This window comes from Schistocerca nitens, chromosome 3 (assembly GCF_023898315.1).
Source record: "Schistocerca nitens isolate TAMUIC-IGC-003100 chromosome 3, iqSchNite1.1, whole genome shotgun sequence".
Lineage (NCBI taxonomy): Eukaryota > Metazoa > Arthropoda > Insecta > Orthoptera > Acrididae > Schistocerca > Schistocerca nitens.
Genome location: NC_064616.1, coordinates 193,626,702 through 193,698,790, shown reverse-complemented (window position 1 = coordinate 193,698,790; position 72,089 = coordinate 193,626,702). Strand labels below are relative to the sequence as shown.

Genomic DNA, 72,089 nt, shown 5'->3' with positions numbered 1-72,089 from the left:
TATTATATAAACATCTGTAAGGAAATATATCACTAACCCCAAACTATCAAGTATACAACCTTGGCATAAAAGAAAAGACCGCTTGCTTACAAAGAATCTATATGTAATGCTGTATTGATGCATGACCCTTTTTCGATCTTTCATTGTATCTTTACATTGTGACAGGTTTCATCATCATTGATCAACTCAGTGGTAGTAGATTAACAGGCTACTACATATGTTTTCTTGCACTCCAACATAATTGTTGGGTATATTGTTTAACAATAAGAAATTAAACTAATGTTGCAAACATGTGAACTTATGAAATATTTGGAGGTAGTGTGCTTTTCTTTAAACAGAGCGTATTTGAGTTAACATGCATCTGCATTTGTTCCTTCCACTGCTCAAAATCTTTCAGCAGTTATTTTCCATTAATTGTATAGGAATCTGTCAGTTTGCTTTCCACTGATGCATAGAATATGTTTTAAATTGCTCATCTTATGTTACAGAGCTGATTGATTTTTATGAAACTCGTGACAGCAGGTTATTACTGAAAAGTGGATGTTCACTAATATGTCATGCCAAATAGCTCCAACTAATCAGCAGTTATATTTATTTTGTGAACAAATTTCTATTTCCAAAGCAACAATGGACATCAGATCCTGAGTCAAGGGAAAGCCAGCAGATCAGGAGGAAAAAGAAAACCATTAAGCAAAGCTAAGAATAGATATGATTTAAAAACATGATAAGCTAGACATTACTGAGACAGCAGTTGATAAACCACTGAAACGGGAAGAAATTATTGACAATAAAAGCAGAGATGAGACATATGTGGGGACAAACAGTGCAAATAGTGGAGGAGAAGTGATCAAAGGAAGAAAAGGCACAAAAGCCACAAATCATAAAAAATAAAGGAACTCAAACAAATAAATGCATGAGTAAATGGGAAATGATAAAGAGAAAAGGAGATAGAAGGACAGTATGAAAGAAGGCAGGAAGATTACGATTGAGAATCCTATCAGTGACAAGGTCATAAAGACAGACTGAACAAGAATGGGACATAAAATTGGCCATATGCTCTTTAACTTCTCTGGACATGTTAACGCGCCCACCTTTGTACCTGTCCATGTGTGATCTGAATGTGTTCACGTGCGCCACCAGTCCTTCTACCTGGTACTCTGAAAGTGTCTACGTGTAGACATGATCAGATTACCATGTTCAGAGCACACAGGGACAGGTACAAAGGCGCACGCGTTAACACGTCCAGAGCAGTTAAAGGGTTAAAGGAACTGTCTTTTCATTTGCCATGAAAAACCTAAATCTGAATTTGGTGGATAGGGATTTGAACACTGCTTCTCCTGAATGAGGTCAAGAGTCTCAACCAATGTTACTTCTCACTGAATTAAAGAGTTAGTCAAAGATAGGTACAGTTAACATAATTTGACATCAGGGTGTTATAAGAACTAGGTAGGTTCTGCAGAGTTAGTTTCCATCCATGCAGTTTTGAGTTACTGACGAATGCAGAAAAAAATCCATATTAGTTGGGTGATGAAGCAGTTTCCAAGGCCATGTTCACTATGTTGCAGGTATTGTATCTTACTGGTATGGACTATCTATTATTAATTTTCAGTGATGGCATAGTAATTGTGCTACCACCATTAAAATCTGAACAACACTTGCTTGTCAAATGATATATTACATGGCTTTTCCCACTGGAGACTCCCTTTGAGGAAGCAGGTCTTATTAGTGATGGGACTGAACTATCTACAGGTAGTAGGGTATATAGGACAAGTGTTGTATGGGGGAGGGGAGAAGAGGGGAATCAAAGGAATATTTAACACATGGTCAGGTGATAAGCAAATGGGTTGGAAAGGAACTTTTCAGGATGTTGTGACAGTAAGAAAATGCTTTACTGGATGGTCTGGAGTCAATAGAGGACTCATCATCATTTTAGGGACTCACAACAATAATAGCTCTGGCAAAGAAGTTCACTGACGCATTCCATATCATGAAAGCATTGTGTGATAAAAGATAAAGTTATTTGTTAGTGTGGAGAAGTATGGATAACTGTGACATTGGGTGACATGTACCAGATACCTGCCCAGAACTGACTAAAGAAGTAATTGCATGAATTTAGGCAGTGTTGAGAATGGCTGTGTGTTCAATTTAAAAATCAGTATCTGAACAGAAATATTTTCTACAAACCTTCAGGGAAGGGAGAATTTTACATGTCAACTGTCAGAGTGTAAATACTGTTGTTTGTTGGTGGAGTCAGCATATACTGAAATATGGAAGTGACAATCAGTGACATGCAACTCATAATTGAAAATGCTGGTATGAGATTCAGCAAATCTTGCCTGTGATAATTCATTAATGTATTGTAGAAAGTCTGAGCAATTCAGTTCCAATTTGAATTCAGTAAGTGAGAAATGTTGAAATCGTTTCAGAACTGTGTGAGAGATAGGTCTGTAATGTCAGTTTCTATGTTTACCCTTAGAAGGTGACAACAGCAGAGGATTAGGAGAAGGCATCCGATTGATCGGAGGATAATGTATGACTCTTTGTGAGTTTTTATGACTCTTTAATGCTTTGATTATCCAGTCTCATGGATATGGTTCTCCGCCATTCCTCAGGTGCATTGAGGATAGGCTAAATCCTACAATCCTTTCTTACCATATCAAATTTCTTCACAATTATCCCAGTGTGCTCTTTGTCAAACTACTCAATAGTTACTTATTCAGTGCTGAAAAATCTCACACCATTCTTCTTACAAATGACTTTCTATCAGAGGGACATTTGACTATGAATTTCACTGGAGTTTTCTAAGACTTTTTCGTCCCTCATATTCCTCTAGCCAACTGACTCATTCCATGTCATAGTGAGAGGTCATTGTTATGATCCACGGAACCTGCAAATAGCTAACTGAACTAGCAATCTTACTATTGATGCTATTTACCTTCATAATAAAATTCTTTATGTACGTGTATTCTCTGCATCTGAAAATTTGAACACTCTGCCAATACTGGAATAGACAGGATAGAGTTAATTCAAACCAACAATATTTTAAACCTTTGAGTCCAGCCTTGAGTTTGTCTGTGCTTGTAATACTAATATTTGTCTGGCATGTACAAACACATCAGACACAAGATAGAAGTGCATATTGCCTGGAGGTGGTTTGCTAGATTCATGAGCTGCAGTGTGATCTTCCAATCAAATCTCAAATACAGCTGCAGAGATACTTTTACTGTACTGTACTTTCATATCATGTTGTTAATATCTGTATGGCATATGTTAATTTTCCATGTACGATTTGAATGACCTTAGTCTGAAACTAGTTTTGGGAAATTAAGCTGTGGGGGAATCATTGTATTATAATTTTCACAGTATCAGCATTTGTGGAACCCAGCATGACCATAACATTTGCCTGAAATAATTTTGAATGATAGAGTATATCACCTAAATTTCTAGACTTTTATGAGTGACATTTATTGCCATTCCTGTCATGGATCATTGTTTTGTTGATTTAGCAATGCCAATCCAGTTGAATATCATTCATTTATAGCACTGACTGAAATTGTTAGTATTTTCACTTTTTTCTCCCCACATTTGACTGACATTGACTGCGATGGAAATTGATAGATGTGATGTACATGTTCAGACAAACAAATGATTACAATTTCAGAAAAATTGGATGATTTATTCAAGAGGAAGAGCTTCACAAACGGAGTAAGTCAATAACATGGTGGTCCACCTCTGGCCTTATCTTCAAATTCTAGGTATCTCCTAGGATTTATCAGAATAGTGCTACTGCTTTCCCCTATATATCCAAAAGAATCATTCACCCCTATATATCCAAAAGAATCATTCAGTGCATTTTATGTATCAGGATTTCCATTCTCGCTTGCAGTCAGCTCTGATGTAGAATGTCTAATACACAAGCCAAGTAAGAAGTCAGACTATATGTTTTTATTTACAGTCTTGATACAGCATGTTTGATTATTGCAACAGTGATGAGCACTGTTCATGTCAGAATTGATCCAAGTTATTGATTTACTCTTTTGTTTCAAATAGTAATCCACTTTTAAAATGTTAATGCTATATCATGTAAGTTCATCCTATACTTTAAAGTGAGATTTAAAATTTGACCGGCGATGGTCCATTAAAACTTTAGCTATATTGTGACTTGAATTGTTACACCTAAATTTCACAGACATTGCTTTTCAAATGGAATACTTCAGCCATGCCCCACAGACTATCCAGCTTCAACCTGCAACTACTTTTCTCCATACATTCCAAACTTCATGAATAGAAGAAATATCAAAGACACTTACTTTTCCAGAGCCTCAGGTTGTTAATGGTGTGAAAGTTTTTGCATTTGGTTAAATATTAATTGTGTTGAACATTTGACTAAGTAGGATAAGTACTGTCTGTGAAATGGATTTGAGCCTCAGTCTGAAAACACAGAATTTTAAAAATAAAAAAAAAAAAAGCAGCTCCATGAAGGCATTATCTGAATGCGATGGAAATTGATAGATGTGATGTACATGTTCAGACAAACAAATGATTACAATTTCAGAAAAATTGGATGATTTATTCAAGAGGAAGAGCTTCACAAATGGAGTAAGTCAGTAACATGTTGGTCCACCTCTGGCCCTTATGCAAGCAGTTATTTGGCTTGGCATTGATTGAAAGAGTTGTTGGATGTCCTCATGAGGGATATCATGCCAAATTCTGTCCAATTGACATGTTAGAGCATCAAAATCATGAGCTAGTTGGAGGGTCCTGCCTGTAATGTGGTTTTGGCAGGCACGAAGACAAGAAGTAGACATTCTCACTGTGTGCAGCCAGGCATTATCTTGCTGAAATGTAAGTCCAGGATGGACTGTACTGTAACGGTGCCATGGATGACAGCCAAAGGGATCCTGCTATGAAATGAAATGGCACCCCAGACAACCGCTCCATGCTATTGTGTCATGGTGGACAACAGTTAGGTTGGTATCTCACGACTATCTGGGGCATCTCCAGACATGTCTTTGGTCTGGCATCTCATTGATTGAAGTATACTTGTTTTCAGTGATGAATCCCACTTTGGACTGAGCCCTGATGACCAGCAAAGACGTGTCTGGAAACAATCACGCGCTGTATGGCCCAACAGCCAGGAGTGATGGTCTGGGGTGCCATTTCATTTCATACTGGACTCCCTTTGGTTGTCATCTGCAACACCCTTAGAGCACAGTGGTACAATGACAATATTCTAAACTCCATTTTTTTGTCCTTCATAGTCATCCTGAGCTCACATTTCAGTGAGATAATGCCCACCTGCACATGGCTGGAGTCTCCACTCCCTGTCTTCATGCTTGCCAATCCCTACCTAGGCCAGCAGGATCGCTGGATCTCCTCCCAATTGAGAACTTTTAGAGCAATATGGGCAGGACCTTCCAGTTGGCTCTGGATTTTGTGAATCAAACATGCCAATTGTGCAGAATTTGACATGATATCCCTCAAGAGGAGATCCAACAACTCTATTAATCAATGCCAAACCGGCCGGCCGAAGTGGCCGCGCGGTTCTGGCGCTGCAGTCTGGAACCGCGAGACCACTACGGTCGCAGGTTCGAATCCTGCCTCGGGCATGGATGTGTGTGCTGTCCTTAGGTTAGTTAGGTTTAACTAGTTCTAAGTTCTAGGGGACTAATGACCTCAGCAGTTGAGTCCCATAGTGCTCAGAGCCATTTGAACCATTTGAATGCCAAACCAAATAACTGCTTCCATAAGAGCCAGAGGTAGACCAATGCATTATTGACATGCTCAGTTTGTGAATTTCTGTCTCATGAATAAATCATTCAATTTTTCTGAAATTGCAATCATTAATTTGCTTATATATGCACATTACATCTACCACTTTCTGTCCCATTCAGATAGTTCCTTCATGATACAGCCCTTTATTTTTAAAAGGAGTATATTTGGAGAAATGCTTAACAACGTGCTGTCTTGTAATTCTTATTTATTATGCCCAGTTTCAGTCTGTGACCATCCTTTAGGTAATAAGGAACACAATCACAGCATCACATGTCATACGTGTCTTCACATACAAAGAACTCAGTCGGAGGCAATCATTTGCCACAAGACAGCATTGTGTTATGCATTTCCCCAAACACAGGTTTGATAGATTAGCAAAAGAGAAATAAATAGAGCAATTAAGAACTAGGTAAAAAAACTGAAAGGAGGAATGATGAAAAAGTAATATTAATAATGAAAAAATATAACACATTTTCCCATTTTTTCATTACACACACACACACACACACACACACACACACACACACACACACACACACACACACACACACCTTTGACCTCCTACTGTCTCCAACACCTTCCCCTCCATCTCTGTCACCGACATGTCCTCAACAGGACTTGTTAGTAAACCTGAAAGCCTGTTGTGAAGTGACATCAAAATGACATGTCCCACCATGTGACCACAAAACTTAATAGCAGTTGACAAGTGAAGAACTTTGGTGACACCGTCTTGGATTTCATTGTGTTTACTTGTTTTTGTATTTGTGTTATGAAGATATGCAATGGTGCATTGAAGATTTATTGCAGACACATCACTATTGGTACGATTTGTTACAATTAAATGCCAATTAGTGATACATAGGCAGTAAAAGACTTCAGGAGATCCTAGATGAAAGACAATATTGTCAAAAGTTATGTATGTTCACTGTGGTGTTGTGGTTAGAAACGTGGAGTTACAGAGTCAAAAGAAGTATATATCTTCAAGTTTCTGTGACTGTCTTATTAGTGCAATAGAATTCTGTTCTGCAATATTTGATGTTATTTACATTTAAGAGAACTCTCTCCCTCTCAGGAGTAAGTTTGTTCTATTTTGTGACTTTAGTCTAATTAAATGGAAGATGAAATTGCTGCTAGTAAAATAGATGGCAATGATATTTATATTCTTGTTTGTCACAAATATCTGGCTGTTTATTTCTTAATATGTCACGATTTATGAGCTGTGGTTATGAAGGAACCTAAGAGCACATTTTAAATTGCTGTGAGTGAAATGAGCAACAGTGACAATTATATTCTTTCTTAATTTTGTTCATCATAATTGGTGCTTTAGGAAATCCTGCAGATATGTCATTCATGATTTAAACAATGAAAAATATTTATGTAAACAAATGCACTTGAAAATGGAAATAAATTCTCAAAACACATTGTGCTAAGCATGAAAAAATAGTAACTTGTGGAGTTATTAATTATTTAAATCATGAATTATATTCTTGCTTGTCACAAATATTTAGCTCTGTCACTCATGACTTATTGGATCAACTGCTATTGACTTTCATGATTGCATCAAGTGACACGTCATTTTCACCTCACTTTCCCGTAAGCTTCATGTGAAATTAACTTCTCCCTCCTCACAACAAATAGTTCCCTCTCACCCTAAGATCTGAGTGACCTCCACTTCCTTTTTAAATAGCCCAACCTCCCTCTCTCTCCTTCCTTCAAAAAGATAGTACATTGTACATTAATTTGTGGACTACTTATGTACCAGTAGATGTATTAGTTTGCTTTTATATTTATCTGTCAGCAGTGCTACAAATTTTGCCTGGTAAGTGTAAACGCTTGCCAGCAATTCTGTCTCATAATTTTATAGTCTTCTCAAGTGAATTTTCCCTTATTACTAGATGCTTTGATTATACAATCTCAAGTAAATATGGAAATAAAAAACTTGGCATGTGTTAACAAGATGGACCTTAAAATTATTTGAAAATACATTAGCAAATAAGAATAACTTTGTGTCAAGTGTCATTTAAAAGAGAATACTGATATTTACACTGAGCTGACAAAAGTCACGGGATAGTGATATGCACATATACAGATGATGGTAGTATCCTATACACAAGGTATAAAAAGACACTGCATTGGTGCAGCTGTGATTTGTACTCAGCTGATTTATGTGAAAATGCATCCTATATGATTGTGGCTGCATGATGGGAATTGACAGACTTGAATGCAGAATGGTAGTTGGAGCTAGACTCATGGGACATTTCATTTCAGAAAACATTTGCAAATTCAATATTCTGAGATCCACAGTGTCAAGAGTGTAATGAGAAAATCAAATTTCGGGCATTACCTCTCTCCACAGACAACACAGTGGCTGACGGTCTTCACTTAATGACTGAGACAGTGGTGCATGTGTAGCGTTGTCAGTGCTATCAAACAAGCAATACTGTGTGTAATAACTGCACAAATCAATGTGGGACACATGACGAACATACCCGGCAGGATAGTGCAGAAAATTTGGCATTAATGGACTATGACAGCAAATGATCAACATAGGAGCCTTGCTAACAGCATGATGTCACCTGCAGCACCTCTCCTGGGCTCATGACCATATCAGTTGAACCTAGATGACTGGAAAATTATGGCCTGATCAGATGAGTCCCAATTTCAGTTGGTAAGAGCTGATGATAGGGTTCAACTGTGCTGCAGATTCCATGAAGCCATGGACCCATGTTGTCAACAAGGCACCATGCAAGCTGGTGGTGGCTCCATAATGGTGTGGGCTGTATTTACATGGAATGGACTGGGTGCTCTGGTCCAACGGAACTCATCATTGACTGAATGGTTATGTTTGGTTACTTCAAGACCATCTGCAGCCATTCTTGGCCTTCATGTTCCCAATTTTTATGTTACCAGGCCACAATTGTTCACGACTGGTTTGAAGAAACAACGATTTCACCACCCAGATCATCTGACATGAATCCCGTTGAAAATTTATGGGACATAGTTGAGACGTAAGTTTGTGTATAAAATCCTGCACTGGCAACACTTTCCCAGTTATGGATGGCTATAGAGACACCATGGCCCAGTATTTCTGCAGGGGCTTCCAATGATTTGTTGTGTCCCTGCCATGTTGAGGTGCTGCCCTACACCAGGCAAAAGTAGGTATGACATGAGCTTAGGAGATATCCCATAACTTTTGTCAACTCTGTGTACAACTTCCCTACAAGAAAAAAATTCTTTTTTGAAATGCAGTAATGAATATTACTGTGAACTCCTACTTTTATTACAGTCAGCTCATCATTAAGCAAATTTTGTGATATATTGCATGTTAATTAAAGTAAATAGTTCAGTAAAATTTTACCCATAGTTAATTTATGACTTATGTTTATGTTTCAGATTCATTTCTTGAAGACAGTACAATCAAGCAGTTGGATTAGAGTTCCAATTGCCATGGGATAGTGCACTTGGCTAATGTGTTTGCTTAGCCCAGTAATTTCCCTTTCTGTAAACTGCGTAAAGAACATTTGTTGGAGTGTACCATGGAATGACTTTTATATGTGTTTATATTGATTATTGCAAGTTGTTATAATGATTATTGAAAGTTGTTATAACTCTTCAGTGAAAGCAGTTGTTCGTGTAACAATTTTAAATGATAGTTAGAGAAACATTAAGGCGAGACTGTCTATTGTGTTTGGCTGTGCATAAAGCTCCAGTGATTATTTAGGAGAGTATGCCAGAGCTGCTCCTGCTAAATGTTATAAAACTATTTTTGATGAGAGGCTTCAGCAGATTCTGCATACTGATTCATTATTTGTGTACCAAAGAAAATATGTTATTGCTGTTTAATGCACATGACTAGTATGCTTGAACAGTTCTGACATAAAACATGTAGCAATGGAAGATGATATGGCAATCCTTTTATTTTATTTCATACAGTACACTGTTACAATAGATTTTGGATTTTTTAAAATAATTTGGCCAACTTTAAATTCGGTACAATTCATATGTTTCAGAACAAAGAATGTTTTTGCAAGTCATAAATAAGAGAAGGCACATTTAGATGTCCAAAAGTAAAGCTTAATTGGTATATTGTGTTTTGAAGTATCGTCAAAATGTTTTAATAACTCTTTTGAAGTAATTGTTTTCTTTTGTGGTGTTTGAGTTTCTTACATTTTGTATTGAAATTCGAAATTGAGTTTTTGCAGTTGATAATATAACGAAATGTGTGTTTAACACTATCTGTGCTTAAATTTTTGCATTTTTATATTCAACACATGAAATATGCTGACAGAACTTGAGGAGATGGAAGAAAATGAATTGCAAAATTGTCGCAAGAATTAAGTCCTAAGATATTAATTATGTGTTGTTTTATTAGAACTACAGGTATTACAACTTATCAAAGCATGCATACTAAGAAACATTATTCCAAGAAACTAAATACCAAAATTGTATCATTAACTTTGTGCTACATTATGATGTCATGTTATAAGCTCAGGGAGACCGAGTGGCATTAATGCATTTTGTTTTACATTTTATGATTTTTTTTTTAAATCTCAATTTGAAATACATAACAATACAAAATAATAAAATAGGGTATATTTAAATAAATGTCATTGGCATTTACAGTTTCCCTCTTACATGTTTTATTCTTGTTGTGATGTATTCTTTATAATTAAGAGATCAGTGGAACCAATGTGATATTTGTGGTAGAACAACCAGTAAAATCTTACATTTGGAATTGTATACGTGCACTATAAAATGACATTCAACATTCTTCTTCACAAACATTCTTTTGTTCTGGTTGTTACATCCAAATTAATTCATGAATCAACTATTGCTTCATTAAATTCCTCTTTTACATCATTGTGTTCCACATTGCCTTCTCTTAGTGAGAAACAGCACTTTTCTTTTCATCATCACTAAATTTTGCTGCTTGGGGTGGCAAAGAATAACTGAGACTCAGAACAGAGTATAGAAAAAGGCCGTAAACTTTATCAAATTCTGTGCATACCAGTCAGCAACACTGCCTGCATTGAAGACACACATTCAACATTGTTATCACAAGTTATATGTCTGTGGTAATGATTCAGCCACTGTATAAGGAAACATGTTTGTTTGTTTATTTATTTGCATATTCTTTGCGTGGTGCCATCACAGTGATAGCTTTTGCAAATGTCATGACTACACAGAAAAATGTGATACTTATGACAACCATTTTTAATTTCGGGAATACACATGTGTGTTATGATTAAAACCATGTAAAACAGATATTTGGTAAAAAATATTGACAATAACATTCAAACTTGTGAATCTGGATATAGCATTTTTATAGCCACAAAATTACAGTAAAAAGTTTAGAGGTTATCAACACTGCATGGTTTTTCTGTTTTATTATACACTCATATATTTGAGTAGCATTATTAACAGTAATATTAATCTTCTTTGATCTTAATGGAGATTATGGACACAGAGCAAATTATTTTAAAGTCAGTAAGTTGCCCATTAAAATACTTTGACTGTGCTGAAAAATATCTGGTAATCATTTCGTGCAACATTGTCATGCAGGACAGAATGTTGGGGAGAGGGGAATTAAGATACCAAAATTCACTGGATTAAGCTGATTAAAGGCAGAATTAATTAAAGGTAGCTAGTTGTACAAGATATTCTCTGTGAAGTCACTGTACTTTTAAAACAACAATTTTGGTAAATATTTCTCAGTTGGTTTCACTAGATCAGTCTTCTTGATAATATGACATTATGGCATATTATTTATTTTTATCCATTATTGACTTGCTTCAGGACTGCTCCCATGTAGATGAAATTTTAAAACATTGTTTTTTCAAACTAAATTTCAGATACTGCAATATTTACACAAATCTTGGTACAGTCTTGAAGTTATAATTTGAACATAAATTTAAAAAATGACCTTTTTCTATTTAAAGTAAAAAATTACTTGGTTGTTATTTTTTTTTTAGTTCTTAACAGTAAAAAAAAAAAATGGGTGTGCATGGTCTGTGGAACAATAGCATAGCTAAGAAAATTTCTTTGACAATGAGAGCTTTAGGCTGTATTGTTGAATTATATTTATAGATTGAAAATTAACTCTAATAATACTCATGAGAGAAGTATCTGATAATCTGTGTTCAATGAAGGCTAAGACTTGCTTGATACAATTAATTATTCAAAATCTGGTTGGTAACGTGTCCAGACTTGTTCAATTTTTTCTAACTTGTGAGATGGTTCCTGTGAAGACATTATAATGTTTTGAATCAATTAAGGAGGTTAAACTCCAGTAATACAGTGTGACTAAACGAAATTTTCTGACTGCGTAACTTTTGAATTCTCTGGGAGCTGCAGTAAAAACCATAATTACTTATCCTTCTGTAATGAATGAAGTCTCTGTTTCACTGTGCATATTAGGTTATGCAGTATACTTTAAGCAATATTCCTTTCTTTAATAGAACTGGCATTAGTGGGGAACTGACTTCACTTATTGAGGAAAAAGTAAGTCAGAGAGATATTATGAGCCTAACATTTGATGTTGGTTTTTGTCATTTCTTTTTCTGGGAAAGAATGAGATGAAACCTTGTATGATTATACCAACTGAGAGCCTTTAAATCATTGGTTATACGCTTGATTGTTATGTGACAAATAGTACAATGAATAACCAAATATTATTTTTTGCCCAGTCATTTTAAACAACTGAAATAATTTTCAGTAGACTTGTAATAAGTATATGCTTATCAAAAAAGAAATACTGTAGTGCAGTTTTCATGTTTTGTTGCAATAACAAGCCAGTAACCAGTATATACTCTACAGTTCAATTTAGTTCAAGTCTTTGTGCACCATTGACCACTTACAGCAGAATAGGTTTAGATATTAATATAAATTATAACAGGTTTTACAGATAAGTTCTTACAATTTAATTCCACATCTTTTAGAAACACCGTGAAACCTGGTTTTGATGTTTATTTCAAATAGCTCTGCTGTCTTGTAAAATGGGTATTTCAGTAATGTGTCATAAATCATAACATTGAAAATATTACAGAGCAAGGACCAAGTCAATGCTATAAGTTTACTGAAAAGTTTTAAGCATGTTATTTTGTGTGAGTCTGCAGTCTTTGTCAGTCTCTGTAGTGTTGTGAAGGTGTATATTCTCTCTGATGTTGAACTAAATTAAGTTGCTTTTGACATAAAGCAGTGGTATAGATTTGTAGGTTTAAAAAAGTCAGTATCTTGAGTTTGATAAAGAGATGTCAGGCAGGAAATGTGTGACTGAAACAGACCAAAATATTCCATCTTGAGATAATCATTAGTGACTGCATCTGTCAGTTTCTACATGAAATAGCACACTTTCACTATTCTCTTGCATACATGGCTAATATGTTCCTCCTAGCTTAATTTGGAATCAGTGTGAAAGCCTAACAATTTTACTGACTTACTTTCTACAGCTTTAGTTAACTGCACAATCAGTTCACATGTTTCATCAGGATTACAAAGGAGCTCATTTGAAGAAAAACGATTCGTTGATAGTTCTAGTTTTTCTTGTCTTGGCTGACGCAATTCTATTGTGTTGTGGTACATGTTAAACAGTGTTGTGTCATCTACATAATACACCACTGAATTAGCTCCTCCTTGGTAATGTAAATATTAATTGGAATGATGAACAAAAATGGACAAATGACGGAGCCCCATGGCACTTGAGTCCAAACTTCCTTCAGTGAAGAGCATTCTTAACTGAGACTAACTATCTCCTGTTCCTTAAATAGGAAATGTTGACAAAAATCTTAGGATTACAGGTGAAATACAGTCACTGTTATAACCAGTTTCTGGACGTTTATTGTGACCAGGAAGGTACTGACATCTCTATCCCCAACTAGATGCATCAATAAAATCTATAATTAATGATTATTTGGCATGTTTTCTGTTTCATTGCACAACACTGAAGGTCACACACACTTCTCAGTGAATAACTTTAATATTATAGCATGCTGACATATTAACATTATTCATTTTTCTTAAGTGGTGTTTTTGAGATTTCCTGATGTATTTGTTCATGTTGATCATTGCACTATCAGTAAAGCAATGGTCTCGGTAAAACATACTGTCCAAAGCAGGAATATCATCGGCTAAACATAATCATCAAATGTGAAACGTATCCATGGAATCGTCATACTAAGAAGAAACTGCTAAAGAGTAAATCCAGCGAATAATAGTATGTGGGAAAGCTACAGTTTGTTAGTCAGCAGTGGTTTCTATATGCGGTGTCCATTTCAGTGTAATAAGTGGATGTCTTTATATGAATCTATGAATCTCAGGGCATATTTCTCTTTATACAGGCTTCTACTGAGGCTAAGCCTCAAAAATGGCTTCATTCTGTACCAGAACACAGCCCACATGACATTTCGTACATACAGCCATAATTTTGTTGCCATGGGTCTATGAGAGCAGAACAGCAATCGTGTATGCTGCTTCTCGTGTAGATGACATGACTAGAGAGGAAAGAAAGTAAATGTGAAGGAAATGGTGTTAGAGAGTGTATGGCTTCTTTTCTACTATCTCTGACACCATTCCAACATTTTTATTTTGCTGTTTCAATGGGACATTAAACTCAAAGGTTCCGTGCTTTTTATTTTGCCTCCTTTCCTCTTCAGACAAAGTGGGCCCCTTTAATATAGCCCCCGAATGACCTGGTCATCTCTCCAACTTTAACTATTTCCTTTTGTGTTCTGAATAAACAATCTGGGCTTCTGAGAGCTATAAACACTGTCTTTATTGATTGTATGTATATCTGTGGGCTGTACTGAGATTTGTGCCTCCTGAGGGTGTGTATGGACCATCCTCTCTTTCTTGCCATGAACATAGTACTTTTTTATAGATTTTTGTTATATGGTTGGTTAACTATCACCTTTGCCTGTTATCTCCATAAGCGAGATAACACACTGGGATAAAACACCACATTTGCATTTTCAAGGAGCAGAGATCAAATCCTTGGTTGGCCACAAAAATTGATGTATTCTGTGGTTTCCCTAAATCATTTGAGGAATGTGTGGATGATCCATTCCATGGTTTGGTTAATTTGTCTTCTTATTTTCATCCATTAAAGTTTGATTTCCATCTTTAAGGACCTTCTCTGTGGTGAGGCATCAAACTATACTCTTCCTTCCTTCATCTTTATCTGTTCTATTTTGTATCTTCGTGTCCCTCGCTTTGTGTCCTCAGCTGTGCCTAGCAATTGACATGTTGTTCATCAAAGCAGTCTCCATTAGGTCATGATTTTTCTTACTTCACCAACATTTTCTTAATATCATCCATTGTGGCAAAACCTTTTTATTATTCATCCTTTATTCAGCCAGCTATTTGTTTGTTCATATAGACCTCTTGCCTTGTTTGATACCACTATGTCTTCTAAATAGTATTTTTTCAGTGTTCATGACTCCTCATTTTTATCATCAATCCTCTCTTTAATTTCAGTCCCATCATGTGGACTTCCATTTTATCTTCCAATGCCTACACTGTCACTGTCACTACATATATGCATTCACCATAACTAAACTACAGGTTCACATACTCTTTCTCTATGTCTACATACGTACTTAAAAAAAAAGGAGGGGGGGCGAAAAGCATGTAGCAAGAGAGTATAATAGTTAATCCTGAGAAAAAAATTAAAACTTTTTGGTCAGTTGTGAAGGAAGTGTCTGGCCAACAGCAAAAGGTGGAAGATATAAAGTCAGTACATAGAAAAAACGTTTTTGTTACTGATAAGTCAGATATATGTACAGTATATTACAATCACTTTCTGAATATAGTAGGTGAACTAAATAAAAACTTAGTTTCTGCAGGGACTTATATAATTCTCTTAGAAAATGGTTTTGCAAGTCTGCTGCCTGAAATACACCTCCATGATACTGACAAGGGGGAGATTAAGTCAATAACTAAATCACTGATGGATATGATGGGGTATCTAGCAGAAAGGATGGAAGGAATATTAGGGTTTATTGTCCTTTCGACAGAGAGGTCACTAGAGGCAGAGCATGAGCTGCGATTGTTGCAAGGATGGTGCCCAGTGCAGAGTCCCAAGTGACTGGAAAAAAGTACAGGTAACTCCTGTACATAAGAAGGGTGAAAGAATGGACCCACAGAATTACAGACCAATATCCTTGACATCAGTTTGTTACAAAATACTTGAATATATTCTGAGTTCGAATATAATAAATTTCCTAGAGACCAGGGATGGCTTCTGAGGTAGTGCCACTGTTCTGTGGCGCCATTTGTATAAAAAAAGAAAGAAGAGAAATCTATGTGAACTGTGCATAAAACATTGTTTCAGAGTATGAATTTTCGGATTTGAAGAGGCGCGTTTCGCCACGCGTGCTCTCGTGGTTTTCCTGAAGCTTGTAGCCAATTGCAGACTGGCACCGTGTACCCTCATAAGTGCTGTGTGAAGGGCTCGGCTGTTGTTTTTATTTTTCTCTTTTTTTCCCCTCTTTATTGTGATTTCATTCACCTGCCCCACATGGGCAGGGGAGGGCTGTCAGCGGCACAATCTGCCGCTCTTCAGCTGAGTTACATGACAGCTAATACAAAAATAAAATGTTATATACAAGGCGCTAAAAAAGGGGGACATAAAACAGAGTAAGGGGAGATAATGCAGGTAAAAATACACTGACATGGAGATGTTCAATGGGGGATAATTAAAAAAGTCGACATAAAGTTGAAAAACACAGTTGGTGATTCTTAAAACACAAAGAAGACACTGAAGGCACACGCACAGGTTAAAAGTCGGCCACAGTATTAAAAACACTCCAGAACAACACACTTTAAACCCTCCTGGAGCACACATGATGAACAATAAAACTGCCAGGTGGGACCTGCCAAGGGAGAGGCCAGAGAGGATGGAAAGGAGGGGAGAGCAAGGTGCACCAAGGGAGGCGGCGGGATGAAAAGAGTGAGGGCGTCAGCGGGTACACCAAGAGGCAGGAGACTGGTAGGGCAGGAGATGAAGAGGGAAGACGAGGCAGGAGGGAGTGCAGAGACACTGAAGGGGAGCACAAGGGAGGGAGGGGGAGTAGGAGGGGAAAGCCACTCAGGAGAAGGGGGGAGGAGAGGGAGCCCTGAGGAGGAGGCAGGAGGAAGATGGGGGTTAGAGTTGGTAGGAAGGGTAGATGTCAAGGCGAAGCTCATCATCTGGGAGGGGTAGATGGTGGAAGTTGCACTGGTGGAGGGTGTGGAGATGGAAAGAGGGTGGGACACAACGGTAAAGGCGCGGCAACGGGGGGGCGGAGAGGAAGGGTGACACCAGGGGGTGAGGGGGATCAATGCGGCGGACAATATACAGTGTGCGGATGTGTTCAAGGAAAACGAGAAGGTGGGGGAAGGGGATAGGGTCGTAGAGGATGCACGTGGGGGACTGAAGGCAGATGCGGAAGGCGAGGCGAGGCGGATCGCATGGCGTTTGAGGATTTGGAGGGATTTATAGAACCTGGGAGGGGCGGAAATCCAAGCTACGTTGACATAACAGAGGATGGGGCGGATCAAGGATTTGTAGGTGTGAAGATGGTGGAAGGATGCCAACCCATGTCCGGCCAGACAGGAGTTTCAGGAAGCAGAGTCCGTTGTGAGCTTCATGTTGGATGGTAAGGAGATGGGGAGTCCAGGTGAGGTGGCGCTCGAGGGTGAGGCCAAGGTATTTGAGGGTAGGAGTATGGTGGATAGGACAGCCATAAATGGTGAGGCAGAAATCATGGAGATGGAAGGAGCGGGTGGTGTGGCCTATGATGATCGCCTGGGTCTTCGAGTGGTTGATATGGAGGAACCACCAACTGGTGAATTGGTCAAGGTGGGTTTGGAGGGTATGTTGGGACCGTTGAAGGGTAGAATAATGGGCTAGGAAGGCGGTGTCATCAGCAAACTGGAGGAAATGAACAGGCAGGGGAGGTTTGGACATATCAGCAGTGTAGAGGAGATAGAGGAGAGGGGAAAGGACGGAGCCTTGGGGCACACCGGCAGATGGATAGAAAATATGGGAGTTGGAATTGTGGATAGTCACATAGGAGGGACGATGGGAGAGGAAGGAAGCAATGAGACGGACAAAGTTGATGGGGAGAGCATAGATCTGGAGTTTTAAGAGGAGCCCGGGATGCCTGACACAGTCATAGGCGTTCTGGAGGTCAAGGGAAACAAAGATAGTTGAGCGACGGGAGTTAAGTTGAAGGGAAAGAAGATTGGTAAGGTTAAGGAGCTGGTCGGCGGCGGAGAAGGAAGGCCAGAAGCCACATTGGGTAAGGGGAAGGAGGTGGTGCTGGTTAAGGTGGCGGTGAATACAGTGAGAGAGGGTGGTCTCGAAGACCTTACTGAACACAGAGGTCAGGCAGATGGGACGATAGGAAGAGGTATCAGGGGGGGTTTGTTGGGTTTAGGGAACAGCAGGACACGGTAAGTCTTCCACAGGTCGGGGTAAAATCCAGTGGAGAGGAGGACGTTATACAGGGTAGCAAGGACAGCCAGGAACGATGTGGGGGATTCCTTGAGGTGGTGGTAGGTGACACCATCATGACCAGGGGCGGTGTTGTTTTTGGTGCAGAGGACGAGTGTGATGTCATGTCCAGTGATGGGAGTGTTGATGTCTGAGGGGGGTAACCGTTCCAAGTACTGGAAGCTAGGGGCAAGCGGTGGGGCAGAGGTGTCAGTGCAGTCAAGGACGGTGGGGAAAGGGAGTAATCAAAATGGGGATTGTCAGGAAAGGGTGGATCGTCATGGAGGATGGGGTAATGTGGGGTGGGATGGCTACCAATAAGGTGATGGAAGGCTGACCAGTACTTGGAGGAGTTGACAGGGAGGGTGGAGTTGAGGTGTGTGCATGTCTGGCGCCAGTCCCGGCGTTTCTTTGATGTAAGGAGGTTCTGGATGTGTTGCTGTAATTGCTGGTGGCGGATGAGTGTATCCTGGTCACGCGTGCGGAGAAAGGAGCGGTAGAGCCTGCGGGACTCACGCAGAAGGACGGCCTGTAGAGGAAGCGTAGGGTGGTGAGGGTGGATGAGTTTGGTAGGGACATGAACCTCCACAGCGTCAGTGATGGTCTTCTGAAGGAAGGAAGAGGCATGGGTGATGTCAGCAGGATGATGAAAGGTGAGGGGGTGGCTTTCGACCTGTAAGGCAATGGATTCCCAGTAGGCATCCCAGTCGGTACGGCGGTTGTCATGGACAGACATTGGAGGGGCAGCTGGGCGTGTGGCTACAGGGGCGCGACGGGCAGAGATGGTGAGAAGGACAGGGAGATGGTCACTACCAACGGGATCAAGGAAGTCTGCAGCAATGCGACCAAGGAGGTTGGGGGAAGCGAGGATAACATCGGGGGTTTAGTTACTTTCAGGACGGGTGTGCTGTGGGAGAGGAGCAAGGTCACCATGGAGGGTGGCAAGGAACTGCTGCCACCGCTGAAGGGTGGCAGGGTCACGGCTGTGGATGTTGAGATCAGTTGTAATCACATAGGTGGAGAAGGTATGGTCAACATGGGAAATGAAGTCGAAGGGGAGAGGAGCTGCGGGGCGGATACAGATAGTGGCACAGGTGATAGTGAGGGAGGGAAAAAATATGCTGAGGAGAAGGTGTTCAGTTGGGTCATTGAGGAGGGGTTGTGGACGGACAGGGAGATGCTTGAGGTGGCCTATAGCGACCCCACCTCAGGCAAGGGGAAGGGGATTGTCAGTGCAGTGAAGGAGATAGGGGAGGTGTGGACAACATGGTGGGGTTGGAGGAAAGTTTCATTAAGGATGGAGGAGTGAACCTGGTGCTGGGATAGGGTATGCATGAAGAGGTATTTGTTGGCTGGGAGGGAGCGAATGTTGAGGTAGAGGAGACGATACTGGAGATGCGCCAGGAGGTCAGAGGTGGAAAGGAAGCAGGATAAGGAGAGAGGGGCTTAAACGAGGGTGTCGAGGTGGGTGAAGGTAAAGTGGGCCTGGTTGTGGGAAAAGGTGGCGTAGGTGTTTAAGTGGAAAACAGAGCGGGTGGTGAGGGAAACCTGCTGGAGTGTGTGGGGGTGCTGGAAGGGGTGGATGTTCTGCAGGACGGTGGTGAGGAACCAGATGATGTCTTCTGCTGTAGGGGTAGGGCAGAGGAAATGGTTGGGTTGGATGGGTGGGTTGATGGGGAAAACAGGGACAGTGAGCTCAGGGTTGGTGGGAGGGGGGTTTGGTTTTGCATTTGGAGGAATAGGTGGGGTGAGGTTCGTTGCAGGTGTTGCAGGAAGGGGGAAAGGTAAGGTTGGGACACTGTTTAAAGAAGTGGGAGGCTTTACAATGGGGGCAGGTGGGGGGGTTCTTGCAGTTTTGGGTGAGTTGGTCATTGTACAGGAGACAGTGCTGGCAGCGGTAGGATTGAGGAGGGGAACGGGGCGGGTCAACAGGGAGGCGGCGGTTGAAAATCATGGCTCCCTGTGTGAGGAGGTGGTCGATGGAGGAGGTGGACTCTGTAAATATACGGATGAGGAAGGTAGGGCCAGAGGAGCTGTAAATACGGCGGGCCGAGCAGATTTCCAGGGCGGGTTGGGCGTTCAGATCTGCCAACACCTCAGCCTCTGTGACCACAGGGCTGAGTTTTGTGATCACGTTGGTGAGGGTCGGTGGACCACGAGGCGCTTGGGGCTGAAGATGAGAGGAGGATGCAAGGAAAGGGGTGAGGGACGCATTGGGGCCAAAGGTGATGTGAGGAAGGCGCCAGAGGAGATCAGTATGGAAAGAGTGACAGGGGGACTAGATGAGAACAGAGTCCCTGCAAGGGATAAGTTGGGTGATAGGCACCACTGGGGATGTGTAGGTGTCGACATCGAGGAATTTTGGATCAGGGTTGGCTAGGACAAAGGTATACATGGAGAGGGCTGGGGAGGAGGGAGGTGGGGTGGTATCCATGGCAGGGTCAGAGGGAAGTGGGGCACACAGTGGTTTTTTGGAGGAGAGGTCCCCGCTGGGGCGTTTGGAAGATTTTTTGGCAGGTGTGGCCTGGGAGGAGGGATGAGGGACTGGATGGATGGAGAGGTGATGGGAGGCAGGGCCCTCCTGTGAGGCAGTGGCACCAGGTAAAAGGGTAGGGCGGTCTGTGGTGGCGACTGTGGCGCGGTGGGCAATTAATCGGGTGGGGGAAGCAGGGGTAGTTACAGGGGGGAGGTTGGGAAGGGGGGGAAGTCATCTCGGTGGGCGACAGGAGTGGGAGGGGGGCAGGAGCAGGGGTGACATACAGGTGGGGATAAATTGATGAGGAGGAGATAGAAGAGGAGGAGACCATGAGTAGGGGAGGTGGATGAGACGGGTTAATCCCAGAGAAAGCACTCCATAATGTTACAGTGGAGGCAGGTGAAGGGGAGGTGTAGATGATGGTGGTAGTGGTGGTGTCCAAGATCGCAGGGAGTGCCCATGGGTGACAGGAGTCGCTGAAGTACATAAGGAACTAAAACGGGGGGCAGCAACGAGCACTGGACGGCGGCGAGCACCGGGAGATGGCGGCAGCAGCAACAACAGCAGCAGCGAGCACCAAGAGACGGCGACCAGGTGACGGCGGCAGCAGCGGCAAGCACCGGGGGGCGGCGACCAATCGGCTGCGAGCTCCGGGCGGCAGCTTCGGCGAGGACCGGACGGCGGGCGAAAATATGACAGGAATGTTTGGGGCTCTTCGAAGTCAATGATACACCCGAGTGTAGCCCAGGTTGTGTGAGTCCTCGATTAGGAACTGAGGGGATCCAACCCTCGAATGGCTGTTGGTTCCTACAAGCTTCTTATGGCTTAGGTGGAGCGACAGCTAGTCTGACTCAGAGCTTTAAGTTCCCTCCACCAGAGAGCAATGAAGTGCAGGACCTATAGTGGAGAGCCTATATAGAGAGAGAGTGGCCAATAAGCCCATGGCCGCCATGTTTTTACCATATTGTGTGCGGAACGTGCAATTGAAAGGTATTCACTTCACGAGTAAAATAAGGCATGTGTTTGACGCATGAGACCAAGGCAGATCTAGCATAATGCTCAGTACATGATTAAAACAAATACCATTCGTCTTTGTTTATATAGGCCTAATAAATTTGTGAGCAAATGGAAGTATGGTGAAGCAGTGTGTATGTCTGCCAAATTTCAACAGCTATATTTTATGACGCTATATAAACATTGAAAACATTGGCAACTGATTAATAAGAAGTTTCATTTAATGTATCTCAGATTACATGGTGCTATTTCTGATTTCTTCGTGAAGATATTCATCACTGAAATTAGTAAACTCTTGTCTCTTTCTGTCCCCACATAATGCATTTTAAGTGTGTGTCGATCTTATAACATTTTCTTATGCTGGCAGAACACATCAATCTGTATACACTTTTAGAGGAACTCTGTGCCACAGAAAATCGGAAAACTATCAATTCTTAGGTACTCTACTGAAACAGCAGAAAGTAATTCAAAATAGGTAACTGAATATCCACATGATAATTATAATTTACAGGAATGTAAATAGCCAAGACTACAGAGCCAAGTGCGAGTCGCCAGTTGGAAGTATGTAGACTTAGTGTTCCGTATACATGTTAAAACACATCGTCTAGCTTGAATTGTCACTCAAGAACCATTAAAAGTCTAGAAAATAACGTTAAAAAAACCTAGGTGGCGCAGGATTCGAACTCACGATTTTTTTTTCCATTGTTGATCGTTGGGTCTGGTCATTGCGGACGTCACATGACTTCCGTTAAAGGTCATTTGCTAATCCTTCTACTCAGTTCTTTTATTACAGAGGCCAAACAGCTCTCTGACCGAACACGATGAGCTACCTTGCCGGCAAGTTTTGAAGTCGAGTCAGTTACCACTAGAGCAGGGGCTCACCCGTTCTACAAGGCCACATTATTGATACTGTGGTGTTCATTTAGTTTGTCTTTCATTGACGGAATGTATCAGTAAAAATGTTATTCTGTAATTTTTTTTTAATTTTGTTTTGTAGGCATTATAAGCATATAGAAAGAAACTGATTGTCCGATGCACAAAGAAACCAAACGAGCTTTCTAACAGTGACAACTAGTGAGTAAAACACATGTAACATAGGGACATCCCATGACTGCAAGAGTTCCTTGTACTTACAACAGAACAAAATGTTAATACTTCAGCCTTACTAACGGCATATCACAGGAGAAAATTATTTACTTCACACAGAAAGGAATAATTTGTTGGTTTCCATAAGTCGTCTTTACGATTCCCACCTTCTCGGTTGACTTTCACTGCCCACTGTTTACGTCTTTCTGCATTTCTTGGAAGAACGAGCATCATATATCCATCTTCACTTCGGTTTTTGCACCCAACAGCGGAGCAACCAGGCATTCCTCTTGACTGTCCTTGATGATTTTGTAATTAATATTATCAGTGACACTCAGTAAATCACTTTAAATAAGAATTTTGCCTCTAAAATTGCTGTGAAGTTCTAAAAGTATCGTCATAGATCCGACCAACACAGACTGTAAGGTAATTTACGTAAATAGAACCGACAGATAACATGTAAAAGTCCTTCAATTTGCGTTCGAAGCGTTGAAAAGAACCAATAATACAGAATCACACACAGTATCTATTTATACTCGTACCAAGTCATCGGCAGTTCGGTAAAAACATGGCGTCCTCGGCTCTCAGCCAATCAGCGACACTCCCTCTAGGACCTATAGAAGCACGATCTGCCAACTAGCGATCATGTTAGAATACATCGGGGCGCAGATTTCTTGTAATCCAGGTTTACAATCTTTCTGCAAGTTAATGCTAATGCATTCCTAATCGCTAAGTACTGCTTAAGTAAATCGAATGCAGAAATAATACACTTAAATATCGGTATAAATATCTGTATGTGATTTGAATATAATTTTGCCCTTAAATTTTGAAACTAAGAGGCATTATTTCAATATTGCTATATTTCACAACAGCAGGGCCATTGCTACAGAACAAAAAAACTAACGTATTCGCCACCTGTTGAGCATCTGTTTTCCAAGTAAGGTGTAGTATTTCTGTTTATACGTGTTACGTTCGTGTGAGACTGTTCTGTACAAACACGTTGTTGTTATTGTGAGGTCAGGTAATTGACCGTATATATCTCTCTGCAAAGTGTTATCCGCAAGGTAAAATTCAATTGACTGTGAAAATAGGAAACATGAACAAAGTAAATGAGTTATTAAAAAACACCATTTAGTGACAGAACTCCCGAATCTTAATCTGCAGCAGCAAACAAAAAATCGGTGCCGTAAGTTAAATCCAGAAATTTACCAAAAGAAGTAATGGATTTGTGGTTGTGAAGAAAGCAATGCTGTTTTTTGTTTTCCTTGTGTGTTATTTGGGGGAGATGTTCATCGGTGTAAGACCGGAATAATTGATATTGGGCATATATGGTCTAAAATGAAACTACATGAAATGTCAAAGCGACACATGAATAATGTGCTTAGTCTTTCATTTCTAGGCAAAACCAACATTTAGCAGAAATTAGAAAACGCAATATAGACAAGCAACTGACAGCCACAACAAATGTGTAGAAAAGAATAGATATATACTGAATTTAACTGTAAACTCCATTCGGTTCTGTGGTGTTTTGGAACTGACTCTCAGGGGCCACGATGAATCTGAGCCTCTCAGAATAAGGGAGTTTTTCGCGAGCTAATTCAGTTCAGCGCGGAACTGTATGAAGATCTTCATATTCATCTCATTCAAGCGTTAGTGTTCAAAGACATTTCTAGGACAGTTCAGAACTAACTACTGCAATGTACGTTGGAAGTGTACCATGATGAAGTTCGTAGAGAAATAAAACGTGCCGATTATGTTGCAATAATGGAGAATGAAAGCACAGATGTGTCTTGCGAATTTCAATTGTTTATTGTTTTGCGTTATGTTGTTGAGGGAAAACCTGTTAAAAGATTTTGGAACTTTGTTAATCCAGAAAGTCAGAATACTCATGCTATAGCTAAGAGTATTCTCAAAGAAACTGAACCATTAATCGGCGATGATCGAGCAAAACTAACAGCTCGATGGTGCAAACGTTATCGGAGGCAAGTCGAATGGGGTTCAGAAATTAATTAAAGACAAATATCAAAATGCAAACTACATCCATTGTTATGCGTATCAGTTCAACGTTATGTCTACGGCAACGTCAGTTAATCGCAAAGCCCGCATCCTTTTTGCACACCTTTCAGGTAGTTCTTCTTTCATTTCTAACTCACCACAGGGGTCAAAAGTGTTGCCAAGCATTATTCAGAAAAGCTTGCCCCGAGTGTGTGACGAGATGGGATTACCATTCGCGAGTAGTAAAAGATGTTTTTGAAAACAGGGAAAAATCTTATTACAGTTGCGGAAATCACTGAAACGAAGTGATAGCATAAAATTATCTTCTACTAATGAAAAAGCTGGTTCATACAAACAAAGACTGCAAGATAACGAATTAATTTTCTGGCCATCATTTTTCTATAAGTGCCTCATACCGAGGCCCACGAGAAAGACAGGCCGCGGCGCGTACGTCACGAAGGCAGTCCTGAACTCGCTCTCTCGCTCAGCTCAGCACACAAAATGCGTTTCTAAACCTGTTAACTCGCAGCTGGGAGTGTAAGTACTAAAAATCTGCTGTCGTGAAGTCTTACTGATTAACAGTACTACAGCAAAATTTAATTTAAGATCAATACTCGATAAAAATGGTATAACGGCTTGTTTAAAGCATTCAGTCTCTTCTGCTTCACAGTACTCATTACATGCTGGAAGTGGTGCCTTATGCAACTGATAATCATTTTAGCATGATTTGATTTTCTTGTACGCCAGTACAGCCATAACAAATTATAAGTAGGCCCATGGACTTCCCATCATTATAGGACTAATAACAGTAAGATTCCATAACAGCGGATTCCAGTACAAGATTCAGATTTCGTTTATAGGGCACGCCTAGTTGCGAGTTAACAGGTGTAGTAACGTAGTCTGTCTGCTGATTTGAGCGAGCGCAGGACTACCTTTGTGACGTACGCGCCGCGGCCTGTCTTTCTCGTAGGCCTCGCTCATACTGACATACTTTTTAATCAGCTGCAGAAGAAGGTAACCGAATCGACAACAGCAACGCAAGACAACCAGAACAGAAGCGGAAATGCAAGACATCAGAGATGACATTGACTCCACCCCTAACGAGATTAATTTCGAAAATGACGAAAGTATGCTTGCCAAGAAGCCACGGATTCTTGATGGGAATAAAAAAAGAGTTACTTTAGAAGCGTGCGATGACGTCCTCTCTGAAATAAAATTACGTTTTCAGTTCTCTGGACACCTCATTGCAGCCAATTTATTTGACGTAAATCAGTTTGACAGATCACAGATTTTCCAAACAAATACCTTGAAATTAAAGACACATATACGTTTTTTGAAAAAAGAAAGTTAAAGGGTGAGCTTCAAGTCTTCTATGCTAGGCCTGAGTTGAGAGCAGTTGCTGACGCAGTCCCGTTTCTTACGCTGATTCTAGAGGATGAACTTCGTGATTCGACGAAACTGTTAAACTTTTGAAACTGCTAATCGCGACGCCTATCTCGACACCAGAAGCTGAGCGGTGCGTTTCAATACCCAAGAGAATTAAAACGTCCCTACGAAACACCATGAAAGAAGAATGACTGAGTGCCTTAGGGATGTTATCCTGTGAAAAGCCATTCGCGTGTAAAATTGACATTTCAATTTGAGATGACAGATTTATTTGCCAACAAGAAGGAGGGAATGATCGATTTACAATATCGTTCCCACTAATTGTTTTGAAGCTGTCTTCCCAAAGCCACGGAGTTGCTGCTTTTGGTGAGTACGATGCTTTTAGTTTTAAATGTTGGTAATTTGATTAAATTTGCATCGCAAAATCCAGATGACAGGTTCGAATAATTTATACACGCTTTATTATTTCTTGTACTGGCACTAATGTTGTAGCGGACACTTTTCTGGCAGTCAGCCGCGAACGAAAAACAAACGAGGAGTTTTGACTCTGGGGTGAGGGGGAGTGGGGGGGGGATAAGTCACGCCTCCCTCTCACAGGGCTGGCAGCCTACGTCCGTGTTCTTTGCTCCTGGGATGGCAGAACCGATGCAATAATAGACATGTGGATCGCTGATTCCATCTGGTGTTGTGAGAGTTACATTCGAACCCTGTGACAGAACAAGATTGTTCTCAGCACGCATTTCAAAATAAGGAAAGGAAACAACCAGCAAACACAACTCAAAGCAAAGCGGAGCACATAAATCATTTGGTAACGGCTAGAGCGCAATTGTTAGCTGAGGTTGGTCGTGTCGTTATGTGGTAGTTCAGGCCGGATCTCCATCGGTATCTTAAGCAACTATACATCAAAACACACTCTGCTTACGACTGACACGTAAAAGTGACCGAATATACGCAGTGAAGAGTGAAGCATTTTGCAGTTGATATGTGTGCACGCTTGTGCATTCGTGTACACACACACACACACACACACACACACACACAAACACTTGTTATCACGTTGTCCAAACTCTTAGTGTTATAATAAGGGCGTTGCTGTAATAATTGTTTATTTGTGTTTCTCTATACGATTTGTTTGATATAATATCTTATGAAATATATGAATTATCGACAAAATTCCGTAATAAATTAGATGGTTTCAAGTTTTTTTTGAGACCACCAATGGAATGCCTCAGCGCCTGCCACTGCTAGAGACTGAAAAGCATAAATTCATGAATCAACACGGTTTTAGAGAGCATCACTTGTGCAAAACTTAGCTTGTTCTTTTCTCACATGATATACTGAAAACTATGGACGAAGGGCAACACGCAGATATCAGAGTTCTAGATTTCTGAAAAGCATTTGACACAGTGCCTCAGTGCAGACTGCCGGTACAAGCATATGGAACCGGTTCCTAGATACGTGTGTGGCTTGAAGACTTCTTAAGTAAAAGAACCCAATTATGTTGCCCTCGATGGCTGGGGTTCATCATAGACTAGATAGGACCACTATTATTTTCTATATATATAAATGATTTGGCAGACTGGGTGGGCAGCAATCTGCAGTGTTTGTTGATGATGGTGAGGTGTTGGGGAAGGTGTTGTCGTTAAGTGGCTGTAGGAGGATACAAGATGACTTAGACAAAACTTCTGTTTGGTGTGATGAATGGCATCTAGTTCTAAATGTAGAAAAATGTAAGTTAATGCAGATGACTTGGAAAAACACACCCGTAATCTTTGAGACTTTCAGTACTGCTTGACACAGTCACATCGTTTAAATGTATGGGCATGAAGTTGCAAAGTTATATGAAACTGATTGAGCATATGAGGTTTGTAGTAGGGAACTTCAGTTTATTAGGAGAATTTTGGGGAAGTGTGGTCCATCTGTGAAGGAGACCGCAAATAGGAAACTTGTTTGACCGATTCTTGAGTACCGCTAGACTGTTTGGCATCTGCATCAAATCAGATTAAAAGGAAGACACCGAATCAATTCAAATGTGGGCCACTAGGTTTCTTACCTGTAGGTTCAAGCAACACACTAGTTTTATGGAAGCGCTTTGGGAACTCAAATAGGGATCCCTGGAGGGAAGGCACTGTTCTTTTTGAGGAACATTACTGAGAAAATTTAGAGAACCTGCATTTGAAGCTGAAAGCAGAATGATCCTACTGCCGCCATCATACATTTTGGTCGGCCGAGGCGGCCGAGCGGTGCTAGGCACTACAGTCTGGAACCGCGCGACCGTTACGGTCGCAGGTTCGAATCCTGCCTCAGGCATGGATGTGTGTGATGTCCTTAGGTTAGTTAGGTTTAAGTAATTCTAAGTTCTAGGAGACTGATGACCTCAGAAGTTAAGTCCCATAGTGCTCAGAGCTATTTGAACCATACATTTTGTGTAAGGACCACAAAGATAAAATATGAGAAATTAGGGTCTTACAGAGGAATACAGACAGTCGTTTTCCTCCTCTCTGTTTGCCAGTGGAATATAAGTGGAAGACGGCCAGTGTGGCCGTGCGGTTCTAGGCGCAGGTTTGTATCCTGCCTCGGGCATGGATGTGTGTGATGTCCTTAGGTTAGTTAAGTTTAAGTAGTTCTAAGTTCTAGAGGACTGATGACCACAGATGTTAAGTCCCATAGTGCTCAGAGCCATTTATGAGTGAAAACGACTAGTAGTTGTAACACACTGTACAGTGGCTTGCGAAGTTTGTAGGCTCCACCCCCACTTTTCTAAAGTTGTCAGTCCATTCGCTAGTTGCTGCTCTTTTTCATATGGGATTACTGTAGATCGTCCTTGAGAAACACTTTTAACACCATGAGAACCTTTTATGCGTTTCTGAAGTGTTGAGTACGGTATTTGATATTTAGAACTAGCCTGATGTATTGTACAAATTCCTCTTTGTATATCATCAATTGCACTGGATAAGTGTTCTTTTGTGTAGGAAATAGCACGGTTAGTCTTCCTCTGGTAGTTCCTAACCATTTTGGTACTTTATGTTTCACAGATAAAACTTGGCCTGCCACACTAAGTCACAAATCCGAAATAAAACAATTTAACAATGGAATAGATAAGTTATGAAAGATTAGGTTTACTCATGTGTAACTAATTTTTCTAAGAGAAATACATTCTAGCCTTGCTGTGAGCCCTCAGTAGTCCAACCTCTCAATACACCGGCACACATATGAAAAGACAACACAGAAATGAATTATCATGCTCAACATTGTTGTCAGTCAAACAATGCTTCACATACTGTACTACAATCGAAATTGTGTCATTCTTTACAGTTCTGTGTCATATTTTATAAAAGGAAACGTGGTTTAAAAATATAGTAGACTTAAATAAAAAAATAAAATATATCTCACACAAACTCAGTAGGCCTACAAATCCAGCACATCAGGTATTCTGGTGTCCATATGTACAGGAAGACCAGTTTAGTTGATCTAGTGTGATGGCAAAAACAAGGTTACAGCTTAAATAAATAAATCTGTTCCGGTAAGTTTGTTTGGGGCAAGTGTAACCCCCCATGGTTACACTTGCCCCAGCTGATTGGTTACACTTGCCCACATAAGAAAAAGTTGGGGTAAGTGTAACCATGCCTGGCATATTAAGAGCTTTATCAGTAGAGCAAAACGAATCTCATATTTGAAATTATCATGCAAAAGTTAGTTTGTAACCAAAAAATTGTGCAGTTATATTTAAAACTGCAAAAATGACAGACCACCAAAGTCTGAGCATGTCACTCGCTCACAGAGTGAAAATGTAGACGTCAATTCAAGTCCAAAAATTAATTACCAATTTATGTCAGATTTGACAACTTATGGTTAAATATAACAAAGAAAGGAGTAAATTAACATGTGTGATAGGTCAGAGTTAATAATAGAGCTTCTTTAAGGCACCATAAGCCGTGGTTACACTAACCCCATGGTTACACTTACCCCACTTCACCCTATATAGATTTAGATGTAGAAGAAAATTGGCCATGCCCTTTCAAAGGAACCATCCTGGCATTTGCCTGGAGCAGTTTAGGGAAATCATGAAAAACCTAAATCAGGATGACCAGATGGGGTATCTGGCAGCATACTAAAGCACTGTGCTGCATATGTTAGCTTAATACTTAGCCACATTTGTAATGTTTCCTATAGGAAAAGTGTTTCCCGAACTATTTAAATACTCAGTAGTGAAACCACATCATAAAAAAGGAGGCAAGGATAGCTTAGTCAATTATAGACCTATTTCTATGCCATTGGTGTCTGTGAAAGTTACTGAAATGGCTGTATTTATAAGGGTAATTGATCATTTCAGTTCATATTATTTGCTGTTAAATGTACAGTTTGATGGCAGAAGAGGCTGAACAACTGAAAACGCTATAGTCTCTTTTCTCTGTAAGACACTGGAGGGATTAAACAAAAAGTTGTGAACACTATGTATCTTCTTTGAATTAACTACGGTATTTGATTGTGTTGATAACAAAATATTACCGCATAAGTTGGACCATTATGGATTAAGTTGCGTAGCTTGCAATTGATTCATTGTATACGTTATGAAGAGACAGCAAAAGGTCATTCTCCACAGTAATGAGAATGGCTACGAGGTGGCATCTAATTGAGGAGTGGTTGAGTGGGGGGGGGGCTGCTTTAGGGGTCAGTGCTGTGACCACTACTCTTTCTTATATATACATAAATGATATGCCTTCTGATATGACAGATGACTCTAAAATATTTCTGTTTGCTGATTACACTAGCTTGGTAATTATAGATGTCGAGTACAACATAGGCAGCGCATCAAATAGTGCAGTTCATGCAAAACTTCATGGCTTGTAGAAAATAAATTGATGCTAAATCACAATAAGACTCTGTTTTTAAGTTAATAACACACATTTCAACTAAAACTGAGATTTCGATAGCAAAGAATTGGCATATGATTAGCGAGTCTGAACAATTCCAGTTGCTAGGTGTTCAGATAGATACACTACTGCCCATTAAAATTGCTACACCAAGAAGAAATGCAGATGATAAACGGGTATTCATTGGACAAATGTATTATACTATAACTGACATGTGATTACATTTTCACACAATTTGGGTGCATAGATCCTGAGAAATCAGTACCCAGAACAACCACATCTGGCCGTAATAACGGCCTTGATACGCCTGGGCATTGAGTCAAATAGAGCTTGGATGGCGTGTGCAGGTGAAGCAGCCCATGCAGCTTCAACACGATACCACAGTTCACCAAGAGTAGTGACTGGCGTATTGTGACGAGCCAGTTGCTCGGCCACCATTGACCAGACGTTTTCAATTTGAGAGAGATCTGGAGAATGTGCTTCCCAGGGCAGCAGTCGAACATTTTCTGTATCCAGAAAGGCCCGTACAGCACCTGCAATATGCGGTCGTGCACTATCCTGCTGAAATGTAGGGTTTCGCAGGGATCGAATGAAGGGTAGAGCCACGGGTCGTAACACATGTGAAATGTAACGTCCACTGTTCAAAGTGCCGTCAATGCGAACAAGAGGTGACTGAGACGTGTAACCAATGGCACCCCATACCATCACACCGGGTGATACGCCAATATGGCGATGACGAATACACACTTCCAGTGTGCGTTCACCGCGATGTCGCCAAACACGGATGCGACCATCATGATGCTGTAAACAGAACCTGGATTCATCCGAAAAAATGACGTTTTGCCATTCATGCACCCAGGTTCGTCATTGAGTACACCATCGCAGTCGCTCCTGTCTGTGATGCAGCGTCAAGGGTAACCGCAGCCATGGTCTCTGAGCTGATAGTCCATTATGCTGCAAACGTCGTCGAACTTTTCGTGCAGATGGTTGTTGCCTTGCAAACGTCTCCATCTGTTGACTCAGGATCGAGACGTGGCTGCATGATCCGTTACAGCCATGAGAATAAGATGCCTGTCATCTCGACTGTTACTGATAAGAGGCCGTTGGGATCCAGCACAGCGTTCCGTATTACCCTCCTGAACCCACCGATTCCGTATTCTGCTTACAGTCATTGGATCTCGACCAACGCGAGCAGCAATGTCGCGATACGATAAACCGCAATCGCGATAGTCTACAATCCGGCCTTTATTAAAGTCGGAAACGTGATGGTACGCATTTCTCCTCCTTACACGAGGCATCACAACGTTTCACCAGGCAACGCCGGTCAACTGCTGTTTGTGAAAATTAGTCTACTTTTCTTATTTTCATTTGCACATATTTTTGGGTAACTTTTCCTGTTCACAGAGGGAATTTTTGGTCCAGAAAAGGGCAGTTCGAGCAATATGTGGTGTAAGTTCTCGAATCTCTTGTTGACCCTGTTCAGGAGGATGGGAATTCTGACTCTGGCCTGTCAATATGTATTTTCCTTACTGCTGTTTCCAGTTAACAATATGATATTGGTTACGGTTAACAATAAGCTTATTCCCAAGAATTAGTGGCTTTCACTCAGTTAATACTAGGCAGAAATCCAATCTGAATTTGGATAATCCTTCGAAAAGAGGTTTTACCTGTAATTCTCGCTCCTTCTATTCTGTAGGGGAATTCCTGGAAAAAAATCTAGTTCAATTATTATATTGTTGATTAATATATATTTTCACTGTTTGTCATCTGCTTAGGATTTGTTCATTTTTATTACCAGTTCTTTGAAATTAATTTCATGTGCCGACTTGTTCCACAACTATGGTGGGCCAGTAATTTTCTGTGTCTTCTGCATTACCTTACTTAAGCAAAGGTACAACTCTTGCCTGTTTTAACTGCTCTGGAAATGACCCTGATGTGAAGGATTCATTTATTATATTTGTTAAGGGGCCTTGTATAATCCCTATGCATTGTTTCAGTACACACATTGGTATTTCATCTATGCCTGTTGACGTTTTGTTTTTTAGTTTTTGAATTGTATTACAATTAAGATTGAAAAATAACATATAGAGTCACAAATTGATTTCCAGTTGACATTTCCATGCATAGTTTTCATCTTATGGTGGTTTCCCCTGTAATGATGGCTTTTCCAGTTTGGAAGATTTTTTAGTATCAGTATTTTTATTTTGGACTGAAATGAAATGATTGTATGGCATTATTGGCTGGAAGACACCATCTGTGGTTTTCAGCCACCTGGTATGTCTTGCCATTTGACACCACTTCAGTGACTTTCATGTCAATGAAAATGAGATGAAATGATTAGGACAACAGAAACACCCTCTCCCTCAGCAGAGAAAATATTTGGCCTGGTCAAAATTCAAAGATGTAGCAACACTAGCCACTAGAGCATCAGTTGCAGACTATTCAGGGCTTAAACCATAAGATACAGAGCAAATTAACATGTCCACATAGGTCACATACACAAGACAGATGAAGCTATGAAGTACATTCTGTAACAATAAGAAGTTTGCAGAACACTACCAAATAATCTGCTCGTGAATGTGGAACACATATTTATTCTGGACAACTACAGATCTTCCTACAGGAGACCCACAGCCAAAAAGCTAAATCTACATTATCAAATTGCAATAAAATGGCACAAGTCACATGATTTTTTAATGACAGAGTACAACAGGAGTACCATTTAGTGTGTTGATTGGCGTAGAATTTCAAAGGACAATGCTACATATTGCCAAATAACACAGTAGTGGATTACTCTGTCAAAGTGGACTGTGTATCTTACTGCCACAGACAGGACCTCAGTTTCACCAACAGTATTGGCAATTATATTTCGTTGGTGGGAGGGGAGGAACGGAGTCCTTTTCAGCCCCACGAATACAATTGGGAGCTACTCACAAGAGAAACAGCAGCTCTGATTTTGAAACCTGATACAAATGGTCCGGAGAGAAGTTCATTGATAATGTGTCTCATCTGTATTGCCATCTGATGACACCTTAAACAGAAGGTGAAGCATAGATGCAGTAGTTCTTAGAACTTGTCAGTACATATATCTTTTCTTGTTTGTCATCTCTGTCTGTCTATGGTATTACTTTTTGCGAGTGTTAGCCATCTCTCATTTTTATCAGAAATTTAGAGTTTGATAATGTATAAAATTTACTCCTAAATGTCTGAAATTTTCTTTAGTTGCCTTGTTGTGCAGCTTAACACAGTGTAATATTACCAGACTATAGGTGTGTATAAAATGGGAATTGCACACAACATTTACTGAGCCTCAGTAATGCAGTAGGCAGCATGTAAATTTCATAAACTCCACAAAGAAATACATGGTCTGGCCATAACTCACTTTCAGAAGGTCCAGCTGCCACAAACTGAGTTGTTACTTACACTCCATAAATTATTTATATTCCACCAAGAACTTTCCTGTTACCATATTTTAAGACAATACTCGTAGCTTTGGGGCAGAAACAGAATGAGTTGAGAGTGGTTGCAGAGAGGAAAGAGCAGGTCACTCAAAACGTACAGAAATAGGGATAAATAATGTCTGAGGAGAAACATAACCAAAGATGATGGGAATTACATCAGAAAAGAGTTTCAAAATGATGTTAGGACTGTTAGGGATTTACACATGAGTACAATTGCAATTGGACCAAGGTGCAAAATGTGCTGGATGTGGGAGATGAAGAATAGAGACCAGATCAGGTTCGTTTGCTAGGAGGAGGAGATGCAGAAGAGTTGTGGTGAGGGTTGACATTGATTAGCTTGCAATTTGTGAATGAAAGTTGTAGAAACGTGGATTACATGCCCTGATAGCCACTTCTTGGCTGGGCAAGTGTGCCAGCCCCAGATCAAATTCGCCTGGCTGATTAATAATAACAGTCAGTGTGTTGGCCATGCCATGTGAATACTGTGCTGGTTCCCAAGTTCCACCTCAGTTACAGGATTCACAAACATTTCGAAAACTTTTGCTCACTTTCATATGAATAACACTGCCCACAGACAGTTGGGGTACATGTACTCCATCTTCAGAGAGGGGAGGGGGGTGGGGAGGGTGTGCAACAGGAAGAGCCTTCAGCCCCTGTTAAATTAAGTGTGCCAAATCTGTTAATAACCAAGCCAACCTTGCAATAATTCAGGATAAAGGCACAAGAAAAGGAAGAATTTTAACATGGACTGCAGACAGAGATGGGAACTTTTAAGGTGAAGCCCACATGGGTAATAACAAATATAAGGCAGGGAGGGAAGCAATTCAGAGGCATGCTGCTATATTTGTTACCAGTGAGTTCGATCAACATGTGAGGATTACATAGACGATTTTATGAACTAAATGGAAATTCCTGGAGGGAAGATGACTTCCTTTTCACTAAAAACCATTGAGAAAATTTAAAGAACCAGTATTTATGGCTGACTGCAGAATTATTCTACTGCCACCAACATACTTTTCATAGAAGGATTGTGAAGACAAGATAAGACAAATCATGCTGTCAGCATTCTCAAAAATAACAGAAGCAATTATGAAAGACAGATTAATGAATTGCCTGAAAAAATACAATCTTTTAAGCAAATCACAGTTTGCTTTCCAAAGTGGCAAAAATACGGAGTCAGCCATAGTAGAATTCACAAAAGTTGTATTTGATGCTCTTGAGAAAGATGAGTGTGTCACAGGCATATTTTTGGGTGTTTCTAAGGCGTTTGATACAGTCGACCACAAGATTCTATTAAATAAATTAGAAGCATTAGGAATAAGAGGGGTAGCTAATGACTGGTTACGATCACACCTAATAGATAGGGTACAAAGAGTAGAGGTAACACATAGTTCAAACAGGTCCAAACATTTAGAAAACACTGATCAGAATCAAAATACATTAATATAGGGGTTCCACAAGGTAGCATATTAGGACCAATACTGTTCCTGATATACATCAATGACTTTCCGAGTAGTGTTACTCATGGTGAAAAAATCCTCTTCGCTGATGACAGCAATATTATAGTCACTGAGAAAACAGGAGAGCTCCTTGTTGAGAAAGCAAATGAAACTCTCAAGGCAGTTTATGATTGGTCAATAAGTAATAAAGTGACATTGAACATAAAGAAAACTAATGCCATGAATTTCAGTTTCAAGAGGAAAAATGACAATGTTAAATTAAATGTAGATGGCACCTCTATAGACTGTGTAACAAATGCAAAATTTCTATGAATAAATACTGATTCTCAGTTGAAGTGGTGTGAACACACAAAGGTACTTTCAAACAGAATGTCACCAGCATGTTATGTCCTTAGAATCCTATCATCAATATGTGTCATGCAATATCTTTTAGTTATGTATTATTCATATGTACACTCAATTCTTAGCTATGGCATTCTTTTTTGGGGAACAAATGCACAAAATATATCACAATTTTCAAACTCCAGAAAAGAACCATAAGAATAATAACCAAAAATACTAGTCGAGCTCATTGTAAAGATGTGTTCAGAACACTGGGAATTTTAACTACTCCATGTGAATACATTTACCAGTCAGCTGTACACATCAAAAATAACATTGGTAATTACTGCACAAACAGCTCTGTTCATGACCATGCAACAAGAGACAGACTCTACTTACATTTACCAAGAAAAAATAAACATAAAACTCAAAACTGCATTTTCTACCAAGGAATAAAACTGTACAATAAATTACCAAAAGAGATTAAAGAAATTGGAAAAATACACTTATTTAAAAAGGCAGCTTAAAAGTATCTGTTATGAAATACATTTTATAGATCGAAGGATTACTTAGCTAAAACAGAGTAGGGGTTTGACAAAAATGTTACACAAATAAATAATAATAATAATGATTATAAAATATCCGACATTCCACACAATACTTTCACTTTGTGTTTTTACTTCTTTTTTTCCTTTCTAGAAATACTTACCCCCAAGCTATGCATGGCACAATACTAACGCCTCTTCCTCTTTCTGAGCTCAACATCTCACTCATTGTGGAGGGATGCTGGCTCAGTTTTTCAGGATAGCAAATGGAATGTTGCAGTACAGAAAATGGCCCAGAGATCACCCGTGTGTGTGTGTGTGTGTGTGTGTGTGTGTGTGTGTGTGTGTGTGTGTGTGTAGAGTGAAGTGTTATGAAACAATGTGTGTACTGTGTTTGCAGTGACTGATAGAGAGATGAGTGAACAATATGTCATTACATTATTTTATAAGTTATTTGTAAAAAAGTATTGTATACCAGGAGTTTATCTAATGATTGTCTCTAACTAAAAGTCTGTAAATATATGTGTATTATCATATTTTAAATTGATCTAAATTTGTAAATACTTTGACATATCCTATATCCTTGTAAAAAGAGATCTACAGATGAATGAAGCTACTACTACTACTACATAGAGCCATGTATGTGGTATTTGTGAATATGAATATTTTCATGTAAGATAAGTTTTTAAAATTTTTATGCATTGTGTGTCTTCTTATGATTTTTTAATTCTATGATAAGGATAAATTTTTTACCATATGAAACTGTTTTGTTGCTGGACATTGATTTCTACTAGGGAAGCAAAAAGTTGTAGCAATGTTGAGTGAATTATTATGATATATATGAGGTGTGTTCAAAAAGTAAGGTAACTTTATATTTTTATGAAAAAGTATTTATTTATTCATCAATATTCATTCTATCCCCTTCAAAGTAATCCCCCTGAGATACAATACACTTGTGCCAATGCTTCTTGCAATCCTCGTAAGAACTTCTCATAAGCACTTTTTGGTACCGCCTTGAGTACATCCAGTACATGCAGTTTTTATTTCCTCAATCGTTGAAATCTTCGTCCTTTCAGAGATCTCTTCAGTTTTGTGAACAGGAAAAAGTCGCAGGTGGCCAAACTTGGTGAATATGGTAGCTGAGACATGATTGTCGTGTTGGTTTTTTGCCAAAAAATCTCACAAGCAACGATGAATGAGAAGGTGCAGTGTCATAAAGCAAAAACCATGAATTGTTTTTCCACAATTCTGGACGTTTGTTGCTTACTGATTCTCGTAAACGGCGCATAATGTCATTGTAATACTCCTTATTGACCTTACGACCTTGAGACAAAAATTCATGATGCACTACGCCACGGTAATTGAAAAAAGAAACACACAATGAGAAAATCTTTGACATTTGATCGAACTTGGCGTGCTTTTTTCGGTCTTGACTCTCCAGGATGCTTCCATTGGGACGACTGGGCTTTGGTTTCGACGTCATAACTGTAAACCCATGTTTCGTCACCAGTTATGAACCTTTTGAGCAAATCAGGATCATCACTGACGACATTCAAGAGCTCCTGAGTGATGCCCATGCGACGGTTCTTCTGATCAAAACTGAGAAGTTCTGAAACGAACTTCGCTGACACATGTCTCATGCAAAAAACATCCGAAAAAAGTGCACGACACGAGCCGACCCTTGTGCCAACAGCCTCAGCAACTTCTCTTACGGTAATTCGACGATTTTCCAAAACAAGTTTCTTCACAGCTTCGACATTATCATCTGTTGCTGATGTGTTGGGGCGTCCAGAGCGAGGCTCGTCATTGGCATCTTCTCGGCCATCTTGGAAGAGCTTGTACCTTACCACTCGTATTTTTTTTTTTTACTTAGAGCAGACTCACCGTATGCCACTGTCAACATTTCAAGTGTTTTAGAGCACTTGATTCCATGTTTCACGGAAAATTTGATGCAAATTCTTTGCTCCACTCTTTATAATAATCAAAACATGTCTAACCTTTCTATATGTCAAAAACAAACAAAGTATGCTGCACACTTGAAACTGTGAACATATGTTCGTTACGTGTGTACCAACATAACATAAAAACATTGATAATCGAATGTACATTGCCCGCACAATTTGAAAAGCCACCTTACGTTTTAAACAGCCTCGTACATGAAGGGATGTAGGAAAGCCAAGGAAAATCTGAGTATAAAAGCACCCCATCTATCCATCTACATCCATTCTCCGCAAGCCACCTGACGGTGTGTGGCGGGATATTACGAATCCAGTATTTTACATGTGTCCCGTACTGTCCAGTTTCAAAATCAGACTTTGTCCAGAATCGCATATGACATGAAACTTCCTGGCAGATTAAAACTGTGTGCCGGACCGAGACTCGAACTCGGGACCTTTGCCTTTTGCGGGCAAGTGCTTTACCAACTGAGCTACCCAAGCACGACTCAGGACCCGTCCTCACAGCTTTACTTCCGCCAGTACCTCGTCTACTACCTTCCAAACTTTACAGAAGCTCTCCTGCGAACCTTGTAGGACTAACACTCCTGAAACAAAGGATATTGCGGAGACATGGCTTAGCCACAGCCTGGGGGCTGTTTCCAGAATGAGATTTTCACTCTGCAGCGGAGTGTGTACTGATATGAAACTTCCTGGCAGATTAAAACTATGTGCCAAACCGAGACTCGAACTTGGGACCTTTGAGTTTTGCGGGCAGCTGTGAGGACAGGGCGTGAGTCGTGCTTGGGTAGCTCAGTTGGTAGAGCACTTGCCCGTGAAAGGCAAAGGTCCCGAGTTCGAGTCTCAGTCCAGCACACAGTTTTAATCTGCCAGGAAGTTTCATAACAGTGCACACTCCACTGCAGAGTGAAAATCTCATTCTGGCACATATGACACGCTGTGAGTATGTGTTTCACTTTGCCACCTCCAAAGTCTTTCACACAGTTGAATTTTAATATCAGTTATGGAATGCTATAGGCTGCAAATTAACTACAGAAAATAACTTATTTTGCATGCACAATAAAGAGCAAGCAAGAATGTATTAAAGTTCCTATAAATAATTGCACCAATCCAAATCAGAACTGAAAGTGTTGCATTTCTAATTTGCTACTTCACGATTGAACAACTAGTCAGTCGTACTAGGTTTGACACATTTTAAGCATTTTATATTGTAGTTCCAGAAGTTGTCATAGTGTGCTCTGCTGTGTCCGGCCATCCAGATTTAGGTTTTTTGTGATTTCCCTAAAACAAAACCAAGCAAATTCCATATGGTCCCTTGGAAGGGCACAGCCAGTTTCCTTCCACATACTTGAAATATTCCACACCTATGCTCCACCTGTAATAACCTCGATGTCGACTGGAAATTAAACTTGCATCTTATTTTCATAGTGTGTTGTGGATTTCATTAATTATATTTTATTAATCTTAGAAAAGTAATTTGTACAACACAGTCTGATACAAGATAACTAGGTATACTATAGCATTTAATTTCTACAAAGTTTTTTTTATTATTTAAGGTACCTAAATTAAGTCTATACTCATGAAACCTAGTAGTCAATACTAAAGAAAGTAAATTATAGGATTTTATTGCTCCAAAGTTATATATATATATATATATATATATATATATATATATATATATATATATATATATATACACACACTATATGATCAAAAGTATCAGGACACCCCCAAAAACATACGTTTTTCATATTAGCTGCATTGTGCTGCCACCTACTCCCTACTTCAGCGACCTCAGTAGTCATTAAGACATCGTGAGAGAGCAGAATGGGGCATTCAGCGGAACTCATGGACTTCGAACGTGGTCAGGTGATTGGGTGCCACTTGTGTCACACGTCTGTATGCGAGATTTCCACACTCCTAAACATCCCTAGGTCCACTGTCTCCGATGTGATGGTGAAGAGGAAAAGTGAACGGATACATTCAGCACAAAAGCATACAGGCCGACCTCATCTGTTGACTGACCGAGACTGCCGACTGTTGAAGAGGGTCGTAATGAGTAATATGCAGACATCTATCCAGACCATCACACAGAAATTCCAAACTAAATCAGGATCCACTGCAAGTACCGTGACAGTTAGGTGGGAGGTGAGAAAACTTGGATTTCATGGTCGAGCGGCTGCGCATAAGCCACATATCACGCTGGTAACTGCCAAACGACGCCTCGCTTGGTGTAAGGAGCGTAAACATTGGATGACTGAACAGTGGAAAAACGTTTATGCAGTGTCGAAACATGGTACACCATGTGGCGATCCGATGGGCGGTGTGGGTATGGGGAATGCCTGCTGAATATCATCTGCCAGCGTGTGTAGTGCCAAAAGTAAAATTCGGAGGCGGTGGTATTATGGGGGGTAGTGTTTTTCATGGAGGGGACTTGCACGTCTTGTTGTTGTGCCTGGCACTATCACAGCACAGGCCTTCATTGATGTTTAAAGCACCTTCTTGCTTCCCACTGTTGAAGAGAAATTCGTGGTGGGCGATTGCATTTTTCAATAAGATTGAGCACCTGTTCATAATGCATGGCCTGTGGTGGAGTGGTTACACAACAATAACATCCCTGTAATGGACTGGCCTGCCCAGAGTCCTGACCTGAATCCTATAGAACACCTTTGGAGTGTTTTAGAACACCGACTTCATGCCAGGCCTCACCGACTGACATCGATAACTCTCCTCAGTGCAGCACTCTGGGAAGAATAGGCTGCCATTCCCCACAAAACCTTTCAGCATCTGATTGAACGTATGCCTGCGAGAGTGGAAGCTGTCATCAAGGCAAAGGGTGGGACAATACCATACTGAATTCCAACATTACCGATAGGGGGCGCTACGAACTTGTAAATCATTTTCAGGCAGGTGTCGATGTGTTAGTTAAAAAATTTGGAGATGAAGGTAAGTATTTCAGGTTGCCTCCTCCTAACTCTGTTACATCAGTGCCATATTTAGGAAACAATTCATTGTGACGTTGTTGTAAAGTTGCGCAAGATTGAACAGTACCCATGCAAAACTTGATCTTGATACAGTAAGCAATGCTATTCAAGCAATTGACACTTAAGGAAACTGTCACTTATTGTAGATGGCATTCCTATAATTTTCGCCGGCCGAAGTGGCCGTGCGGTTAAAGGCGCTGCAGTCTGGAACCCCAAGTCCGCTACGGTCGCAGGTTCGAATCCTGCCTCGGGCATGGATGTTTGTGATGTCCTTAGGTTAGTTAGGTTTAACTAGTTCTAAGTTCTAGGGGACTAATGACCTCAGCAGTTGAGTCCCCTAGTGCTCAGAGCCATTTGAACCATTTGAACCTATAATTTTCAAATTTTGGTGACCATATGTCCAGATATTGTGACAGGACCGATTTCGTTTGCTCCTGTAGTTTTTCATAAGTGTTTGCATGATCAGTGTTTGTCTAAAATGCGTGTGATTTTTCATTAATATGTATGTGGTTTTTGTGGTCAAATAGTCGAGTTTCATACTTCATATGTTCGTCAGGGTTCTACCAGTTGTTCATGTTGAGGTGTCTATGCTGGAGTCTGCTATAGCTTTCTGTAATTGACTGCTCTCTTTCTTTTATGTATAACTGGTACTGAGTACCTACATGCATAGCAGTAGCTCATTAATGTTTATTTATCTCAATTTAACGAATTTGACAATTTTTGTTCATATTAAATGTGATGACTTGTTTGTCTCCCCAGTCTGCAATAGTTTTAGTAGATATGGTGGTGTGGTATCTTCTCTCTAGCTAAATCTATTTTGTATGTGTGATCTAGTGTTTGATTCCATATTTAATCACTTGCCTTATGAAACCATGTGTTGCTTTCGCTGCACTCGCATTATCATGCAATGATTCAATCTTATATTTGAAGTAAATGGAAGTACATTACCAATAATTGTATGATCATGACTAATCATACTATGAGTGCAGATTGTTGCCTTAGGTCGATTTTGGTTCCTTGAAAAAAGTTTATTAGTGCAATCTCACACAATTCCTAGGTTTTCTGCTTAGCAAACCATATCCTACCTCGATTCATTCAGATGTTATTAGTGTATAAAGTACTTGGTCTAAATTTAAACAGGAAATATTTTAGTTCTTCATTTTCTCTCGGCTTATTTGTTGATCGAACAGACAAAGGATGTACTGCCAGTTGATAGTGTCCAATGGACACAATATTTTGGCGATATAACATTTTGCCATCAGCAGGTGCACTGCTGAACTGACCATCTGCAGCCACACCACCAATGTATATCCCCTCCCACCATGAGCCATTCTCTACAAGGTCCGCACCTGAGGGCACGTATCTATGGGTGCAGAGGTGATTGTGTCAGCATATGTGACAGGCACTGCCCTGGAGGCCACCCCAGTTGCAGTAGCATGGGTGAAGTTACTCATTCCACTCTGCCCACCAGAACATAGTGTTTCCTGACTGTCTTCTTAATTAGACATGGTGCTGATTCCCAAGTCCAGCTGAGATTATCGCCATAGTCTCAGCTGATGAGATTTCACTGGTACATATTTCAATGGCTTCTCTGTGACACTGTCCCAGAATTTCCATGCCAAAATCTTGGTACTTTCATATTCCATAACACAAGTCTCAGACAACTAGTGCTCTGTAACCATCAATTGTTAGGATACATTAGTTGAGTGTGCTGATGGTGTTGTCTGCTTTGATCTATGATGGTGTGCACTGTTTGTCCAATGTATTTCTTGCCATTTAGGCATGGAATCTGAAATACCCCAGCATTCTGTAAACCTAGGCCTTCTTTGACACACCCCAATAATGCCCATGTTGTGAGGCAAAATACAATTCCTACTCGGTGCCTTTCCAGTACATGCCTGTTTTTTCCCAACAGTATGCTGATGTACAGTTAAAAGGCAGTGGTTACCCCTTTCTTTATGACTTCTGCCATCTCCACAGGTTATACAGTAGTGCAAGGCGGCAGAGTGCTTGTAATCTTCCATTCCCAAGTCCAGCTGAGATTATTGCCATAGTCCCAGTTGATGAGATTCTCCTGGTTCTGTACTCAAGAGAGTCTCACACTTACATGAAAACAATTTACTTAGCATACCACAGTCTGGATTCCTGAAGGGTTGCTAGACATTCACTCATTAAATAAGAAAAGTCTTAAATAATAAAATATCGCCATTTGCTATTTTTTTGTAATCTTTCCAAGGCGTTTGATTGTGTAGATCATGTTACTCCCTTAGAAAAACTCGAATTTTAAAGAATTGGTGGCTTTCTGCACAGTTGGTTTGAATCATACTTATAAAAAGAATGCAAAGGTTTGTGCTGAAGAATTCAGAGAATGTTAAAAGGTTAGAAGATTTTAGTGACTGGGCAGAAATCACAAAGAGACTCCCACAGGGTTCAATTTTGGGTCCACTCCTATTCTTTATATGTGTGTGAATGACCTTACACTTAACATTCAGCAAGCAGAATTGGCAGTTTTTGCAGATGATGCTAGTGTTATACATAATATACCCCATTAGAGAAAAATCAACAGAAGATATGATAAATGATATTTTCCAAAGGATTATAAAGTGGTTCTCAGAAAATGATCCCTCCCTAAATTTTGAAGAAAAAACATTATATTTAGTTCTGTACAACAAATACGAGTTGTATGAACAATTGATGTAGCACATGAGCAGTCAGTCAATAGGGTTCAGTGCTCCAAAATTATGGGTGTACATATTGATGAAAACTTGAATTTGAAGAAACATATTATTGAGCTCCTCAAACAAGAGACAACCTCCTGACATATTTTGTATATTTCCACTCAATAATATATTACAGAATAATTTCTGAGTGTAACTCACCACTTAAAGGAAAGTATTGATTGCCACAAAGCCAGCAGTAAGAACAATGTGGTCTTCAGTCACAGACATCATGTAGGTACCTCTTCAAGGAGCTGTCATAATACATACATTTGTTAATGAAATTTATCACAAATAATCCATCACAATTTGAGAAGAACACTGATGTCAGAAAAATCATCTTTACTATCCATCACTAAACATGTCAGTGAGAAACGAGTTTAATATGCTACTACATAAATTTTGGATCATTTTCCCATAACATAAAATGCCTAATTGTTAGCAAAGAGTAGCTTTCAGATCGAACTTAAAATCATTTCTCCTGCACAACTCCTTCTCTACCATTGATGAATTTCTACTTGAAAGCTAGTAGCCAGAAGAAACTTGTTTTTAAGTAGTAGCATGAGTAGTACTAAAAAATGTGTTCATTGATGTTAACATAAATCATGTATGTCTGTAAACTAACTTGTTTCACATCATTTCGATAACAGAATCATTCAAATCTTCTATAGATTATGTAACTAACGAACTAATTACTTAACTAATCGAGGTGTTCCAGTTCCCAGGTAAGAATCTATGCATTTGAGATTGTGTGCGTCCTGTATACTATCATTTTTAATACCCCATTCCTCTTCACAATGTGCGATTTGATGCCAGTTGTCTGTGAGCTAGTACAGGTCCTGAAACGCAATATGGCCAAGGGTGTCATCAGCTTTTCTCTTGACCATAACATCAAGGAATGGTAGTCTTCCCCCTGCTTCGATCTCTATAGTCAATTTGATGCTGGGATGAATGGAGTTTAAATGTCATTATTAAAAATATGGAATAGAATATGAAAAGTACCTGTTCCTATTAGGTGAGGCCAGAGAACAAACTTGTAGTCATATGTAACAGAAGAAACAAGTTGATTTCCTAATAGATGTGCATCTCTAGGCGAGAGTGGGCTGCCCTCTGTTTGTTAATAGTATTCTCCATTAAATAGAAAGTAACACTAGATGACAAATTTTAACTTTATGTATTTTTTACAAAGGTAAAAATGTTGATTCATATTGATTTGAGTGTGCTGAAGTTGAAAAGTAGCAGTTAAAAATCTGTATTATACAAGCATAGCAGCGCCCAGCACGCATTTGCTTACAACACATTTGACACAGTTTTGGAGTTAATTTGGTACTCTGATCACAAAGATGGCTCTAGGTTTTTAGATGCAAGGTGTTGAAGTTTAAAATTTTACTGAAATACTGATACACATATTTTTTCATATTCTATTCAGTATTTTTAATATTGACAAAAATATCTAACTTTATTTGTAAAATTTAAGGGGAGCCAAAGCAATGTATCACATCATTTTTGTCAGATAGGCTCCTTCTTTTTAAATGTTTGGTAGGTTATGTCACTGAAATATACGTCTAAGCTATTCACAAATCACGTGGAAAAAATAAGTCAAAGTACTTTAGACTAAGTACATGAATAGCTACAATCAATTTAATTCAGACAAAGAAACAGTATTAACAGCTATCTTCTTTATATCAAACGTTTTCTCTTTGCATGCCCCTTATGGGGAAGATGCAAGTCTTACTGCACAGTCCACTAGAAATATGCCAACGTTAAAGCAATGAATCTTTCTTTGTATCGATGTTCCCTTCCAGAGATTTGTTGGTGAAACCTATCACCATGTTCATCCCTAAATGCCACACAATTTTCAGGGAAAACATCGATATGAGAGTGAATTAAGTGTATTGTGAGATGTTGCATTTCAGTTTTCATAGGCACATACATGGTCATTTACAAGTTAAATTTAATTTAAAGCCCTCCTACTGCCCAAGAACAATGAAATAGCTTTATGAAAGCATTGCCACACATTTAGCTCATCAGGACTGGGAATACACCTGAATTTCTGATATCCATGTACCCTACATACTTGTGGACCAATGATATGAATACTCCCTGCATGACAGTCTTAGCACTCAGTCCAGAGACTTTTCCCCATGCAAGTATTCAAATGCTTATTCGTTGCTCTTATTAACTACTTTTGGAAATGACACATCAAGCTTCACCTGTAGTGATGGTAACAGGACTCAACTGGGATTTACAAATGGCTCCCATGAGACATTTTTCTTGCCAGGCAATACAGTTTTTCATTGTGGCCAGTCCTTCTGGTTGTAATGAACATAAACCCACAAGATGAGGACTAACAGACCTTGAACATGGAAGAGCAGTTAGAGCATGGGACATTCCATTTTGGAAATTATTAGGGAACTTAATATTCCAAGATCCACAGGTCAAGAGCGTGCTGATAATACCAAATTTCGGGCATTACCTCCCACCACAGACAAAGCAGTGGCTGACTGCCTTCACTTAACGATAGAGAGCAACAGCACTTGCGTAGAGTTGTCAGTGCTAAAAGACAAGCAACACTGCATGAAATAATAACCGAAATCAACATGGGGCATATGACGAATGCATCCCGTAGGACACTCTAGCAAAAAGTGGTGTTAATGGGCTATGGCAGCAGATGATTCGCATAAGTGCCTTTGCTAACAGCACGGCATTGCTTGCAGTGCCTCTCCTGTGCTGGTGACATATTGGTTGGACCATAGATGACTGAAAAACCATAGCTTGGTCAGATGAGTCACAATTTCAGTTGGTAAGAGCTCATGGTAGGGTTCGAGTGTAGCACAGAATCCACAGAGCCATGGATCCAAGTTGTCGACAAGGCACTGGTAGTGGTGGCTCCACAATGGTATGAACTGTGTTTGAATGGAATGGACAGGGTCCTCTGGTCCCACTGATCCCATCATTGACTGGAAATGGTTATTATTGGTTACTTGGAGACCATTTGCAGCCATTCATGGACTTCAGATTCCAAAACAACAATAGAGTTTTTATGGATGGCAACATGCCATGACATTCGCCCACAGTTGTTCACAATTAGTTTCAAGGACGTTATGGAAAATTTGAGCAAATGATATGGTCACCCAGATCGCCCAACGTGAACCCCATAGAACATTTACGGGACATTATTGAGAGGTCAGTTCAAGCACGAAATCCTACACCAGCAGCACTTTCGCAATTATGGATGGCTGTAGAGGCAGCATGGCTCAATATTTCTGCAGGAGACTTCCAACGACTTGTTGAGTCCATGCTGTGTCGTGTTGCTGCACTACATCGAGCAAACGAGGTCCGACACGATATTAAGACATATCCCATGACTTTTGTCACCTCATTATATGAGCCATTGATGCTTATTATTGTTGATGCTGTGTAAAATATCTGTCATCATGATTTAACTTTCCGTTTTAGGGCTGAATATGCCACTAGGATGGGAAGAAGTATGTTGCCATTATGTAATAGCACAACTATCAAACCAATTTTGGAACCATCTATGAAAAGCCTCCAATCGTCCTGTTTATATAAGTCATACTGAGTTCTTGCATCAATCTCTCAAAATCTGTTCAGAATATTATTACACTTGTTGTGCTGAAAAATCTTTCGAGTGGCTTTTGACACTGGTGAAAAGAACATTCTCGAGCTGTATTTTCCAGAAGATTCCTGTCCATTACACGTGGAGATAACAACAGTTCAGCCTTATGTTTCGGAAGGTCCAACTGTCTAATAAGATCTCTGAGTTTACTTTGCGTGATTTTGTTTATTTCACTAGATGATGTTGGTGTAAACATGGGTCGTTAGATGTGGAAGGATGGTATGTATCTGACTGGTCTTCCTCTTCACTGTCTCTGTAGAAATATATTGTTGTAACTACTGGAGGATTTGGAACACCCACTCCACCCACTGGTCGCATCACACTTGGTACATTAAGATACTGTATGACGCTCTTCTTTTTCTTGTTAAATCCTTTACTAAGCGGAGGCACCAAGCAGAAGCAGCAATCCTTTATATGGTTTGTAGATTCGCGCCAAATGGCCTGCACTGCAAAACGCATGGAAATTGTTTTCCTTTCATTCATGCTCTTATAGTTAATGAAAATGTTGTACACCAATCAGGAGGAGCCCACTTCTTCATTTGTCCCCTATACGTCATCCGAAATATGATGCTTGGGACAATGATTGTTTTCTTTGTCCAAACACTGCGTCTCCTCATGCGTAACAAAAATTGGTGGTGTTGTTAACACATCTGTGGGGCATAGCGGCAGTTTTGATTCTACACAGTAACACACAGAAAAGTCGCTATTCACAATGGAGCACTCTGGAAGGCAAGGAATCTCAGACTATTTTAGCTAGAAACAGAACACGCCTGTAATATCGCATACAGAAACTGTCTGTTCACCAGTTGATAGGCTTAACTCTCCTCAGAGCATGACAGGTTTCTCGACGAACTTCTTCATCTGTTTCCAGCAGTCGTCACACCAGCATCAATTCAACTGCGCTGCCAATGTCCACGAAGGCTGAGAACAGGGGTGGATGCAATGTTAAGTCTCCTCTCCAGAACTAAAATCGCATCGCCACTCATCGAATTTGTATATGGAGCACTTCACCAAAGAAGCCCTGAAGTCATTCAAATGAAATCCACTTTATTTTCCCATTATGAAGACGGTACATTCATCATTTGTTTTCATGGAAGGAACAAACTCCATGACTTCCTTGGGCATCGGAAATTAATTCATACCAACATCAAATCGAGTATGGAGACCGAAGCAGAAGGCAATAAAGGCATAAAGGCAATGAGTGAGAAAGGGCTCGTCATACAACACTGCCTCTGTAAAGATATTTCTAAAACAAACAGTGACTGCTACACTGTTGGTCTAAAGCAAAGCATAGGACTATAAATGAAACACATTTGAGTGTCAAATCCTTCAAAGAGTACCGCTGCAGAATCAGAACAAAAGGATCCACACAAAACCTGAAGAAAATCTGGCCATGTGTAAAAGCTGTAAGTGCTACCAAAGTTCTTACAGACCCTCACAGGTGACACAGAAACCGAAATTGAGGACATGAAACAATAGAATAAATGTTCCTCTGCAAAGAAAGAGCCCCAAGTGCTGACCCAGCTTAATTCTCACATCATTGCAAACATGAATGATATACATAAAAGTTTCAATAGCATTAGTTAATTAGTTCTTTATTTCAATGTTTCATTTATATGATTATTTGTAATGATGTGGAACTAGTAGTTTTACATTCATATTACATATTCACATGTAAATATGGCTAAATGCTGAGCATTTACAGGACACAGTCAATATCAGTGTGATACAAACAGTAATATTACTGATGACATTGCCAATAAAACGGAGTTACTAAACACAGTTTTCCGAAATTCCTTCAACAAAGATGACAAAGTAGATGTTACAACATGAACTTAGAAGTAGATATCCGCAGTGTAACGAAGCAACTCAAATAACTTAATAAAGGCAAGTCCCCCAGTACAGAATGTATACCAGTTAAGTTCCTTTCAGAGTGTGCTGATGTAACGGCTAAATACTCAGGAATCATACACAATTAGTCGCTCGATGAAAGATCCTTACCTAAAGATAGGAAAGTTGCGCAGGCCACATTAATAGCATAAAAAAAGGGAACAGGAATAATTTGATGAATTACAGACCCTAATCACTGATGCTGATGTGCAGTAGAATTACGGAACATACACTGCCTTCAAACATTATGAATTACCTAAAGAAACACATTGTCAGCACGGATTCAAAAAATATTGTCTTGTGAAATGCAACTAGCTCTTTATTCACGTGAGGTAATGATTGCTATCGACAGGGGATTTCTGTATGATTATATATTTCTAGATTTCCAGATGGCTTATGACACCGTTCCTCACAAGAGACTTCCCATCAAACTGCGTGCCTATGAAGTATCATCTCAGTTGTGTGACAGAACTAGTGACTTCCTGTCACAACGCTCACAGTTCATAGTAATCGACAGAAAGTTATCACATAAAACACAATTGATATCTGGTGTTCCTCAAGGAAGTATTATAGGCCTCTGCTGCTCGTAATCTATATAAGCGATTTAGGAGACACTCTGAGCAGCCCTCTTTGATTGTTTGCGCATGGTGCTGTCTATAACCAACAAGTAAAGCCATCAGAACATCAAAACCAATTGCAAATTGACTTAGACACAATATCTGTGTGGCACGAATAGAGGCAGTTGACTCTAAATAGGGAAAAGAGTGAGGTCATTCTCATGTGTACTAACAGAAATCCGTTAAATTTCGGTTACACAATAAATCACACAAATCTAAAGGCTGTCAATTCAACTAAATGCCTCGGAATTACGATTACAAACAACTAAAACTAGAAGCTGAAACAGGTCTACTAAAAGAGACAGCCTACACTAAGCATGTCCATCCTCAGCTACAGTATTGCTGTGTGTTATGGGTTTCTTACAAGATAGGATTGGTGGAGGACATTGGAAACGTCCAAAGAAGGGGCAGCTCGTTTTGTATTATCGCGAAATAGGGGAGAGAGTATCACAGATATTATAAGTGAGTTCAGGTGACAATTATTAAAACAGAGGCGTTTTTCACTGCGACGAGATCTTTTCACGAATTTTCCATCATCAACTTTCTCCCGTGAATGCGAAAATATTTTATTGAAGCCAAGCTACATAGGGAGCAATGATCATCATAATAAAATAAGAGTAATCAGAGCTCGTAGAGAATGATTAGCATTCAATTTTCCCAAGATCTATTCGAGAGTGGAGCGCTAGAGAAATAGTCTGAAGTTGGTTCGATGAACCCTCTGCCCGAAAGGTAAGTGGGAATTGTAGAATAGTCATGGAGATGTAGATGTAGATATATTTTGTTAATGCAGCTGTGAATTAGTAATTCATACACATCACCTTTACCAACCTATATAAATAGAAATTATTCTATGGAATAGGAGTAGTCTAGGAAAAACTTTTTCAGTCTGTTTTTAAAGTTGATTTTGCTGTGTGTCTGACATTTTATATCTGGGGGTAAGTAACAAAAAATTTGTTAGAAGTGCTGAGCACCCTTTTCAGCTAAAGACAACCATAATTGAAATAATGAATGTGCCTCGTCTCCTCCCTTCCAAACTTCACAGAAGCATACCAGCCCACACTCCGCTGCAGAGTGAAAATTTAATTCTAGAAACATCCCCCAGGCTGTGGCAAAGCCATGTCTCTGCAATATCCTTTCTTCCAGAAGTGCTAGTTCTGCAAGTTTCGCAGGAGAGCTTCTATGAAGTTTGGAAGATAGGAGACGAGATACTGGTGGAAGTAAAACTGTGAGGATGGGTCGTGAGTCGTGCTTGGATATCTCAGTTGGTGGAGCACTTGCCCGCAAAAGGCAACAATCCCGAGTTCGAGTCTCGGGCCAGCACACGGTTTTAATCTGCCAGGGCGTTTCATATCAGCACACACTCAGCTGCAGAGTGAAAATTTCATTCTGAAAATAATGAATTCCACTTTTTCTTCTTAAATCGCAATTATGTATATCACTGTCTCTGTTGCGCTGTAGTGATTTATTTATGGCAAACTTAATGTAACTGTAAATGTCGTGTGACCAGGGCCTCCCATCGGGTAGACCATTCGCCCAGTGCAAATTTTTCGATTTGACGCCACTTCGGCGATTTGCGCGTCGATGGGGATGAAATGAAGATGATTAGGACAACACAACACCCAGTCCCTGAGCGGAGAAAATCTCCAACCCAGCCCGGAATCGAACCCACGCAATTAGGATTGACATTCTGTCACACTGACCACTCAGTTACCAGGGGCGGACAACAAACTTAAAAAGGGTGTAGATGTGTTGTCAAGTAGTAATTAAAATACCTAAAAATTTTAAACAGATGTCTACAAGATGATCACGAGTGACCACAACATATTATTCTTGCAGGACATTTTTTAACAATAAATATTTTCTTTCTTCATGATGAGTTATAACCGAAAATTATTAATTCTATATTTCGTTTCTGACTGAAAAATATGCAAATTATATTAACTGATTTGTGTCTCCTCAAGATTTACAATCCTTTGACGTGCAAATATGGCTGAACTGACTTATTTGAGGTATCTATATATGTGTTTTTCCAGTTCAATTCTCATCATTATGGACACTTAAAATTTTTGAAGTTTTCACTCTAGTTATGATTTACATGCCATGTATTACATTCACCACTGCTGTAGTATTTCTAGATGTGCAGAACTGAATATGTTTTTTTTTTAATTAAGAGTAAGACCATTTCCAGAAAATCACTCAATGGTACTTATAAGAATATTATTTATCATTTCTTCTATTGCTGCATATGTGTCTGGATTGATTTAAATACTAGTGTTACCTGCAAAAAGAAATAATTGCTCTTTTGTATATTAGGCAGAAGGTCATTTACATTAATAGGAAACATTTGTGGGCCTAAGATTGAACCTTGTGGAAACCCATAAGTGATTTCTACACTGTCAGAAAAATAACCTCTGCTTGTATTGGTTGAATTATTAATTAAAAGTAGGTGCATTCTTTTGGTTAAGTATGGCAGTATCCAATGATAAACTATACCATCAAGTCCACAAAAGCTGAATTTATCTATGAGTGTAGTGTATTGTGATTCAGAGTCAAATACCTTATGTTCAACAATGTTCCTGGGCACATAATACAACAGTACCAAACGGTTACTGTTAGGGTAGTTGCTCTAACAGCATCAAATACAAGCAAACCTGCTGCATCTCTACCTGTGGTTACTCATATTTTAGTTACTTGGGCTATGCACACCTCTGTTTACAAAGACTAGTTCGAGTTAGTCATAGTGTCGAGCTGTGCTTGTCTGTCTTCATGCTTCACAGCTAATTCGCTGCAGATAATGATCTGTAGCTGTGATCATGCAGTCAAATATTCTATGTATTCACTAGAATAGTGAGTTAATAAAATACACTTAATATACAATAAAAGTTAAATGAATAATTTAATAACAAGAGTTCTATTCTAACAGTAATTGATGTAGATAACAGAAAATTATGTTGAATAATGTTTATACAAGAAGGGACATCTCAAATAAACAGGAAGCACTCTGTCTTCAGGCCACAAGTGGCCCATCGGGACCATCCGACTGCCGTGTCATCCTCAGCTGAGGATGCGGATAGGAGGAGCGTGTGGTCAGCACACCGCTCTCCCAGTAGTTATGATAGTTTTCTTTGACCGGAGCCGCCACTATTCGGTCGAGTAGCTCCTCAATTCGCATCACGAGGCTGAGTGCACCCCGAAAAATGGCAACAGCGCATGACGGCCTGGATGGTCACCCATCCAAGTACCGGCCACGCCCGACAGCGCTTAACTTCGGTGATCTGACGGGAACCGGTGTATCCGCTGCGGCAAGGCCGTTGCCCCCAAGTAAACAGGAAGAGGTCCTACGATATTCAATTAAAATAGAGACAGTAAATACCCTTATGAAATGCGATAGAGTTATGTAGAGAGCATCACAAGAAGGGTAGCAAAATCCCCAAACCGAATTGTAGTCAAACTAAGTCCATTTCTTAATCTCAGTACACGAAATATTCACCAGCTTAAAATAGTTCAGAGTTTAATATGATAATTTACAGAGTAACACACATGATACAAAGAAATTTAACTCATACTCTGTCTATTATTCAATTCTGTAATACAAGCAGAAGAATTCTGCTCTGGAGCACATTCAGGCCTCTCGAAATATAAAATCCCTTCAGAAGTTAAAGTATGTTAGTGTTGTACTAATTTTCTATTCCTAGTAAATATCAACAGTACTTTACTTCCCTAATTCCCCTTTTGGGATGGAAAACAAAAAATTACTCCATGGGAAAAAAACTCAAAACATGCGTACTGTACCGCAAATCACTTTTACATCCCAGTATCTGCTAGAGATTTTAATTAACTCTTAGGTTATATTCGCATAATGCTGTCTAATGTAACATAAGAATCAAATTTCTGATGACAGTAAGCATGAACAGAAATGTTAAACAGTTTCTCGCAAGCCTAAAAAGTGTAAGTACACTGAAATGAGCATTTCTTTTAATCCCTATAATAATTATTCACGTTTCTATCAGTATTCTTTGGAAATAGAAAAAGTTATATTTTTGACAACTGCTGCAATTTATAGTGCCATAAGGAGTTAAAAATATGACTGTATTTTTTTTAATTTGCTTCTGCTCTTCATTTACACAGTGTACAATCGTTTCACATGTCATACGCTAGGTGGCACTACAGTAGAGAACCTGCAGAGAATCTGTGGGAGCTTCATGGCTCAACAATGAGTGAGAACACGAACAATGTATTGGAACTGGACTGTTTGGAATGTCATATACATTTTCGCTATATCGATGTGTTGCAGTGACATTAGTTCTCATAGTTGTATACATTAGAATGTTTGAAAAGTTATATTCATTTTAGCTGTGTCATTGTGTTGCAGTGTAATTAGTTCTTACAGTTGTTTACAAATTATCTGTTTTGATAGTGAAACGATAGTTATTGTGTGGATTTAATGTAGTTATAAAAAATCATGGAAGTGCCACCTAAAACAAAGATCTACAGACAGACAGAAAATAGTGGGAAAACTATGTGGAGTTCAAGCATAGGTTGAAGCCTATGCCAGATAACTGAACAAAAGCCTATTGTAGCTATTGTCAGTCCGAAATGTATCCAAAACTTAACATTTGAAGAAGCATTTGGAAACGAAAAAACATAGAGCAAAATATGAACTAACTTCTCAAAACAACATTTTCTCTAGTACCAGAAACAATACGTAATTCTTGTGGGACACCTGAGTATACATTAGCTTTGTACATTGCTGAAATGGATCAATTTCCAATATCGATCACTTGAATGATGTGTGTAAAAAATACTTTAACGATTCGAAATCGACAAATGACAAGCAATTACACAGAAGAAAATTCACAGAGCTGATAAATTATATTCTAGAAGCTCATTTCAGAAAGGCACTCCCAAGTGACACAGGTGATCAGAAATATAGTTTATTATTAGATGAGTCAACAGATGTAAGCATCAGGAAATATCTCGGGATTGTCATAAGATAATTTAGTTTAAAAGAAAAAAGGAGTGTCTGCGTTTTTACCTTTACAGTCGCCGGAGAGTTCTGATGCTGTTGGGGTGGTATCAGCACTGATACAGTGTTTAAAAGTTCATGACCTTAAATCACAAAATTTAATTGCACAGGAACCAACCACGCAGTAGTCAGTCACAATCCCATTAGTTTTTATTTTACTTGCAAATCTAGCTTCTGGCTATAAATAGCCATCTTCAGGGCATTTTCGTTAGGACTCAGCAGACTGTGCTGCGAATCTGTTGAGTTGTAACGAAAATGCACTGAAGATGGCTATTTATAGCCAATATCTATGTTTGCAAGTATCATAAAAACTAATGGCATTGGGACTCACTGCTGTGTGCTTCTCCTCCCTTACATTTTATGGTCGCTGTGCACAACAGTTCCTGAAGGAATCAAAGTTGATCATGATTGGTTCCAGGTGTATACAATTCTGAAAACGCAACATAATCTTCCACACCTAAATTTGATATCTTGTGTCTGTCACTCATTACAGGTGGCAGTAACACATGTATAAGAAATTACTTTGGCACGAAAATAGAGTTTCTTGCCAGGGAAACCCACAATTGGTTCTAATACTCGTCAGAGTGCCAAAATGAGCACCAAAATATTTTTGAGCTAATAAATTGCAGAGATGTACCATTAAAAATACTGAAGGCATGTGACATATAGTAACTCTCTACCGACCTGGCTATGGCAAGAATTTTATCAAAGTGGGACGAACTAAAATTGCATTGTATGACTACCAATGTTCTATGTTACACAGCAGAGATGCTTTGTGATACGTACTCACATGAACAGAATCGAATCTATATTTACTTTCTGAAAACTATTCTCGGTAAGGTACAGCAGACAATCAAAATCTTCGAGAGTGAAAAATCAAACCCTATAAAACTGTTAAGTTCTTTAATGGCTTTTTTATGTTCATTCTGTCAAATAATTCTGTTGTTGATGGCAGCAGCAACTGACCAAGACTACACAGATCTCAAAATTAGAGACCACCTCAATCTTGTCCCCTACTGCAGATATCTTTCTGAGTCATATGTGCAGAAACTTCTCGTAAATCATAATTTCTGTATTGAAGGAAAAAGGCTGTGTTTATTTTTATGTAAAGTTAGGAGAAGAAATCCAAAAACCACATCCATTCAGTGACAAAGCTTTAGAAAAAATGATGTATATGAGTGAGGAATGAACTTTGAAGCAATCAAAAGACACTTCATTAATTGATCTTATAAAGGAAATGGGATACTCCGAAGAAAAAGTTGTCATAATCTTGCAGCAGTGGCAAACTATTCACTTCAGATTTAAGTAATTTAGTTATTGCCATTCTATTCGTATCACATTCTAAAGCTAAAGAAAGAAGGATGTTTTGCTCAATGAATATTATGAGAAATTTTGGAACAGACTGAACAAACTGCATATTCTCTTCATACTCATCTGAGCTCAACTGTATATTAAAAACGTATGTTGCACGACTTATGATCTTCCAGAAGAAGTAATTAATCAAGTCGCTAAAGGAAGACCAGCAGAAACTGTAGAGGCTTCAACTTCTTCTTTAGTTAATGCAGTTGATAATCTTGGAAATTTCTTATATGATTTTGAAATTTAGGTAAATATTTTTTCTGCTATGAAAGCATAGTGTAATATATACACCATGACATGTAACATCAAAAGTTCAAACAGTGTACTCATATTTGTAAATAACTTTTTCTAAGCGACCAGCAGTGAAATCGCCAAATGTTGGCTGTTCCTTACATAGTTTGAGTGGGACTGACGTTTATATACAGAACAGGCGATTCTTTTGGAAGTTTCAGGATTGGTCTTGTAATAAAAATCGGAGTTAAGCATGCATTATCTGGTCTTTGAATGTAACATGTTTAAAAGGTCACAATGTACATATTTTATTTTAGTAATGATCTCATTTGTATAGTAACAACTAGACAATTTTAATAGCCAAAAAGATACTTTTTATGTTCTTTATTTCAAATCGAGAGCCTGAGGCCCAAATAATTGAAGTTTTAGTTGAGTGGAACGTTTAAAGGTATGGTTCACAAATGTATTTTTTTTTCAGGTTTTTGTAACGCTGCATATGTTAAAACCAATTTTGTTGTTAAAATAATAACATGCTTTCAGTACCATATATCAGTAAATTAATGTAATTTGTAATCTTTCGTACAAAGTTTGTTAAATGTCATTAGAATAAAAGCTAAACAGTATAATTAAAAGTCTCTTGTAGTAGCCTACATTATCGTCTGGCAATGCCCAAAAGCCGAAAATAATTTCTAACCCCCAAAATATATTTGCTCTAAATAAAGTTTAGCGGCATCTAACGAGTTTTTAGTGAACCTTATTTTACTTACCTAATAGATTTTTAACACTGTTGAGCGACTTTAAATGTTATGCAACGGCAACATAGCGTGGCATAATTGCTCTTTTCGAGAAAAACGCAACTGTTATAACAGTACATTAGATGTAGCTTTTTTTAATATTCTCACAATTGAACTCAATCCTCGTCCATATATATATATAGTATGCTAAATTTTTCTTTTACTGTTCTGTTCTCCAGTAAAACGCACTATCAGATTTCATGTCATAACTGTTATTCAAGGTTATTAAAAGGAGCTGCTATTCTGAAAATTCGTTTGCGTTATTCCTAATTCATCTAAAATGTTGTTGCCGTTTCCGTTTCTTACACTTCTATAGAAATATGTAGCGAGTAATTTTTTTTGGCTCCATTACTTCTTCCGAAGGGGACTTTCCATAGAATAAACATAAATTCGAATAGTCAGTTACGTTTATATCTGGCTAGACCAAGGAGGTGTGCAATTACCAAGACGAAGCTGATGTTTTAGTAGTTTCGTACCATAGAGTATTATTAGACAGTCAGTGCTAACGGACACTGGTTTCCTAACTGAGGTTACTCGAGTTCAGACGTCGCCCTGGCTATCTGGATTTTGTCAAATTTCTCCAGGCAAATATCAACATGGTTCCTTTAACAAGGCCACGACAAATTAATAAAATTTGACTTACCGGCACGCTTCGTCTTACTGGTCTCGCACCGAAAGGAGAAGTAAACTTTAAGAAGTCCTAAAAAATTAGTTCCTACATAAAGAGCTGGAGTAAATTTTAGATAGGCCCACAAACATTCAAATATTTTTTAATGTGTTGGGAGGGTGTCTGCCACTTACCCAAATTTAGCCACTTGCAAAGTGCAGCCAACGATTCTCGATATCATTTTTGCGTACCATTTAGTGAAAGATCGACTTTTTGACAGAGACAGTAGGGAATGAAACAGAACCATGGGAAAACAGACGGGTTTGCAATATTTGTCACACTCACCAGTGTAGTAGTAACGTAAGAGGGCGTTGTGTGCTGTTACCCACCGAATCATAGTTGTTGGAAACAGCTGTCTACTGTTTCACGTTTCAGTTCTCTATACAAGCGAACATAATTAGGTTCGTGACCGTGTAAGCTTATGCTTTTTCTTACGATCTAATGTTAAACTTACTTTAGGCGTAAATCATTGCGGAATGGATTATGATAATAAACTACCTGGTGTTTTTAAATAATAAATCGACCATGATTTCATTTCTGTGGGAAAGAGTTTCAAATGAAGTGTCAGAGAATTCCTAGTAATGAATACCTTGTTTTTTATAGCTTTTGCGATGATCGGTGGTGTAAATGTAACCACACCTCTCATTCTTTTTTACTAAGACGGCGAAATGTGTTAGGGCGGCGGCAGCGGATACGATATATGGATTACGGAAATGCCTCGTTAAGGATAGTATTATAAGGCGTTCTCGAAAAATCCCTGTAGAAGAAGACTGTAGCTACTACTTACAACTTCTGATCCTTTTCGTGCAATGTCGAAAGCTCGCGACAAGGAATCAGTGAGAAAAACGAGCTGTTTAATACAGTGATGTCATTTTTGACAACGGAGCAGAATAAGCGAAAGGGAGAAACTGACGTCGCACGAGAGATTTTATTTTGTAGAACCCGATTCAGCCGATAGATGGAAGACCAGTGTGACGTCAGTAGCGTCTAGCAGCACGCACAGGAGTATTGTTGTTTTTCTGTCGCAGGACTGTTTAGCCCCGTTTCAGTCAAATCAAGTGTTTAAGTGGTTCTGTCTGTAATGACAACAATGTTTACACCTACATGAATTGCGATGGAACTGTCTTAATGGAAGTGTAACACAAATTAGTGCTAATATGCTATTAGGAAACGTTGACTGTGGAGGAAACATCTAAACGTGTAAGACGCGAATCTCTGTAAGTTGTTGTGTATATTATAGCCTTTTTCCCGCATTCCATTCACACATGCAGTCCAGGTTGGATGAGTATACATCCATGACATCATTAAGGCCGATCATCCCAAAAGCCTTTGTGTAAATGGCTAGCAAGGGGCTAGAGAATATCCCAAATGTCTCTGAAAACCAGTTCTTAAAGCAATATATGTTTCACAAGCTAAAGGGCAACTAGAAACTGAAAGAAACAAATGGTGGGAAATAAACTCTACTCAAATATGCAGTGAATGTTAGAATTTTAGAGTGATGAACATTTAAGTGACCACACACAGTGGAATAGTTATCTTCCTCATGGGTACTATATCTGAGCATTATTGTGCAAAGAATTAATGTTCACTCAGTTGAATACATGGTCATTGATAATTTTTATAAATGAGGTATTTCAGTAATTTTTCAGTGTAAATGATATGTAACCTAATGAATTGGTTCAGAAGTATGAAATTCCTAGTCCTAAAACCATATAATCTTGTTTAATACACTGAGGTGCAGCATTGTATTGGCTACATTCCAGTTTATAAAATACTACTTGAGACACGCATACAAATATTAGTACTTGGTTGAGAGTTCCATCAATAACATTCTCTGGTACACTAATAAACTTCAGATGCTAAAAGTTTGGTTTACAGCACTATTTCTGTGAAATGCATAAAATATTAACAGCAAATCTTATATTGACGTTCCATTACTCTGAGTAATCAGAATTTTGAGATGAAGATGATGAATATGTATAAGAGGCCCCGCCCTCCTCCCCCTTCCCATGCCTCTCTTTTCACGTAATGTTTTTAGGTTTACAATTGTGTTTGCAATTTTTTACTATAATAGTAAAGCCTTGAAGCTTTATGGCAGATTAAAACTGTATCAGATGGGCTTGACTCTGAAACTTTGCCTTCTGTTAATGTTAACTTGGTGTTTTTCATGTAGTCTGACTGGAGTTTTCTTCTGCATTGTTAGTATGTACTTGGTCTTTTATGCTATTTACATGATTTTAGATATCAAGCTTTTTAGAAGTAAATAGTTATGTGATCACAAAATAAATGAGGAAAAAGAACTCTAAGTACGTTTTGTGCTGAATGAGACTACCAGAAAATAATTAGTGCAGAAAGTATGTGTAGTTGTTCCTTACAGTAGACTTTCTGGATGGTTTTGAATACATGGATGTATTTGATTTTGGGTGCATACACAATAAACGTGACATTTCATCTTAAGCTCATTTTAAGAAAAGAATGCCAAACACTGTTCAAGAATTTCTGCCAAGTTATTTGCAGTAAGTTACCTAGTTTTAAAAATGTAACAAGTTTTAGAACATAGTGTTCACTGCCTGTGATTAAGTGATAAACAGCCAGTCAAATCTTCATACCAAAGTAACACCCATTACTGGCACAAAATTAGTATTTTGAACCAGAGGCAAGTGTGTGTGTGTGTGTGTGTGTGTGTGTGTGTGTGTGTGTGTGTGTTTTCCATTCAGGCAAGCCATCCAACACCTTAAATACTGGGTTATATAGTACAGTCACTCTTGTATTCCGATTCTACATGCACGTAAATTTTGTCACCACTCTTGCATTAAAATCTGGAATTCATGACCACACTGCACAAAGTGCTTAGAGTAGTTGCAGGTGGTGCATGGTAACTTTGCAAATCATATTGTTTCTGGCATGATACTATTAGCCCAAGTTTGCCGTAAGCTCAATGTGGTAGTTGCTTTTTTGCTTGTTTTCATTAGTGTTTGTGGGGATGTTCTGTGATGTGGGATGCATGTACTGAGAATTGCTTAAGTTTGGCAGTGTTAAAATTTTTACAAATTGAAACCTGTATCTCAGAAATTGCAGTAGCTGAAGTTCGTTTGTTTCACTTACTCATGTTACAATATTTGGCTTCTGATACTCCTGACAAAAATGTTCAAATCTTTTTTGGAGCAAGACCGTAGCATCTTTTGATTTGGGTGCTTGCCACTGATGTTAGATTAAACTCCCACATACCAGTCATTATTGTCCAGGAAGTTTTGAACACAGCACAAATTGGTGTGACTGACAACTAAAGTGTCTTGATACTGTGCACACAATATGGAGGATCTTACTACTGCCTGTGACCAACAAAGTACTGATTTAATGCCAGTAATGTGGTTATGTTAGTTATTACACTAATTGATAATGTGAGATAAATATTGTCATGCCATGCTTGAGCCCCTTGTGATATTTTAACAGTCACAAGATCAGAGGGTGCTTGTAAAACAGTGACTGAATCTTTCCTTTAGATTTCATTTTTATCTGAAAACCATTTTGTAGGAACAATTAGCTTGTAAACAATCTTTTTGCTTAATTTATGTATAGTAATTTCTATTCTGGATGTAGGCCTAATAACCATATCTGTGCTGATCTGTTGTATATACATTTTAACCAAATATCATGATGCCAATAGAACACTAATTCGATGCATCCCCTGAAAAATGTTTTATTGTTTTGATAGGATGTACATGTTGTACTTTTTTACTGTTAATGTATTTTTCTTTTGATTTAGATCATTGTGCTTATCTTGATAATGTGTTTTCAGGGAAGTAGTTTATGAACTGTGGTTACCACAAATTGGTTGTTATGAAATGAAGTGTTTGAAATCAAACATCAATGTAAAACAGTGTGACTGTGATAAGTGAGTGTAGCAATAAACAAGATCTCTGGTCATGGAAGAATCTGAAACCTTAGTGGTTGATGTGGACCCTCGTATAATTAATTTTTCAGAAGATATATCATCCTGCAGTATTGGTGATGGGGCTAAAAATATTTTTCCATGTAAGCGATGTGACAGATCATTTCCTCTAGAGCAGTTACTCATTATTCATGAAAGCAATCATGACAGAGAAAGGAATTTCCGTTGTGATATTTGTAACAGCAGTTTTTACTGTAAAAGTGACTTAAGTAAACATCATGCTGTACACATTAAAGACAAGCCATTTTCATGCATTATATGCAAAAAGTGTTTTTCTCGGAAAAATCTGCTTAGGAGACATGAAAATATTCATAAGGAAGAGAAAAAATTTTCTTGCAAGAAATGTACCAAACAATTTTTCTTGAAAGAGCAACTCAAATTGCATCAAAAGGTGCACAGGATATCTAAAAAATTTTCCTGTAAGATTTGTAGAAAAGCATTATCATCAAAGCGTTCTCTAGTGCGGCATGAGGCTCAGCATGCAGGAAAGGCTCAATTTGCATGTGATTACTGTAAAAAAACTCTCTCTTCGAGTGCAGAACTTGCGAGGCATCTTGTCTCCCATGCAGGAAGCAAACCGTACCCATGCAAAATTTGTGGAAAATCATTTTCACTGAGTCACCACCTAACGAGGCACTTTCGAAGTCATGCAAGGGATGAAATTTTCACTTGCAATGAATGTCAAAAGACTTATGCACGCAAGGAGTCTTTAGAAATCCATTTGCGAGGCCATACTGGTGAACGACCTTACGTTTGCCGCCTTTGCCAGAAAGGATATTATTCCAGCACACAACTTAGTCGCCATATGAAGATACATGCTGGTGTAAAAAAATTTACATGTGACCACTGTGGAAGTTCGTTCATTAGAAAGGACCAGATGAAAAAACACATAAAGTCACATGTACTGAATTTCCTGTAAGGGGACACGATGTCGTAAAATAAAATGTAAATTATGTGCAAGCAAAAATAACTTAAGTAGCCCAATTGTGAGCTTTTGCTGTTATAGTAAATTAGTATATTACGCTTTTCCATATTGCTGTTTACACATTTTATATCTGTTACATGATTATGTATTTTCATGTTATTTATTATGGGTGTCTGTTAATAAAGATGGGCATCCATCTGTAAGCAGTGTTTCTGATGTGCTTAACTGGAAATCATGTGGTGGAATTCAAAATATACACCATCACACTAAAAATGTAACAATTTACTCTGTATGTGCCGGCACACTTGCATCAATGCAAGTGACAAGTCAAATGTCTGTTAGATGTTTTTCTACGGTGAATATTTGTGAATCCAAAACTTCATGTTAGTTGTGTGACATACTTTATCTTTACCTGATACTGCCTTTATTAGGAAGCAGTCAATCTATATATTGTGAAACCCCCCCATTGACATTGTGATATGTGAATGTTTTGTTTTCCAGCTGCATGTGTGAGGAATTGTTTTGCAGCCACAGTGCCAGGGAAGCCTAAGGATTTATATTTTACTTTCTTGTTGCCATCAGATAGTTTTATCTGCTGTTTTCCAATGTCTCGGGCTGTTTTCTCATAACATACAGTACAATTTGGTGGTTTTGTTGGCATTTGTATATTATATAGGTGGTGGCTGAAAAGTGATAATGGTGTCCCAAATTCACAAGCTGTAATAGTATTTCGAATTCATAACATTGAGTTCCCTGTTTAATATTATTTCTTAATGCTTGTAGTTACTTGTGCAGCACAAAATTCAGTAATTTCCAGCAACTGACAACAAAATGTTCACAAGATTAACATGATCTTCCTTTGCACGTGCACACATCACCATTTTCCTCTAATTTACCCCCTTTATTTTCCTCTCCTTGCCTTTCCCTTTCAGCCCTTGCACTGTGTTAGTGATAGTACTTTGTGTGTGTGTGTGTTTTGTTTCACTAAGATTTGAACTTAATCACTTGTACAAAATCTTATCTGAAAGAAAGAAGTAAAGCAAACAAAAGCTTAAAAGGATAATGAATTTCTGAGTGAGGCTGATGTAATATTGAATGAATTTTTGTTCCTGACTATTAATGTTGACATTTTTGTAACAATGTGAAAAACCAGACTTTTTGCTGCACACAAAAGGGAAATACATCTGTTGTAAAAAGTTAATCTGCTTCTATTACTCTGTATACAAAATTACTTTGAAAAATCATGCAAGTGGTTTTATGTTTTATTTCTTCAAGCATTTGTTACTTGTGGTATTAAATGTTAGTAGTTGGTCAGTGGCTTAAAGGACATCTGTATTATTTGACATTGAAAACAATAATGGCATTTGGAAAGATTGAAATGTGATGTAGTAAGTTTGTATCCTGTTTCATCAATCGGCATATAACTGAGTAACTCCAGACTATCCAGAGAGCTTTGCTTAGTGGTATGTTGACAGGTAAGGCAAAAAGTAATCTCAAGCCTTGCTTCAGTGTAAAAATTGCTAGACATTGCCACATTGTAATTTTAAATATCCTCTGTAAATGAGAAGTTTCCTGTAAAACCAAATTGGTCATTTTTTTTCAATTTCAACATTTTGTTGACACAGGAGCAGCAACATTTTAAATTTTTCATGAAGTGGTTAACAATTTGTCAAAGTTGGAGCATGTAAGTTCGGCAACTAGTTTTGAACTAGCTGGTTCATTCTCAAGCCTGGCTTACTGAGTCTGCTCTGAAAGTGCCTGATGTTGTTTCATCCAACCTCAACAACAGTAGTTCTATATAATGAAATAAAGAAGTAACTGGCTGCACAAAAGAAATTAAGTTTCTTTACTGGTTTTGGGCGCTTGGAGCCCTTCTGCAGAAGGATGTACCTATCACATTGAGTGTCAACAATAAGATTCATAAAATGCCATGGTCATGTCCTTCATTTTGTACAAGCACTATGAGCCACATGACCATGGCATTTTGCTGTATGCCTCTTATTGTTGACACAAATAATGCAATATGTATAAACTTCTGAAGAAGGGCACTAAGTGCCTGAAGTCAGTAAAGAAATTAAATTTCTTTTATGACGCTGGTTGATTATGATTTCGTTTTGGCTCATGTTAATAACAACCATCAAAATGGCAATACATACTTTAATAAATGTTCACAGATGATGGTTGCAATAAACATGTGCCATCTTATCAAGTCAGAATCAGACTTGTGCAGTGTAGCCTCAAAAAAGAGCCAGCTAATTTGAAACTAGTTGCCAAACACATGCACTGCATCTGTGATAGGTTATTAATAAATGGTTAACGAAATGGTCATTTGTATTTGTGGTAAGTAGCATTTTTAATCATACTTCACTATTTACATGTGAGCTGTGATATAGTGTTTACCTCTATTATTGCTCACTTTGCTTGCTCTTCAGACACAATCTGATGTTATATTTGCAAGAAACTGGAACTATACAGTTCACAGATTTTTCTTTCTTTGAGGTAAGCTGAAGCGTTAATAGTGATGCGGCAATCATGGTGTGTTTCTTGTTATGTGTAGTTAAATACCAAAAGTACATCAATACATCTTGTCAAGGAATGCGTGGATTGCAAAATACTTACCTCTTGTTGTATTAGTGTGAAATGAAAACCATTCTTGGAAATTTTTAGTTGGTTATGAAACATAGGTGGAGTGTCTTGGGTGAATCGTGCATACTATAAAGACATTACTGTGTATAGGAATTAATAATTATTCATTTGACATCAGGTTAATCCTTGGATTTCATTTGTATCTGAAGTTCTCAAAGACAACTTAACATAGTGTTGCTACTACAGAAAGATGTGTCCAGTATTCCTTAATTTCCTGGATTTTACTTGAAAGGCACACTCATTTTTTATGCACTGTTTATCAGGTTTTCATAATTTATTTAGCCTGACCACATAAGAGCTTTAGGGTCCTCTCTTACACCAGACTAGGAACAACACAACCAATTTTTTTAAAAAAATTACTAATTTTTATGCATATTTCCAGTTTAGTCATGTACCTGTGATAGATTTTGTGAGAACAATCACTGACACAAATAATGTGTGCTATAATAATTATTGGCAATGACGGACATTAAGTATATCAATAATATTGCTTAGTTTAACACATTTGAGGCCATGTTATGAGAAATGCAATGGATAGTGAAAGATAAGACAGAAATTGTATTTGTTTATTTGTCCTTGCACCACTAAGTATAATACCAGACATGTAATAAATGCATATATAAAACATAAACAAAAGTAGGATAGGGCAGGAAGTAGGGTGTGGCCTAACCAATGGAACCGTTGCAGCATTCGCCTTGGCAAGCTGCGAAAACCCATGTCGGGGTGACTGACCTGGGTGCAAATTCCACTCCTCCCGAATGCTAGTCCAATACATTCACTGGCTTAGCCACCTTTGTATATTACGAGGAAAGATAACCACATATACCTGATCTACAGAGATATCTTGCCAGGTAAAATAAATGCATAAATAAAAAATATTATTGTGTGTGAAAGATGGATAAACAATATAGCTGGAATGTGGTACTTCATTGTATTACAAGTATGAAAAATACAATTGAGTACATTATATAATAGTGCTGAAGAGAATAACATGCAAGCACCTGAACATCTGCTGAAACTATACCCATCACAACTGATCTTGCAGGAGATGCCCTCTATGAAGCAGGGAAAACATAAAACTAACAGCAGAAACATTCTTTTCCAAAGACAAATGCAGCATAAATGATATATCAATTAAGATTAAAAAGTGCTCAGGATAAGTGAGGGCATAGTATTAGTGCAAGCTAACATATTCACTTATCTTGCAGAAACACTTCTCAACAAAAAATGATTATTAACTGCTTTGAAAGTTGCTTAATTCTTCTCCAACATCTTAATATGTGTTGGCAGAGTATTAGGAAGAATGACACCAAAGTTGCTCACATGTCGTGGAGTAGAAGTTTTTCTTCGTAGAAGAACCCACAGTTATGAATGTTATTATTGTGGTAATCACTATTGGACTGTAGGTTTCCAAATTTAGCTCTACCATATCAACACACATTTGTATATATTCAGGGAGGGTCCAGTAAGTTCACGCAACTTATTTGAGTAGCTCTTTTCTGTAATGTAAAAATTTCTTTTAGTTGACTATAAGTTTTACCTCCCAAAAAACTAATCCATAATCTACAAGAGGCTGGAAGTAACCAAATTAATCCATTCTAACACCTTCTGAGGAGCAAACTTTATAAATAATTCTCAGAGAAAACATGTAGAACTGAGTCTCTGGGATAGTATAGTTACATGGTCTTCCAATTTGTGTTGATCGACATACACTCCTCAAAGTTTTGTGCACCAAAACGTCTCATTTCTGCCCAGTACCAGTTGGAGACCTTGGTTTTGATTCACTTTTGCGTATTGAATATAATTTGTTTTCATCACGTTAAGGATCTGCCTATTGGCATTGAACGAAGAATGTAAGAAGTTGAGGACTTGATCAGTCACTTTGGGAAGGGATTTCTTATGTGCTCAATATTACACTATCAACTGCAAATAATGTGATCTTAGCTGCAGTATGAGGTGTAAGTACTTTATCTAAGAAGGGGGCCTGATATATTAACCTGTGATAAGACTTTTTTTTATCAGATACTAATCTGATTGTATGATTAGAGTGTACTGATGATAGTTCCACAACCTCTGATCTATTTTGCAGATGTAAATTGAACCTTTTATCCCCAGTGATTCCATCTTGTCAAAAAAACGTGACTGTGCCAGAAGTTTCAGGAGGATCTAAATTAACTCTTACAGCACTATTGTTATCCAGGTTTCTAATTTTTATCTGTGTAATCCATTATTCCTCTTTCTGTATTCATGAATGTTCAAAAGCTATGCTGGTTACTATTCAGTAGATTGTGGTTGGTTTAAGTACTTGGTGATTTGTTGTTTTATTAATCTGTTACTTTAGAGAATGATGAGTGGAGTGAAAAGAGGTGATAATTTTCTACTATATGCCTATTTCCACCATTGGATTAAAGGTATCGCTTGAGATTTTTAATATGTGGAGGAGCACTTCATTGGTGAATGATAAATTACACACTTTGCAATGTGTGAAGCAGTATGGATTATAAGTGACACAGATACTTCAGCCAAACCTGCTGACATGTTGGACTTGAGCCTTTGCATCACCTTCACTACTTCATGTTCACTAGTTGGAACTAATCTCTTGCTGTATGCAGGCGTAAGATAGTTAAGTTTATCCTGATTAGTGAAACTTAAGTGTTTGTGAAGCATTTATAAAGTATTCGTTTATGTAGTTTGGTGGGTCGTTTTTACCAATATTAATGTTATCATTCTTCATAAGTGTAATTTCTTGCTTTCCCTAAATCTTCCCTCTTTGACTTTCTAGAATATCCCGTACAGATTTTAATTTATTGCCCAACAGTCTTATTATGCTATCATTTCCAAGTAGTTTGGCCTCTGCAATTACCTGTTCATATATTTCTGATTAGTCTTTACATATTATGTGAACTGTGAAGCCCTTCATTTTAGAAATGAGCCTTTTTAAAATCCTACAGGAAGTCTTAATGCCTGATGTAATCCAGGAAATAGATTTAGTGATTAGCCAAGGATGGACTCTGCTCACTTTCGTCAGAAAACACATTTCAAAATTTGTCATGAATACAGAAAAGAAAGCATTGTTAGTACCTGATAGTGAAAGATCTTCTAACTAGGCTTAATTACTTAGACTATCAACAAAACTAGCACAGTTTTCCACAGAAAAGAGTGATAAGAACTGTTAGATTTTCAATAGAGGACTCTTAGGCGAAGGGAAAAGTGGTAGGGAAGTGTGATGAGTGAGCAGTCCACAAATATATCAAAGAATAAGCTGTTGTGGTGAATGTACCATTAACAGTCTCTTGAGTTTTGAAAAGAATTTAATTGTTCTGATTTTTTGAGAAAGATTGTTCTGAAGTCATGTTATTGATACAGAAATTGGCTGTGTTATGTAGTAGTATAGAGAGGATTTTACTTTATTGACAATGAACATTTCTCCTGTTATGTTAAGATCGTACAGATGTGATTTAGTAAAAATAACAAATTTCAGAAATGTGTCGCACACAGGCATACATCACCAGTTCCAGCTAGTGAGAGTTCTAATATGAAAGTCTTTGAAGACTAAAATTAGCATAAGCAAGTTCGGGGAGGATTAGTGATTCTAACAGTGTTTGTTAAAGCTCAAGAGGAAATATTATTTTATGTTGCTGTAGTGAATGAAGTGACTGTGGCACATTAAACATTGCTGTTGTGTGTTCAGTTTAAACGATGGTTCAGAATTACCTGCAAAGTCTTTCTAGACAAAGAAAGTGAAGAGGGAGTTATTTCTATAGCATTTAGGATTAAGGGTAGGGTAGATTATATGAATAAGGCTTTTGTTTCAAGTTTGTATTCTGTGCCCAATCTGATCAGGCAAATATGTTAATATTTACATACTGGATGGCTGTGTATAGGCTTGTTGGACTTGCACTTATGTATAACTGAAGGTCATCTTCACATAAGTGATATCTTCAGTGGGAGAGAGTAGCACACATGTCATTTCTTATATGATGAGAAAAGTAATGGACTTGATATTGATCCCCGAGGGACCGATGATACTGCATCCCTCCATTTTGAAATTGTTGTTCTGATTATTACACACGTTTGGTGGGACATAAGGTATGAATGCAATCATTGTACAGTGCTTGAGGAAAAATTGACCTGTAAATTTTGTTAGTAGAATGTCAGTCGAGTGTTGAAAGCTTTGCTGAAATCCAAGCAGCACATAAGTCGCCTCTTGTCTGTCCATAGCTTATGTCAATTCATCAGTCACTTTAATTAGAGTGGATGTCATGCTGAGCTTTTTCTGGAAGCCTGACTGGTATTCATGAAAAGGTTAGTTGAGGTTAAGTAACTACTAAGCTAATTAACTACATATTCTAAAGGTTTAGGTAATTCTGGTAGAATGCAAATGGGTCTGTAATCTGAAGATCCTTTGGCAGAATCCTCTTTGGGTAATGAAAGGAGTCCCTGCTTCCAGGATGTTGGAGATCAGAAGATGGTGAAAAATGTTCATTATGGGCAATGTAGGTGATCAGTGAAACACTCCCTACTTTTCCATCATTTCACTTGTGTATAGTTGTTTGATATTGTGAATGAGATCGGAAAAGTTTTTAGATGAGTTGAAATGTCATAGGTCTTTCTAGAAGAAAATCACAACATTAAAATACAAAAGTGAAAATTTTTGTATTTGACAGTTTAGTAATGTGCAAGAAGTGTGGAAGTTTTTGCTATGGCTTATCACAAAGAACCAACCAGTTATTTGGAATTGAGAAAACCATTGTGAAGAAAAATGGGGATAGCTGACTGCTGAATTGTTGCTGTATCCAGTGCACAACCAATACACATGCTGTCTGTATGAAAGGAACCAGTAGTCATTGGAAAGAGAGATCTTGGTGTTCATTGTTTAGTGACTATTTTTAGACATCCAGTTTGATTAAGCATGTGCAAAGTGTCAGTGGAACTTGTATTGGGTCTGTCAGTTCTGTTGCAGTACTATTTCTGGTATTCATCACTTAGTAAACTCAGTCTGGTGTCCAGACAGTCTTGTTATGTGTAATGGAAATGTAGTGGCTTAACACCTGTGTTTTATTTGCTAGTCAGTCATGTGTACTCTGTATTTCCTGGAGTTACTAAGACAACAATCTTAGTTATTTCTAAAAACTGTAGATACTGTCTGTCACTTAGGTGTCCTTAGCAAAAGTTGGTAAAACTGTCACCATATTGGTCCATGTGAAGTCATTGATGTTGCAAATAGCTCATGAAAATTGACTTATATGCTATAAATTGGTTTACTTTGTTGGAAATATGGAGTATAAAACTGATGCCTGTAGAAGTGCCCCAACTCAAATTGTAAAATAATATCGTTTTTATGTAGTTATGTGAGGCTCGGGGGTTAAGTGCCAGGCCACAAAATCCAAAGGTCTGAGGATCCCCAACCAGTCCTAGGACTTCTGTCATTTATCATTTCTTTCACCTGGGACAATGTCTGTTGATGTGGAAAAATTCCTAGTTGCAGCTTGATTTGAAGTCCATGTTAAACTGTAGATCCCTTTATAATTGGTCTCATCAATACAGTTTAAAGGTTTGAGGAAGGCAAGGGCACACCTTTCTTGGATAGAACCATGCCTGATAAATCACTATGGTGTTCAAACAATGTTTCAATCTGATGACAGCTTTATCTTTTTGCCTTAGTCTTTCTGTGTTGCTTAATTTGGTGTATGTTCTTTTGTTTACTTCAGGTTTTAACACAATCAAGTAATTATGCAGCTATTGTATAGTTTTCTGCCAGCTTTATAAGTTAATGTCAGTCAGATAACTCCGCAACAAACTGCAATTCTAACCCCCAGTT

The 72,089-nt window shown here is 38.7% G+C and overlaps 2 protein-coding genes, 1 long non-coding RNA gene and 1 pseudogene across 7 annotated transcripts in view; 2 read left to right on the top strand and 2 right to left on the bottom strand.

Moving 5' to 3' along the window:
• The window catches only part of LOC126248139 (dual specificity mitogen-activated protein kinase kinase 7-like), a 176,284-nt gene extending 165,935 nt beyond the window's left edge, over positions 1 to 10,349 (top strand). Inside the window, exon 10 of one of the 2 annotated variants that reach the window (XM_049948835.1) lies at positions 9,169 to 10,349. The gene's annotated coding sequence lies outside the window, so the exon portion shown is untranslated. The remainder of the gene's footprint in view (positions 1 to 9,168) is intronic. The other variant, XM_049948834.1, reaches the window with a different exon arrangement.
• LOC126248140 (uncharacterized) overlaps positions 1 to 23,333 on the bottom strand; it is a 28,800-nt gene extending 5,467 nt beyond the window's left edge. The window contains exon 1 of the long non-coding RNA XR_007545424.1: positions 22,991 to 23,333. This is a non-coding gene — a long non-coding RNA (uncharacterized LOC126248140). The remainder of the gene's footprint in view (positions 1 to 22,990) is intronic.
• A 30,533-nt stretch (positions 23,334 to 53,866) lies between these two features.
• Positions 53,867 to 53,984, bottom strand: LOC126250344 (5S ribosomal RNA; annotated as a pseudogene).
• A 4,972-nt stretch (positions 53,985 to 58,956) lies between these two features.
• Positions 58,957 to 64,850, top strand: LOC126248138 (gastrula zinc finger protein XlCGF52.1-like). Of its 4 annotated transcripts, none has more exons than XM_049948830.1 (2): positions 58,957 to 59,146; positions 62,545 to 64,850. In XM_049948830.1, the coding sequence occupies exon 2, from the start codon at positions 62,672 to 62,674 to the stop codon at positions 63,614 to 63,616; it is 945 nt and encodes a 314-aa protein (XP_049804787.1). In that variant the 5' UTR covers positions 58,957 to 59,146; positions 62,545 to 62,671; the 3' UTR covers positions 63,617 to 64,850. The 4 variants fall into 4 exon arrangements, with proteins under 4 accessions (XP_049804787.1, XP_049804790.1, XP_049804789.1 ...); XM_049948833.1 differs by having other exon boundaries at positions 58,957 to 59,158; XM_049948832.1 differs by having other exon boundaries at positions 58,957 to 59,962.
• The last annotated feature ends 7,239 nt before the right edge of the window (positions 64,851 to 72,089 follow it).

Excerpts from the sequence above, each read along its gene's own strand:
- LOC126248138 (XM_049948830.1), top strand. The coding sequence starts at position 62,672 with ATGGAAGAATCTGAAACCTTAGTGGTTGATGTGGACCCTCGTATAATT.